At 53.7% G+C, this 69,197-nt stretch overlaps 2 protein-coding genes and 1 long non-coding RNA gene across 6 annotated transcripts in view; 2 read left to right on the top strand and 1 right to left on the bottom strand.

Annotated features, from left to right (window-relative positions):
• Window positions 1–13,195, top strand: part of DNAJA2 (DnaJ heat shock protein family (Hsp40) member A2) — a 16,779-nt gene extending 3,584 nt beyond the window's left edge. The window contains exons 4-9 of the mRNA XM_066349919.1: window positions 3,420–3,500; window positions 3,729–3,862; window positions 6,941–7,137; window positions 10,107–10,251; window positions 10,379–10,506; window positions 11,420–13,195. Of these exons, the coding sequence (XP_066206016.1) occupies window positions 3,420–3,500; window positions 3,729–3,862; window positions 6,941–7,137; window positions 10,107–10,251; window positions 10,379–10,506; window positions 11,420–11,611 (877 nt within the window). The 3' untranslated portion in view covers window positions 11,612–13,195. The remainder of the gene's footprint in view (window positions 1–3,419; window positions 3,501–3,728; window positions 3,863–6,940; window positions 7,138–10,106; window positions 10,252–10,378; window positions 10,507–11,419) is intronic.
• Window positions 13,196–19,053: 5,858 nt separating this feature from the next.
• On the bottom strand, window positions 19,054–44,326 carry GPT2 (glutamic--pyruvic transaminase 2). Of its 4 annotated transcripts, none has more exons than XM_066349915.1 (12): window positions 44,189–44,326; window positions 42,521–42,787; window positions 36,696–36,785; window positions 34,645–34,753; window positions 32,466–32,599; window positions 31,802–32,045; window positions 29,809–29,888; window positions 27,970–28,106; window positions 24,301–24,475; window positions 23,125–23,280; window positions 21,938–22,050; window positions 19,054–20,876 (listed from the first exon to the last, which is right to left on the bottom strand). In XM_066349915.1, exons 1-12 carry the CDS (start codon window positions 44,321–44,323, stop codon window positions 20,786–20,788), a joined length of 1,731 nt encoding a protein of 576 aa, XP_066206012.1. In that variant the 5' UTR covers window positions 44,324–44,326; the 3' UTR covers window positions 19,054–20,785. The 4 variants fall into 4 exon arrangements, with proteins under 4 accessions (XP_066206012.1, XP_066206015.1, XP_066206013.1 ...); XM_066349918.1 differs by lacking the exon at window positions 44,189–44,326 and adding an exon at window positions 43,177–43,301; XM_066349916.1 differs by lacking the exon at window positions 44,189–44,326 and adding an exon at window positions 43,037–43,168.
• A 22,464-nt stretch (window positions 44,327–66,790) lies between these two features.
• The window catches only part of LOC136381336 (uncharacterized), a 13,511-nt gene continuing 11,104 nt past the window's right edge, over window positions 66,791–69,197 (top strand). Inside the window, exon 1 of the long non-coding RNA XR_010747057.1 lies at window positions 66,791–67,033. This is a non-coding gene — a long non-coding RNA (uncharacterized lncRNA). The remainder of the gene's footprint in view (window positions 67,034–69,197) is intronic.

The following is a 69,197-nucleotide window of genomic DNA, read 5'->3' as shown; positions in this document are numbered from 1 at the left end:
GCTTATCTGTTTGAAGTATTTAAACCTTCCAGATCACTTTTTATTTATAAACTTAAAAACTGAGTGGCTACCTGGCTACTGTGTTTACATGTTATAGTCACTGATTACTTGATCCTCAGTGTGAACTAGCCTAAATTGGTTTCCATGGAGTTTTCTGGCTTCAAGCCTGACATTAACCTGCCAACGTATGAATGGTGTCTGACCTTGAGCTTAGGCTAGGAAGCCATGAGCCTGCTAGAATATGAAAGTAAAGTTTTTACTTAGTAAAATATATGAGGTGTTGTATCCTATTAAGATTTTCATAAACTAGTAGTGGTTTTACTAGCAAATGCCAGAGACTGAATTTCAGGTATTTAAAATATTTCATATTATCTATTCAGTGCAGTAGATTAGAGGAAGTAAAGCATAATGTTGTTATGTTGTCTGAGTCTCATTTTTAAATTTGTTTTTATTTTAAATAATTTATCCTTAATCCAAGAGTAGTACTCATGCAGTGGGGTTCGCGTTTTCCTGCTTGCCTTTGACATTGAAATGGTCTGAGGAGTAAATAGGTTCAGAGTGTTTGCTGTGCCTTATGCCTCTTCATATTCTCTCTACGATTTTTTATGCTCTACAGTCAGTGCAGTTTTATTTCCTGCTGCTTTCTTGGAACATGATATAAAGTTTCTCTAGCAACATTTCATTTGAGGTGACTTTGTAATGTTCCGTTCCATGGTTTGTTGACTCCTTGCCCTCCTCTGTAGGAAGTTTCTGGGGTCAGAAGTGCTGCGGTGGGCCTCTGCTTCTCTCTCCTGGGCAGGGGTCCCAGGTGGGCGTGTGGGGTGGGCGTCATGCTCCAATGCAGACAGACAGCCCAGCTTTCTCGTGGTGGGTGATGCTGGTTTAGTCCCCGGTGGAGCTCGGCTGCGGACCATTACCCACATACTTCCCCTTTTTGGCCACGTTTGTGGAAATGAAGATTTTTCTGGCCTCTTAGAAAGTGGTTTTGCATACTAATTATTATTTAATTTGTCAGGGGAAAAGACCTACCTATTTGTTTTCTGTAAGTGATTTGGGTAAAGGTTCTTATGAAGTGTAAAAGCTTCAGCCAGGTGCTTTTGTCCAAGGTTAAGCCTGAAACTGGTTTACTCTTATACAGCCCAGAATATGTAAAGCTCTAGCTTCATAGAACAATTTTGAGAAAGTTTGAATACTACAAAATACTAGTTTGAATGCTACAAAACCCTATATGTGCTTTGCAGAATACTTCAAACTATATTTTGTTCCTCTCTTTTAAAGCAAATCTGTACAACTGAAGGAGATTTAAAAACACAGAAGGATAAGATCAAACTAAATTCATGAGTAGTTTTGAGACTTGATAAATGGGGTTTTTGAAGTTAATTTGGAAATGAATGATGTGGTAATCCATACATGCTACATGAATATAGGCAAGTTGGGTTTTTTTTTTTGTTTTGTTTTGTGTTTTTTTTTTATATTTTTCTGAAGCTGGAAACGGGGAGAGACAGTCAGACAGACTCCCGCATGCACCCAACCGGGATCCACCCGGCACGCCCACCAGGGGGTGATGCTCTGCCCCTCCGGGGCATAGCTCTGCTACAACCAGAGCCACTCCAGCACCTGGGGCAGAGGCCAAGGAGCCATCCCCAGGGCCCGAGCCATCCCCAGGGCCCGGGCCATCTTTGCTCCAATGGAGCCCCAGCTGCGGGAGGGGAAGAGAGACAGAGAGGAAGGAGAGGGGGAGGGGTGGAGAAGCAGATGGGCACTTCTGTGTGCCCTGGCTGGGAATCGAACCCGGGACTTCTGCACGCCAGGCCGACGCTCTACCACTGAGCCAGCTGGCCAGGGCGCAAGTTGGGTTTTTATCAGTTGTATATGATTTTATTTATTGATTTTAGAGAGAGAGTGGGAAGTGTTGTGGGAAGCACCAACTTTTAGTAGTTGCTTCTTGTATGTGCCTTGGCCCAGGGTTTCAAACTGTCGACCTCAGCATTCCAGGTCAACACTTGATCGATTGCTCCACTGCAGGTCAGACAATTATATATATATATTTTTAAAATTTATTTATTTATTTTTTACAGAGACAGAGAGTGAGTCTGGGATAGACAGAGACAGACAGGAACGGAGAGAGATGAGAAGCATCAATCATCGGTTTTTCGTTGCGACACCTTAGTTGTTCATTGATTGCTTTCTCATATGTGCCTTGTCCGCGGGCCTTCAGCAGACCAAGTAACCCTTTGCTGGAGCCAGCGACCTTGGGTAAAAACAAGCTGGTGGGCTTTTGCTCAAACCAGATGAGCCTGCACTCAATCTGGCAACCTCAGGGTCTCGAACCTGGGTCCTCTGCATCCCAGTCCGACGCCCTATCCACTGCGCCACCGCCTGGTCAGGCAGTTGTGTATTTTTAATAGACTTTTTACCTTGATCTCTTTTGGGTCATAGACCTCTGAAAATTTGGTGACAATTGTTTAAATAGACAATTTTGCTTATACAGTCGTCCCTTGCCATATTGCGGTTCACTTTTCGCGGTCTCACTGTATCGCAGATTTTTAAATTCTAATTTTGCATCATGGATTTTTCACTATATTGCAGGGTTTTGTGGTATCTAGGTAATTTTATATATTATTTTAATTATTTTTGCAGTAAAATAAGTGTGGGAAAGGTTTATAAGAGCGTGGGGAGGGTTTATAAAGCCTTAATATATATATATAAATATAAAATAAATGTAAGGTCGCTACTTTGTGGATTTTCACCTATCACGGGGGTTTCTGGAACCTAACCCTGTGATAGATGAGGAGCCGCTGTAATTCACGGGGTTCTTCAGTGCTCTGGAGCTTGGGGGCTGCCTGTTGTTGTCCTCCTCTCTGCCACACTGTAGATATGGCCCCCCTTTTTGATACATGCAATCTAAGTGCCTCGCGTAAGTTGTAATGTAACTTGGTAGCCTTTCTGAACTGTCCTTGGAGAGAGCAGAGCCTTGTCACAGAGCGAGGACCCCAGAGCTAGACTGCCTGTGGGGTCTTGGGACAAGTTACTTAACCTCTCCCTGTCTGTTTTGCCTTATGAAACGGGGATCCCTCCTTCAGAGAGTCGGACTAGGTGAAGGGCTCCTGCCTCAGGCAGAAGACGGTTGTACTTGTGTTTGCAGTTGACAGCTTGTTCAGAAAAGGCAGCAGCACACTGTTGGCCTGACCCTGGAGTTCCTGGCTTTGATTTGAGCACCATCTGGACTATACATAGGCATAAAATCTTTCTGCCAGTTTGAGCCACAAAATAAAACCTCAGTCAGGTGACTTAATGTAAGGTGTTAGTGAATTCTTTGTTTGAAAAGGTTATAGTGGAACTTGCTGTTTCAGCTGTCATTTATATCTTGTACTTAAGAGAACTTGGCAAAATGCTTGAAACAATTCTTTTCTCCCCAGAGTGTCTTTAGAAGATCTATATAATGGCAAGACAACCAAACTACAACTTAGCAAGAACGTCCTGTGCAGTGCGTGCAGTGGGTGAGTGTGCAAAGTCTGTTTCTTCCGTGGCACGGTGCGTCCAGACCAGATAAAAGTTGTTCCTGGTTTAAAACTGCCCGACCCAGAGCATTTTCTGGTCCCTCTGAAAGTCAGAGCAGTGAGCTGTCACCGAGGGGTTGAGGGGAAAGGAGAAGCATAGGTCCTGCTTGTCGTGGCCTGTGGGGGTGGTCTGGGCACACATCTAATGGATACTTTCGCTTGCTTCAGCCAAGGTGGGAAGTCGGGGGCTGTTCAGAAGTGTAGCGCCTGCCGGGGGCGAGGCGTCCGCATCATGATCCGGCAGCTGGCCCCCGGGATGGTGCAGCAGATGCAGTCTGTGTGCTCCGACTGCAACGGAGAAGGTACGCGGAATGCTCCCACGTGGAGCGGCAGTGGGCGGGCGGGCGGGGGAGGGCCTTACCACTTTCCTCTTCCAAGGATTTGTACTGTCTCATTCAAGAAAAGCGACCGAGTTCGAAAAGGAAATGTGAAAACACTGATTATTTCATCGTGCATAGGCCCAGGGCACAGATGAGGAGTAACTTTGTGTTGTGCTCAGTGAAATGTCTCTCTCCTAATAACAGAGATGGACAGAGTGTTTTGTCCCTTAGATTATCATTGATGAGGAGGGAAACAGCCAATTTTTAGTTACTATTCTGATAAGAGGAGGGTGTTACTCAGCTGCAGTTAGCTTTTGAGGCTAGATACTGGGCTTGCGCCTCTTTTTGCAGAAGTAAACGTTTGAAGCTTTTCCAGTGGTTTGTGAAGCTGCTGCTCATCTCTGCCCCTTAGTGCTCCTCTAGTCAGAGACACTGGAAACCCCTGGGTGTGACGGTCCTCCAGGTGTGCACTGCTCACACGAAGGGGACACGCCCCGTGGGACCTGCAGGCCTTAGAGCACAGCTATCTGAGAGAATTTTGCTGCGATGAGGGAAATGTTCTGTATGTATGTGTGACATCCGAAACAGAAACCACTAGCCCCCTGTGGCTACTTGAATGTACTATGACTGAGGAACTACTTTTTTAATTTATTGATCTGAGAGAGAGAGAGAGAAAGAGAGAGAGAGAGAGAGAGAGAGAGAAACATCAGTTTGTTTATTATGTATGTGCCCTGACGGGATCGAACCAGCAGCCTGTGCCTATCGGGAGGGTGCTCCAGCCAGCTAAGCTCTCTGGCCATGGTGGAACTACATTTTTACATTTTACTTTTAAAAAGTATTTCCATTGATTTGAGGAAGGGTGAGAGAAACATCAACTCGTTTTTTTCCTTAGTTCCATCTAGTTGTGCACTCATTGGTCGTTTCTCATGTGTGCCCTGACCAGAGATTGAACCCACACCTTGGTGTGCTACCTGTTGGGGCTTTTACTTGAAACTTAAATAGCCGTGATGGCCAGTGGCTACTATATTGGATTGCACCGTTTAGACCAGTGGTAGTCAACCTGGTCCCTACCGCCCACTAGTGGTTGTTCGTGGTGGGCGGTAGCGGAGCAACCAAAGTATAAATAAAAAGATAGATTTAACTATAGTAAGTTGCTTTATAAAGATTTATTCTGCCAAACTTAGCGAAAATCCGACATAAAGTACTTGGTAAGTAATTATTATTATATGCTTTAACTTGCTGTAACTCTGCTTTATAAATTTTATAAAATTACTTCCCTACTTTATAAATCACCATGACTGTGGAACCGGTGGGCGGTTAGAAAATTTCACTACTAACAGAGATACAAAAGTGGGCAGTAGGTGTAAAAAGGTTGACTACCCCTGGTTTAGACCATCCTTTTCCAAATTGCTTCTGGAAGTAACAAGACAGTTTGGAGACGCTGCATGTCATCCCCCTGCTCTGGGGTCTTGGTGCATTTAACCTCTCATGGCTGCTAATGTTCCTGTCAAGAAATCAAAGTTGACAGATCTTCCCAGGTACCATTGCTGTTTTGAAGAACTGGTATTTTGCAGAACATACTTTGCAGAGTTACTGTTCTAGAAACAGATTCTGAAGTCATTGATTAAACATGCCCTCTAAATATTACAACGTGTCAGTATTGCAAGCAACACTGGCAGATGATCAAACTGACACAATTTGAGTTTGCTAGAGTAAGAAAGTCTAGCCTATTGCAATTTCAGCCCTCTCTTCTGTGTGAGTCAAGCCATTATAGACACTTAGACAATGAAAAAAATAAAATTAGCCATTAGAAATTGATGCTGCTTTTTTATAGTCTACTGTGTACAACTTTAGTTTTACTTTATTAGACACTAATCAAAAGTCTCAGGAGATGAAGGAGGGAAAATAAGCGTCTTTGTCCTAAACACGGTGTGTGTTCAGTGCCGGCTCAATTTAGTTGCCTCTACCTGGTTTCAAATTCTCAGCGATGGTGAACTAAGTGAAGGGAGGTTCATACAGGACACGAGCAGGTTTTGATCTATAAAATGAGTAGAACTCATGACTGACCAGACTGTGATAATGAGCCGTAAAGGATATTTAAATTTTTACCTGGGTTAACTATTGTTAAACCCATACAAAATTAAGACTGGAAACAAAAACGAAGAGCATTTATAGAAGTCCAGCATCTGCGCGCACTGTCCCCCACAACCCGTTTGTTTCCATGACCCTTAGGCTTGGTTTTAACTTTAGGAACTAGTCAGGAACCAAGAACGTATCTTAAGATCCCTTTTACTCTGAAGTAGAGGAGACTGGATTGGCTTGGTCCCTCAAGTAAGCAACAATAAGATTTGAGGGTTTCTTGTTTTGTTTTTGTTTGTTTTTAAAGGGAGAGGGACAGATAGGAAGGGAGAGAGATGAGAAGCATCAGTTTGTTGTTGCATCGCCTTTGGTTTTTCATTGGTTTCTGATATGTGCCTTGACTGAAGGGCTCCAGCAGAGCCAGTGACCCCTTGCTCAAGCCAGATGAGCCGACCTTGGGGTTTTGAGCCTGGATCCTCAGCGTCCCAGGTCGATGCTCTGTGCACTGGGCCACGGCCTGGTCAGACAGATGTTTGTTGTGTTAAGAATGATACTTTAGCCTGACCAGGCGGTGGCACTGTGGATAGAGCGTCAGACTGGGACGCAGAGGACCCAGGTTCAAAACCCTGGGGTCACCATCTCGAGCGTGGGGTCATAGACATAACCCAAAGGTCGCTGGCTTGAGCAAGGGGTCACTTGCTCTGCTGCAGCCCCCAGTCAAGGCACATATGAGAATGCATTCAATGAATAACTAAGGTGTCACAATGAAGAATTGATGCTTCTCATCTCTCTCCCTTCCTGTCTGCTCTGTCCCTCTGTCTCTCTGTCTGTCATATACCAAAAAAAATACTTTAAACAAAACCTCAGGTAATAGTTGAAGTTTAGAAAAATTTATCTAATAAATAAAGGCACTATCAAGATACCTCTTAATTTAAGAGTGCAGTATAGTAGTCTTGCTGGAAGTTTGACCTCTCTTTGCAGGAGAGGTAATTAATGAAAAGGACCGCTGTAAAAAATGTGAAGGCAAGAAGGTGATTAAAGAAGTCAAGATTCTCGAAGTCCATGTAGACAAAGGCATGAAACACGGACAGAGGATCACATTCACTGGGGAGGCAGACCAGGCCCCAGGAGTGGAGCCAGGAGACATTGTTCTTTTGCTACAAGAGAAAGAACATGAGGTAATTTCCTTTATGTTTGTTTTACTCCAATATTTATTGTATGCAAGATACAGCTTAGATCTGTTTGGGCTTCCTGCAGCAACACTGCACTTAGGATGAGGTGGCTAAGTGGTCCAGCTGAGTTCGTCAGAGCTGACCTGTTTGGTGGACCAGCAAGGCCGGTGCAGTCAGAGCCCTGTGGAGGTCAGAACTGGGCCCCGCGTTGGCCGTGGACTGGCATGGTGGCCTCAGTAGTCTGGTCGTCTCTGCCTTGGTTTCCTTGTTTGTGGAAATGGGGGCCTGGACCAGGTGGTGGGAGGGGAGGCAGCTCCTTTGCACCTGAAACTCCTTCACTGGGCGGTGGGAGGACGGGGCTGCAGCCCTCGGAGCCACTCTGTTGGTTTGTTTGCATTTTGGGTATCCAGGTGAGCTCTTCTTAAAGGAAAAGTTTCTGTGGTTCAGAACTTTTTTCACTTTAAATTTCTGGTTGAACATGCCCCTGTTGTACAAGGAAGAGTGCACTGGTCTGGTGTGTGGTCTGATGTGCGTTACTTGAATGAGACATCGCAGCTGTTTCAGGTGTTGTGTGCTGTGCTACAGACCTTCATTCGTGGACAGTAGGTCATGCTGTTCGTGAAGGAGCCCTTTAGTAATCACCCAGATTCATGACAGGGCTTTGGCTCTGTTCTTGGTCACATTGACTCAGATTCCTGTGGGACTGTGTCACAGGTCAACCAGCTGTTTAGGTTACATGAAAACCCTCCCATGCGATGGTGATTTCTATAAGTCAAGTTTTTCAGTCCCTTCTGGAACCCAGTGGAGGATGGAGCGCACCGAAGGCAGATTCTGGGTCTGGTTGGGCTCACTGCCCCTGACTGTGCCCGGTCCTTGCTCGGGACTGGTCAGACCTCGGCCTCAGCAGAGCTGCTAGCTACTGTATCTGTCTTGACCTTTCTGGTATTGTCAGGCCCACAAAGAGTGAGGCCTTTTACAGTGCCAGAAAAGGGTGATTTCTAGAATTCTGCCTTCGGGTCTCCTGGGTTGAGACATTTGTAACTCTTCTACAAGATTCTCGGTTAGCTCATGGTTCAGCCTTGCCGTCCATGCACAGACCACACAAGGCGTCAGAGGCAGCCAGATAAGTGTTTCTAGTCGGCTTGGGTAGGGAGTAAGCCGTGCAGTGAGGGGTGCAGCAGGACGTGGGCACTCGCAGGGTATGGCATGGGCATGGGCACTGGGAGGGCAGCTGTCTCGGCACATGGCGGGGGGGGGGCAGCGCAGTGGGGGAGTGAGGGAGTCGGGAGCAGAGTGCTTTTTGGTCTTTTTGCACGTCAGATGGTGAAACCTTTGTAGCCCTACGTTTAGTATTGAATGTTTCTATGTGATTAAATGGAGATTTTAAAAAAATAGAGATCACTGGATTTGGAGACAGAGAACTTAAGTTCTGTCTGCCATTTACTAGCTTCGGGCTCTCTGGGCTTGGCTTAACTGAAAACAAAGCCAGGCCCTGGCCGGTTGGCTCAGTGGTAGAGTGTCGGCCTGGCGTGTGGAAGTCCCAGGTTCGATTCCTGGCCGGGCCACACAGGAGAAGTGCCCATCTGCTTCTCCACTCCTCCCCCCTCTCCTTCCTCTCTGTCTCTCTCTTCCCCTCCCGCAGCCATTAGAGCAAAGATGGCCCAGGCGCTGGGGATGGTTCTGTGGCCTCTGCCTCAGGTACTAGAGTGGCTCTGGTCACAACAGAGCGAGACCCCAGAGGGGCAGAGCATCGCCCCCGGTGGGCATGCCGGGTGGATCCCGGCCGGGCGCATGTGGGAGTCTGTCTGACTGCCTCCTCGTTTCCAGCTTCAGGAAAAAAAAAAAAAAAAGAAAACAAAGCCGGTCCTCCCTCAGAGGGTTGAAGCAAATGAGGCAATGAATCAGCCGCTTTTCCTCGGGGGGCGGGGCGTTTTGAAGTAAGTCACTACAAGTTGGTGGTGGTGGTGGGACTGCTGGGGTTTCCAGCAGACGGCAGGTGCTGCTGGCTGCCTGAAGGAGGAAGTGGAGGTTGATCAGGGTCGGCATGGAAGTTCTTCCAGGTAAGACGTCAGGGTTGTGCCTTCTTGGTTTTATTATGACTAGTAAATTTAAGCCCCAGAAGAGATTTAGGCAATTATTTAATTTATACTACTGAAAATATTCTCTACCATCTGAAGAAAACTTGACTAAGTTGAACTAGTTCATGAAAAATTGTGTAATTATTTTATTTTTGGCTTTTTAAAAAAATTTTTTTTATCTTCACTCCCAACACCTGTGCTGAAGTAATTGTCAGGCCATGAGATCAGGGTGGGTGCTGTATCCCAAACAGATACATTTTTTGTGAGAACACATTCCGTTTTGGGAGTGCTGTATAGTGTTTGTGTGTGTGTGTGTTGGTGATCTGGCCAGCATTGTACATTTGTGCATCAAAGAACCATGATATCTGGTGATGCCAGTTCCTCCTCTGTACTTCTATTTTTCAGAAGTTTTAGCTTTTAAGTGTTTTACTGTCTAGTTCTTGGTAGTCCTTCCTCATTAATCTTGTTTTTCCAAAACATTCCTAATTGTTCTTGTTTGTTCTCTGAATTTTTGGATCAAGTTGACTAGCCTAACTACCCCCCCTCCCCCAAGAAAAAACAAAACAAAACACAAAAAACTGATTTTTTTTAATGGACATCGTGTTTGGGTGAGCTCTCTTCTCCACAAACATGGTACAGCTCCTGTTCCCCGTTTTCAGATGGCTTTAACCGAAGGGTATTTGGTTCAGAAGGGCTCCAGTTTCCTGGTGCTGCGAAGGCTTCTGGTCGCGGTAGAGGTTTGAGATGAACTTTCGGTCACGGGTAAAGTCAGGATACTTTAGGGAAAGAGGGTGTCTTTCAGGTGTCCTCTCTTCTCTAAATGCTTCAAGGAACAAAGCACAGCAGTGGGTGGCTTTGCAGTTTTTGTACGGAGCGTTTCGTGTGCTTTACCTGTAGGTGTTCCAGAGAGACGGGAACGACTTGCACATGACGTATAAGATAGGACTCGTTGAGGCTCTCTGTGGGTTCCAGTTCACATTTAAGCACCTTGATGGACGTCAGATTGTGGTAAAATACCCCCCTGGCAAAGTCATTGAACCAGGTACGTCTTGTGTCTGTCTGAGCCAGGATTCCGTTTGCTCTGTTACAATATCATTTTATAGTAGGTGACTTAATATTTGTGAATACCTTATTCTTAATCCTTTTCCCATGACTTACTCTAATAACAGGCTGTGTCCGTGTAGTTCGAGGTGAAGGAATGCCACAGTATCGTAATCCCTTCGAAAAAGGTGATCTTTACATTAAGTTTGATGTGCAGTTTCCTGAAAACAACTGGATCGACCCTGACAAGCTTTCTGTGAGTGTTCCCTAAATTTAAGCAGCAGATGACTGACTTAAAGTATAATAATGCTGTGTTTTGTCAGCTTCCACTTGTTTTATGTGTGAAGGTTAGCTCACGGCATGTAAAATTTTGCTCAAGTACTTGAGTGATTAATGGCGGTCCTGGTGGTTATTAAAATGGGGACTGGGTGTTAATGCTGCTGGGGCCAAGCAGGGGCTAGTAAAGGAGCAGAGCCAGCCGGCATGGGGCACTGGTGGGTGGCTGGGACCCCTGGGGAGCAGGTCCCTCCCTTTAAGAAGGCAAACCTCTCCCCAGCTGAGCCTCCGCTGGTTCTTCCATGTAGGGGGCATGCCTGCGGTAACATTTTCCGGTGTTGAGAGTGGGAAACGAACAACTGATGGTCTTTGTGCTTTCTAAGTAATAGATCGGTTGCACAAAAGACGTCTGCACATTTGGCCTGTGGGTCATCCAGTTTGTGATGTCTGGCTTAGAGTGCAAAGGCATCAATGGTAACTTCAAAGAAGCTTACACCTTGGGTTATATCAAAAGGGAAGTGAATGGCCTGACCAGGCGGTGGCGCAGTGGATAGAGTGAGTATCAGACTGGGACTCAGAGAACCCAGGTTCGAAACCCCAAGGTCGCCAGTTTGAGTGCGGGCTCCTCTGGTTTGAGCACAGCTCACCAGCTTGAGCCCAGGGTCTCTGGCTTAAGCAGGGGGTCACTGGCTCTGCTGTACCCCCTCCCCAGTCAAGGCACATATGAGAAAGCAATCAGTGAACAACTAAGGTGCCACAACGAAGAATTGATGCTTGTCATCTCTCTCCCTTCCTGTCTGTCTGTCCCTCTCTCTGTCTCTGTCACAAAAAAGGGGGGGGGGAGTTAATGAGGATATTTTACAGCTCACCCTGTTTTGTTTGTTTTAATGAAGGAACTAGAAGATCTTCTGCCATGTAGACCAGAAGTCCCAAACATAATTGGAGACACAGAGGAGGTAGAGCTTCAGGAATTTGACAGCACTCGGGGCTCGGGTGGTGGGCAGAGGCGTGAGGCCTATAACGACAGCTCTGACGAGGAGGGCAGCAGTCACCACGGCCCCGGAGTGCAGTGTGCCCACCAGTAACTGCACACACTGGCACAGGGGGATCTCTCCACGTTGGCCTGGTTTGTTCTCAGCGGTCCTGCTGGAGTGTCTGGTTGACCCAAATGAACTGATGGACATTTCTTGGTCTATGTGTAACTTTTAAACTTGGTTATAGTATCTACAAGAGTGTATAATTTAAACTAACCACAAAGCTCTACATCTTCATCCTGACTGTTCTGTAGGAGAGTAAAGCACTTGAAAAGAAACAGGACTTCTTACCTGGGCTCTGCGTTCGGTCCTGGCGTCTGTGCTCGGTTTCTGTCAGTTCCATGCAGGTTCTTTTGTTTCATACTTTCAGTTCAGATCCCACATTGTAAAGTTTATGTACAATTTGTCCTGAAGCTTTGTGTTTGGCTGCACCCGCATAATAAGCTGCTACATATAGAATAAAGACTTTCCTAGCCTGTATCTGTCGTTAGGTGCATGGAAGTGGGCGTGTCGCGCAGTGGGTTCGGAGCTGACTCGGAACAAGGGGAGATTCCACTAGCTGTGGTTGTAACGTTTTTGGTTTTTCCCTTTTTTTTTTTTTTTAATCTTGTGGAAGGTTTTCAAAACTCCATAATAAAAAGCAGTTGGTGTAAATTATTTTTGTGTCACATTTTTAGAAGGAAGAACATATATTGAACTATACAATGTATCCTTAAATTGGAGACTGTATTCTTAGTTCTGGCTCTTAAAACAGCCCTTTAAAAACTTGTTGGCCTAAAGCTTATGCCTTAGGCACTTGCCCATTTTAATAATTTCGAAAGGTGACTGAAAGTTTGGTATGTTGGTAGAAACAGGCTTTATTGGCTTCAACTGATGCTTTGTAGAGTCAAGGACATCTTAGTTACATAACTCATAGGTTGGGGCCAGGGTCGCGTAGCCTCTGTATTGCCCCACCACCCCTTTTTACAAGTAAAGTGACATCCAATCAACCTTAGCACCATATCTGCATAGAACCTGTTAAAATGCTGTTTCCATTAAATGTTCCATTAAAGATTCTCTGTCTCCATTAAGTTGAATATTTGAGATGGGGGTGGGGGAGCATGGGTTACTACTGATGGTGTATTAGGAAAGCCAGGCTCTCAGGAATGAGAAGAACCAGGCAGAAGAACTGTTCCCAGACGGATGTTGTGTGTGGCTCCTCTCTCCATCTTCTCACTAGGACCTTCTCATCCCCAGAGTGGAAACTTAGCACACGCTCGGATGTTTAGGGAGAGACCTCACTTGGACGTTTTACGTTTGTACAAGGACAAGAGGGGGACAGAAACGAAAGGGTTTCAATGGACTCTGCCATGTCCCTGACCTAGATACAATCCTGGTAGTTTATTTCTCGGTCTGCTAGAACCTGGGTGACAAGAAGAGGTGTCCCTGGCACCCACCGCGGCCCGCGAGGTTTAAATTTCTGTCCTGTCCACTCTACCTCCGTTGTACAGAAAAATCTTTACGGCCAGCCTGGGCAAGACTCCACAGCATAGCAGTTTTGTGCCTGAGGTTACTTCCCACAACCACTTTAAGTGTAAGAAATGCCGTGGCAATATAAAGTTTGTAGCCTTTCCAATAAAGGTTTATAAAACAGTTGTTCAGTTTAGTCTGTCTTTCCATTCACCTACACGGGTGTTTTGACCGAACCATATGGACCCGGGGGGGGGGAGGGGGGGGGACAGGACCTTGTTCAGATCAGATCCATTATTTTGCTCAACCTGCTTGTTCTGCTTTGTAGAGCACCTGTCTAAGGAAGCACTTATGGAACCCCCACCGCAGAGAACCTCTTACTGTAATAGAATCTATATATGTTCAAATACACCTTCTTAAAAAGGTGTATGGCCTGACCAGGCAGTGGCACAGTGGATAGAGCGTCGGACTGGGATGCCGAGGACCCAGGTTCGAGACCCCGAGGTTGCCAACTTGAGCGCGGGCTCATCTGGGTTGAGCAAAAGCCCACCAGCTTGAACCCAAGGTCGCTGGCTCAAGCAAGGGGTTACTCGGTCTGCTGTAGCCCCACGGTCAAGGCACACATGAGAAAGCAATCAATGAACAACTAAGGTGTTGCAACGCGCAATGAAAAACTAATGATTGATGCTTCTCATCTCTCTCCGTTCCTGTCTGTCTGTCCCTGTCTATCCCTCTCTCTGACTCTGTCTCTGTAAAAAATAAATAAAATTAAAAAAAAAAGTGTGATTCACGGGCCTGGACGGGGAGGGGAGGAGGTTAGTATAGTCAGAGTTCTGAAGAAGCACTGCTACCCAGAACACTTCCATGACCTCACAACAGAAACCCCAGATCCTTGAGCGTTCATCCCCCATCCCGTTCCCCCGGTGCAATCACGAATCTGGTTTCTGTTCCTAAAGATCTGCCTACTTTGGGTTTTTGGTAGAGAATGGAGTTCTGACAATATGTGGCCTTTTGTGTTCAAGGCTCGTCCGGTGATAGCGTGTATCAGAACTTCATTTCCGTTGCCGAGTGACACCTCACTGTCTAGGTAATGCCATGCACCGTTTATCCTGCTTGTCGTGGGTGAACATTGGGGTTTTCTCTATTTGGGATCATAGCTGCTGTGAACATTCATGTATAGATGTTCGTGGGGACGTATGTTCGCTTCTGTGTGGGCATCGAGAGTGAAGTCGCTGGGTCTGACAGTAGCTGTTGACTCTGGGGAACTGCCCACCTTCCCCAAAGAGGCTGTGCCATTTCACAGTGCCACCTGCAGTCTGTGAAGGTGCCCGTTTGCCACATCTGCCAACATGGGGCTCTTATTGTAGCCACCTCCGTGGGTATCAAGTGTGAGTGTTTTTTAAAGCTGATTGATTTAAGGGAGAGTGAAACATGGTTCTGTGCCTGCGTGTGCTCTGACCGGGGACTGAACCTGTGACCCTTGTACGTCGGGATGATGCGCTAACCAACCAGTCTGGCCCTCCAGAGCTAGCAAGTGTTCTGATTTGCATTTGCCTAGTGACGAATGATGTTAAGTATCTTTTCATGTGTTTACTGGCCATTTGTGTATCTTTGCAAAAAAATTTTTTTAAAAAGCCCATTCAAATCCTTTCTCCATACTCGATTTTCAGGTTTTCTTCCCACTTTTTCTGTTCCAGAATACCATATTCCATGGAGTCATATCTGCGTGGGCTCCTCTTGGCCAGCATAGTTCTCAGACTGGTTTGGAGGACCTAGCCCGTTTTGAGGCATATCCATCAGGTATTTTTGTAGAATTCCCCCTTACTAATATTACACCCCATAAAAGCTGTTTCTAACAGTCCTACCTGCATGAACCGGACAGTGTGTCTCAGCGAGACGCCGAGAAGCCTTGCCCCCCGCCGGCTGCCAGCACCCTTTGTTCAGTTGTCCGATTCTAAGAATAGAACTGTTGACCCTCGCCCGTGTGGTCAACAGCTTGATCGGCTGGAGTACGGGGCTGAGGATGGTTTCTTTTACCTCGAATTGCACAAGCTCCACTTCTGCAGTGACGGAGGTCGGCTCCTTGTCCCCCGCCCCCTGCAGTCAGATTGTTTCCTACGTTTGTAATAGAGTTACATCGGGGTGCTGCCTTCTGTGTCTGTCTTACAGACCCCCCCCGTGACTTTATTTTCTTTTTTTTAATTTTTTTTTATTCATTTTGAGAGGAGAGAGAGAGAATGAGAGAGAGAGAGAGAGAGAAAGGGGGGAGGAGCAGGAAGCATCAACTCCCATATGTGCCTTAGACCAGGCAAGTGCAGGGTATTGAACCAGCGACCTCAGCATTCCAGCTCGATGCTTTATCCACTGCGCCACCACAGGTCAGGCCTTTTTTCTAATAGTCTTCTCAAATCTCCGCACATTAAGGGTAATCCTATGTGTTGTCAAGTTTGTTGTGCTTTGACCAGTGCGTCGTGTCATGTACCTGTTATCATATGCTGCATCGTGCAGAAGTGTGACCACCCTAAAAAATCACCTCCCCGCTCTGTGTCCTGAACGCAGGCCAACCGCTGCTGACGGGTTTGCCTGCCCCGGAGCCCCGTGGAAGAACACAGCTCACGTAGCGGCATGCACTGAGGAGTGGTCTGTGTCTTAACATTCCACTGGACGGCTGCCTTCTTCCTCATGCATTTGATTTGCAAATTTTTTCCCCATTCTATGGGTTGTCTTTCTTGAGGGTGTCCTTTGGGAACACAGATGTTTTTGCACTCTTTGAAAAAAGTCTAATTTATCTTGTTTTTTTCTTTTGTTTCTTGGACTATTGGTGTCATATAAAGAATTTTAACCAAAATGTATCACACTGGAGAAGACGGGTGTTCACTGTGGTCTAGTTGCTGTTTATATTTACAGACAATAGTCATCTGTCTCCAGGGTTGGGAGGGAGTAGGCAGGACATCTTGGTAACTGATAATTTACTTGGGAAGGCTCCATGAAGTTCCTGTCCAGCAATGGTGTCAGTTAGGACTTGGCAGTTCTGTCCCAAGAACTGACGAAACGCACTCGGAGAGCAATGGCGCTGTGCCCTGGGCTCAGCATGGCAGGAGCTTGCTGCCGCTGCACGACCGCCATTCACGGGGAAGGGCCGATCAGGGCCGAGTGCTCAGCGTCTGACGTGGGTTATGACCTCTGAGGCCCACTGCAGCCCTGCGGTCGCCCCAGTCCACAGATTGAGGAAGCCGGTCTCAGCAACAAGAATGAACTCCAGGAGAGTCACGTGGCCCTCACGTGATGAAGGGAAGGATTCCCGTGCAAGTCCAAACTCCGAGGCCCATGCTCTTCCAGACGCTGCACAACCATGTCAGCAACCCCCCGTCACGGCGGCTCCCCTTCCTCCTCGCTTCCGGCAGAAGTCCAGGGTGGGCCTCGTGGAGCCCTCGTGTCGCTCACTGTCATCCTTGAACCAGTCACTGGTGTCAGGGTCACCTGTCCTGGGTCACATGCCCAACCACAAGCCTTGAGGTGCGGCCATTCTTTCCTAAATGACTTGACTGGGGCAGCGCCCCATTTCCATAGACAAGGGGCTTTGGGTTGGGAGGGGGCAGCATTTCCTGTGTTTGAGAAACATCCGTGTCGCCGTGGAGGGGGCCAGGGCATTGGTGTGGCCTCCAGTCCTGGCCCTACTGCTTCTCTTCTCCTCCATCGGCATCTTTGACCAGAGGGGATGTTGGGAGGACATGCCCGGAGCTCCCTTTCTGATGAGCAGTGTGGGGCGGCACCCGCCCTGAGGGCCCCTGAATGAGGACCGTTTCAACCTCTGGGGCAGGTCAGCTGTTGAGTGCCTCCGTTTCCTTTCCCGCAGCCTGCGGAAGGAGCCGGCAGAGCATGCCCAGGCGGGAAGAGGGCCCGAACCGCCGGCTGTGCGCAAAGTGAGGCCGTCCTAGGGAGGATCACCTGGCCGCGCGACCTGCCCAGTGAGGAATAAAGAGGCAGAGACGTTCCGCCCACGCGCTGGTACGCATGCGGGCTCCACCCGCCCCCCACCCCGCCCTCCGAGGCGCAGTTGCTGTGCTGGTCATCACATGATTGGCATGTGTGTAATGCCGGCTTCTTCCCCCGGCATTCCTCTTGGAGGTGCCAGGTGCCAGGCATTGTTTGGGTGTGGTGAGCCCAGGTGTTCACACTTCTGTCATTACAGAGCTGAAATGTGACATTCCAGATGGGCTTGGCTGCTAAATTAGAGGGCGTTTGTTTGCTTTTATTTATTTCCGGGACTTCGTTGGGGCGATGCGGGTTGACACCACATGGCAGGCTTCAGGTGCCCAGTTCTACAGCATGTCATCTGTCCACTGTATTACGTGTTCACCAGCCTAACTCAAGTCTGCATTTGTCACTGTGTATCCCTCCGCCTCCCTCCGCCTCCCTCCGCCCCGGCCGTCAGCACGTTGTTCCTGTCCATGAGTTTTGTCCTCTGCTCCATCCCTCCACGCCCCCACCCGGCCGCCCCTTCCCCCCAACTGCCGGCCTGTTTTCTGTCTCTATTCTGCCTGTCACTTCACTTTGTTCGTTAGATTCCACACGCGTGAGAGCAGGTGACACTTGTCCCTCTGACTGCCCCGTCTCAGCGTAGTGCTCTCCAGGTCCACCCGCACTGTCCCCACTTCCGTACAGGTGATGTTTGCTCTTAAAACACTGCCAGTGGGGATCCCCAAGGTGACCAACAGTATTTTCATCTGGAAACTCCCTTTGTCTTAGGGAGACCACGGCTGTGTGACAAGGTTTATATATGAGAATGTCACTGAATGATGGATGGCTTGTGAGAAACTGAAAATTACCCAACATCCCCCACTAAATTCCATCACAGCCATTCAACGCATAGCATAGAGTTGTTAAAAGACAGTATGACACAATGTTAACTACATAATAGCAAGTGGTTCCGATATGCTGTTCTTAAGATATGCTTGCCTAACCGTCCTGAAAGCGTGCTCACTAAGTTGAAAATAACGATTCCCTGTGCTTGAGGTTCGTGGGAGTTTAGAAATGTTTCCAATATGAAAATATACAGGCCACACAGGCCCTGGCCAGTTGGCTCAATGCATAGAGCGTTGGCCTGGAGTGTGGACATCATGGGTTTGGTCCCAGGGTGCACATGAGAAGCGACCATCTGCTTGTCTCCCCCTCCCTCCCCCTGCCCTCCCCCAGCCAGGGGCCCGGCTTTGGTGTGAGCTTTGGCCCCCGGAGCTGAGGAGAGTGTGGTTGACCTGGGGCTCCGCTGGTGTGAGCTTTGGCCTGGAGCTGAGGAGAGTGTGGTTGACCTGGGGCCCGGCTGGTGTGAGCTTTGGCCCCCGGAGCTGAGGAGAGTGTGGTTGACCTGGGGCTCCGCTGGTGTGAGCTTTGGCCCCGGAGCTGAGGAGAGTGTGGTTGACTCAAGTATCAGCCCAGATGGGGGTTGCCAGGTGGATCCTGGTCAGGGGCGCTGTCTCACAATCTCTCCTCCTCTTACTTAAGAGAAAAATATATACACAAAAGTATAACATAAACCTCTACATCCATTGCCCCAGGACTTGGGAGGAAGTGTTCATTGTGACCAATAGAGAAGTGACACAGAGTGAAGATGCCCAGTTAGTATGTGTGCTTTTAACTCTCAACGGCAAGGAACGTTAAGCAGTCGCCATCTCTGACATGTGTTTTATTTAGACATTTCCAGCCGAGCCAGAGTCATCATCACGAACGATCTTGCCCAGGGGACGCCTGTGAGAACGCGGACTGGGAGAGGGCTGGCAGCCAGCCCGCCCTGCAGACCCACACGTTGGCACAGCCGGGCCGTCCTCCGGGCGGGTGCGAGGCCGTGGAGCACCAGGGAAGCCCAGCACCACCACGTAGGGGCCTATTCGAGTGACCGAGCGCCTCACAGGTGTAAGTGGACTAGTGTCACCCCTAGTAACGGACGACTTCTGATGATGTCCGAGCAAGACACCAGAACAGAGTCTGGAAGACGGTATGTATCGTGATCAGCGCTTCTATCTGGAAGTTAACCTCCTAAAGCAGCGTTCCTTAATCACGTTTTTTTTATTCGTTTATTTTAAAAAGCAAACCAAGTGTATACGGCATCATTTTTTAAAAACCATGTAAACGTTGCAAAGTTTTTAGGGGGAGGTTCTTTATAACCTGGAGAGATTTATAAAAACAAAACAAAAACTACTGGACTTGTTAAGACGACAAACACTAGCCCACCGTCCCCCCTTGAAAAAAGCGATTGTTACAAAAATATAAAAAATAGACTAGCCTCGACTGTATTTAACCTTTCTGCCAGACAGCTCCCAGCTCTGGGGCGCAGCCTGGCTTACAGACCGCTCACGATGCCCAAGTGCAGTGCCTCAATTTTAAGACGTTCCCAAGTGTTCCCTTTCGGCTGTCTCCTCGGGGCCGTGACGCCAGGTGGGAGTTTTTCTATTGCATGGGATGGGAGCCCAGGCAGCGAGCTCGAAGTTCACACTTTGTATTTCCCTCCCACTCCTTCCATTTAATTTTGGGACTTGCTTGGTCCCCAGATTGATTCCTGGGCTGACTCTGGCTGCCCCGACTGCTCACTGGGGAGGTTGGTGGTAGCAACAACGGGGCACTACACCTGCTTCTGCCTGAAGCTCCCACTTCCTGGGAGGGTGGGTGGGCGGGGGCCCAGCCAGGTTTGCTAAGGTGGGGAAGCTGTACGCTGGGTCCTGGAGGAAAAACCCTTTGCAAGAAGTTGAAACACTTTCATGCACTTCAGAGCGATCATGTGTACTCGCCACAGCTGCTGAGCTACCAGGCACTTGGGCCAATCAATGGCTAGGAAATGGACCCGACGCACTGGGGGCCGGGGACTGTCAGGTCCTTGGGGAGGCCTGTTGGCCTCGTTAGGACATTTTCAGCGTTGTTCCTGCTGTCACCAGCAGAGGGAGGTGTGGGAAAAGGCTCAATCAAGCCCTTGGGGGAGATCCCCTTGTTGGGTACTAAAGAACAGGACGGATCCCCCCACCACCATGCAGAATCCTTCCCCGTGACTGGCACAACTGTAGGGCGGGACCCACTGTCCCAGCCTACGCACACCGAAGAGAACTCTTCTCCCCTCGAAACCCTCGTGTGTGCACGGAGCCCTCACTACCTGCTTCAGCTCGGAGCCCGGCTCACACCCACTCGTCCTCTGCAGGACACAGCAACATCGGCCCTGGCCCTCAGTGCCCACCACCCAGCCTGGCACCCGTGCGAGCCCTGTGCTCGCTGTCTCCCCGTCTAGACCAAGACACAGGCTGTCTGCCTCCGGGCCAGGAGAGGGCGCCCTCTCCGAGCCTGCCGTGACTCCAGGCTCCCCTGTGGGGAGGGCTAGGTGTTTGCACCACTAAAGGGTTTTATTTCACAGATCCTGGTGGTGATTTGGGGGTTTCCAGCCTTCTCCAGGGTTTCTCCAGACCTGCAGCATCTCACCTGACACAGCTGTGTTGCTCTAAACCCCAAATGAACCTTCTGAAAGCAACAGCCACTGATTCAGAGAGAACGCCACCACCCAGGCTGACCAAGTCCCCTCCACTTTGGTTGCATGGGGGGGGGGGGAGGCAGGGCTCTGAGACACCCCCAGTTCACACTGCTCGGAGAAGAGACACGCTCCCAACACCAAGGCACAAAGAAGTCTCCTGGGACAAAATGACCATGAAGCGACCAGGGGCCTTTGCAAGGCCTGAGGCGGAGTCGCTGGGGGCATCGAGGGGGCCGGGAGGGTGGTCTCCCTCTGGGGCCCGGGGGTCCTCACGCGTACTTCTCCAGGAACTGTATGTGGAAGTCCTTGACCTTCTGCAGGACTGTCTTCAGCTTCTCCACCGGAGGGAGGATGGTCATCCTGTCGGGAGAGAGCGGCGTCGGTCAGCCTGGACACCAGCCGCTCTGGAAAAGGGGAAGAGGCGTGAACCCCGGGGCTCAGTCGTCCCCTGCTGTTGGGGGGACAGTGTGGGACAGCTGCGGGGGGCGGGGGCGGGCAGGCCTGCTTTGTCCTCCACCATGGTCCAGCTCCGGACAATACCTGGCACTTGAACCACTGTTTTCTCCCCTCAGTATTCATACAGAAGCAATAAGCTAGGGGCAGCAGTTCAGTTGAGAACCGTCAGCCATTATTGCCGAGGCCTGCACCACACTGGCTGGTATGCAGAACTTCTCCAAAGCATGACGATCACAGGGACGTCACTCCCGCTAGACGGGCCTTGCAAGTCTTCCCTTGGTCTCTTACAGCGAGGACCTGCAGTCGCAGCTCTTCCTCCCTCCACCGCTGTCCACCTGACCCCCAGACTGGAAGACAGCTTTCTGAGTGACCCCGGAATGGCTGAGAGGACCCTAGAATGAGGGCGGAGTGGCCAACCCTCCATGTTGGTCCGTTGGGGCATGCTGCCTGTGACCTTGACCAAATCGAGACTTGGCCGCAGGTGCTAACCAAGCTCATGATGTGTCTTTTTTTTAGTGTCTCCATGGGGACATCTGAGGGCCCTGCAGAGAGAAGGTGCTGTCCTGCACACGCCCGGCCTCCGTGGGGCGCCCCGGGGTTCCCATCCTGCAGGGGCAAGCTGGCTCTTTCGGTTTTGCATGCAGGACCCCAGCAGGCTTGTGGTGCAGCGGACACGCCACTGAGCACCGGATGCTGGATGCTGCTACTGCGGGGGTGGAACGGGACAGGGAAGGACAGAAACCACCACCAGGAACCTCCAGCTGCGTGACGGACAGGGGCAGTGGAGCAGAGGGCCCCAGACGGCCTGGGGCCTCTGCAGGACAGGATGGGGGTGTGCGGGGAGGACGAGAACCAGCGGAGGCGGGCAGACACAGCTCGGCCACCGAAGCCGGACTGTGCTCCGTGCGGGGAGCCCGGGCTCCCAGGACTGGCCCGGGGCAGCGCCCGGTGTGGGGAGGCGGTACCTGAAGTGGAAGGTGCCCTCCCGCTGCCCGAAGCCGCTGCCAGGCACCACGCAGATGCCGGTCTCCTCCAGCAGCTTCATGCAGTAGAACATGTCAGGAGCCATGTCATGGGCCTGCGGGGACAGGGGGACAGGGGGGACAGGGTTCACGCCTGCTGTGCACGAGCACGCCACCGAGAACTGGGGTGGACACGGTGGGCACGGGGCAGGTTCTTCCCTGTGACGAGGCCGTCCACCCCCTTCCTATGAGGACCAGAGCCGGGGCAGGGACCAAGGACCCCCAAGGACAACAGGACGGGCGGCCATGGGCTGGGGCGTCTGCTCTTTGAGGAGGAGGGCCAGTCCCTCTCCTTGTGTCCACCCTCAGGCAGTAGATCAGGGAGCACTCAGGTGGCCTCCTACCCACCAAGCCATATAACCTGGGGGCCCTGAGGGCTGCGTCGGGGGCTGTAGGCGACAAGCTGCACAAGCTGCCGGAAGCTTTGTTCTCTTAAGTTTCCGTTGATTTGAGAGAGAGAAGCATCCCTTAGTTGTGCACTCACTGACTGCTTCTCTTACGTGCCCTGACCTGGGGTCGAACCTGCCACCTCTGGCACGCCAGGTCCAGGCTTTAGCCGCTGAGCCACCCGGCCGGGGTCTGCGGGGGGCACTGTTGACAGTGCTTCTCACTCCTTGCTTTTGCAAAACCTGGGCCCCGTTACATGGGTTCTCAGGCCCAACACAGAGCTCTCGTTCAGTAGCTCTGGTGAGGGGAGCGGACTCTGAATGTTTCACAGGGTTACTGAGGAGGTTTGGGGGGCAGGGAGGCAACACCCTAAAGCATGTGACCCTCAAAGGAGGGTCCGTGGCATCACCTGAGACACTGTCAGAAACTTGGAACCCTGGCCCTCCAGACTCCTCAGACCCGAACTGGAACTCTCAGAAGCTCGAGAAGTGAGGCTCTAGGGCACGGTGACCGGGGACAGGGGACCAGAGGCTCTCGTGGCTTCTGCAGCCCGTGTTCAGTTTCAAAGTCCTCGCATCCCACCTGGGCACCTGCCTCCCGGGCCCCGGCATCAGCAGGGCCCAGATGAGCTCCCCTCGCCTGGGGCCACTGGGTCACCCAGCAGCACAGCATGCAGGGGCTGGGCTGGGCCTGGGGCCCACATCCCACATCCCCGCGGGAGGGCCCCCGCCCGGCGCCCCGACCTGGGCGGCCTCCACGGCCTTGGCGGGGATGAAGATCCGCGGGAAGGCGTACATGGCGCCCTGCAAGGGGTTGCAGCGGATCCCCGGGACTTGGTTAAACAGGTCTTCCGTCAGCTTCGCTTTCTTGGCCAGGTTACTCAGGACAGACTCTTTCTCCTGATGGGACAGAGAAAGCGCTGGAGTCGGCATCTTGGGCCATCGTGGAACGGCTGCAGACCCTGGACACAGTCCCTTCAACTCCGGGGAACGGGGCAGATAGCGAAGGCTGGCCGGCTTGCACGTGTGTGAGCACAGCGCTCTGGGAGGGGGCGAGACACGTGGCCCCCGACTGGATCGTCTCCCACCGCGCTCGGCCCTCGGGCTGCCACGTGCTCCGGGGCGTGGGGCACAGGAACACAGAGCCTCAGGCCACTGGGAGGTCTCAGGTAGCCTGTGCCACGTGCTCCGGGCGTGGGGCACAGGAACACAGAGCCTCAGGCCACTGGGAGGTCTCAGGGAGCCTGTGCCACGTGCTCCGGGGCGTGGGGCACAGGAACACAGCCTCAGGCCACTGGGAGGTCTCGGGTAGCCTGTGCCACGTGCTCCGGGGCGTGGGGCACAGGAACACAGAGCCTCAGGCCACTGGGAGGTCTCGGGTAGCCTGTGCCATGGGTTCTCTTCTCCGACCGGGACGTTGTTCCTGAGAAGGAGAACGTCTGGTCCCGGCCCAGCTGTCTAAATGGACTCGCCCTGGATGGAAGCATGCTTCTCGGAGGTGGCCTCACCACCTTCCCTGTGCGCGCCATCCCTCTCGACTCTCAATCCGTGGGGGGTGCACAGGACATCGGCTTAGGCCAGAGGCAGGCCTGTGGCCTAGAATCAGCGCCGTGCTCATCCACTGCCCTGGTCGCTAGTGACAGAGCGACAGAGCCCCCCACCCAGTGCTCTCAGGACACACGGGCCTCCGCTCTGGGTGCCCGTCCATGGGGCCCCCGGGTGAGGACGAGGAAGGGGTCATTGCATCCACTGCACGCACATCCTCCCACTTTAACCTCGCCCAGTGGTGCCCTCAGATGTCTCCCCGGCTGCTTCAGGCGCCCAGAGGAGCCAGGAGTGCCCCCAGGAGGCCGTCTGGAGAGAGGCCGGCCACCGTGACCCTGGCTGGGGCAGTGAACAGACAGGCCGCAGAGGACTCACCCTGATGAACTGCTCGAAGGACTCCTCCCCGGGCACCGGGGGGTTCACGACAATGTCCATGGCGGCCTGCCCAGACACCGGCGGGCACAGACGCACCGACAGCAGCTTCACCAGCTGACCTTTGATCTCAGGGTGCAGGTTGATCACCTCCATGTAGCCTCCCCTGTAGCCACACCTGGAGGGTTGGAGAAGGGGCAGAAGACCTCAGCGACGTGCCACCTGGCCAGCCAGAAGCCTCGGTCACTGTCCCCCATGCCAGCACTGAGTGTGGCCCTGTTCTCGCCAATGGAAGGTGAACGGAAGTGACGTGTGCAGACTCCACGCAACCCCCTGACAAGGAGGAAGCCGCTCTCTCCTTTCTCTCTCCTTTCCTTTCTTCCCGAGCAATGGAGGTGCTGGGGCAGCAGCCTCGGTGCCAGAGGTGGACGCCTCCTACTGGGACCAGCCCCAGCTTTGAATGACCTACAGCACCGCCTGCCCTCGACGTCCCTCTGCCTCGGGCCTGTCATATACACTCATCACATTTGAGCCTGAACCCCACGGCACTAGGCCCCGCTCCAAAGGGGCACAGGCCTGGCACCTCCTTGCACCCGGGGGGAAGCCGGTCACTCACTGGAGCACCAGCCTGCGGACTGCTGCGGGAGCGTTTGCTGCCTGAAAACAAAGTCACCCCCAGGAGAGCAGAGCTGAGGAGGCAGAGTGAGAGCACGGACAGTCCCGTGGACACCCTGATGCCCTGACTCCCGGCCTCTGGCTGACCTGGAGGAGAGGAGGGAAGGAACCCTCTCTGGTGCAGGCCAGTTCCCGCCGAGTCTTGTTTCCTTATCGCTAAGGGATCCAGACTGGGAGAGAGTCAAATCCTATGCGACTAAGCGGAACTAGACCAGGAGTTAAGATGAATCACCACCATGCAGCACCAAATCAGCTCCATCAGGGTACTTCCTGGAGCGGAGCCTCCTTCTCGGGACGGTGACGGACATCACCGTTCAGACGAGTGGCTGCAGAAATGCAGGGACCTGGCCCTGCCTTCCTCTCTGCACCCCACAACCCTCGGCCTCCGAGCGCCAGGCATGATGACCCCCTCAATAAAACACTCAGAATCCCTGGCAAAGACAGGTCCCCATCTCGTCCCGCGATGGGATTTTCCAAGGCGAGGAGACAGGTCCCAGCATCTCGGAAAAGTCCCCCGTAACAAACGTTGGAAGAAGGGACTCCCTGCTGAGGAGCAGAGAGAAGCCGTCTACACCCGTCGTCAGGATGTGAGGACACCAGGTCCTCAACTCAGGACACCGACCTCCAGGGGACCGACTGGGAGAGGAGCCTTCCACCACACAGACGGCGGGGTGTGCAACAAACACACTGGAAGTGTGACAGGGAGTTCAGAGAACAGAACTGGGTAGGGAAGAGCCACCGGCACATGGCAGTCCAGAAGAGACGGCCCGTTACTAGGTGGACCAGAAAGATGCATCGATCAACCCATCCACAGTGGGTCCAGTTGGGGACAGCTGGACACCCATCCCCACAAGAGATACCTCGACCTGGCCAAAAACTTGGAGCTTCAAAGGTACCCTGGCCTCCAGCCACACAAGTGAGACCACTCCACTCTCTGGACGCTGGGCACTTAACAGAACCTCCGAAACTCGGGGGTGCAGGCCCTCAGCTGCAGTGCACTGGCCTTTCCTCCTCTTCTCCCCGAGCTCCGAGCGGTGAGGGCTTGGACCCCGTCCTTCAGTGAGGGCCTGGACCCCATCCCTGGGCCCTCACGGACGTCCCCGAACTGAAACATCAGCTGACAGCGGCCCTGAGTGGCAGCCTCATACCCACGTCTACCTGGACATCCAGGGGGCACTTGCAGATGCAAACACATCTAATACCAACTCCCGCTCTTGCCCCAAACTGCCTCACTCACAGCCTTCCTCATCTACCGAGGGCAGCTTCCTTCTTCCTGCTGTTGGAACAAAACACAGGGCTCAGCCGTGACTGTCTCACACCCACGTTTCCAAGCAACTCCCGCCATCTCCACCTTCCAGTCCGCCCAGGATCCGGCTACCTTCTCCCATCTCCACCCGGGTCCACAGTATCTCACCTGGACCGGACCCACCTTCTCCCATCTCCACCCGGGTCCACAGTATCTCACCTGGACCGGACCCACCTTCTCCCATCTCCACCCGGGTCCACAGTATCTCACCTGGACCAGACCCACCTTCTCCCATCTCCACCCGGGTCCACAGTATCTCACCTGGACCGGAACCACGTTCTCCCATCTCCACCCGGGTCCACAGTATCTCACCTGGACCGGAACCACCTTCTCCCATCTCCACCCGGGTCCACAGTATCTCACCTGGACCGGAACCACCTTCCAGTCCGTCCAGGATCCGACCGCCTTCTCTACTCTCCAGCATCTCTCACCTGATTGGAGTACCTGTCTGTCCCTGCCTCGTCACCCAGCACCTGGAGACCCTAGTAAAACCTGAGTTGGGGGAGGTCACACCTGCTCTGACCCTGCAATGGCATTCCTCTCACTGTGAGTGAGTAATAACCTAAGTAGCCCTGACCTGGGCTCCTGTGACCTCATCTCTCCCTCCGCACACCCTCACTCACTCCTTTCCGGTCCCCCTGCTCCTCACACATGCCAGGCATGCGTCTACCTCGGGGCCTTTACACATGCGGTTTCTCAGCCTGAAATGCCTTTCCCTCAGATAGCGGCCTCCCTACCATCCTTCAGGTCTTAACTCAAAAGCCAGCTCCTGGCCCTGGCCGGTTGGCTCAGTGGTAGAGCGTTGGCCTGGCGTGTGGGGGACCCGGGTTCGATTCCCGGCCAGGGCACACAGGAGAAGCGCCCATTTGCTTCTCCACCCCCACCCCCTCCTTCCTCTCTGTCTCTCTCTTCCCCTCCCGCAGCCAAGGCTCCATTGGAGCAAAGATGGCCCGGGCGCTGGGGATGGCTCCTTGGCCTCTGCCCCAGGTGCTAGAGTGGCTCTGGTCGTGGCAGAGTGACGCCCCAGAGGGGCAGAGCATCACCCCTGGTGGGCGTGCCGGGTGGATCCCGGTCGGGCGCATGCGGGAGTCTGTCTGACTGTCTCTCCCCGTTTTCAGCTTCAGAATAAGTACAAAAAAAAAAAAAAAAAAAAAAAGCCATCTCCTCCGGGACCCCCAGCCCTCCCTCCTGGCTGTCCACCTGACACGTGATTTTGCTCATCTGTCTCTCCCTCTGTCCTCACTGGGACACGAGCTCACTGCTGTGTCCCCGGGACTGAGATCAGATCAGGACCCAGCAGGTGCTCAGCTAACATTCGCGGACGCAGGCCCCAGGGCTACGGCGCGGTGCACATGGAGCTCGGCCCCTTGTCCTCTCAACCTGCCGTCCCCGGTCCCTCAGACTTCAGTCAGTGTCGGGGCCACAGTGACCGGTCCGGCAGAAAACACTGGTGCTGGACGCTGCTGTGAGGTGCTGTGTTCACCTCCCTCTATCCACCAGCACGGCTGATTTCAGGACGAGCCCCTGCCCCGCACACGGGGCTGCCCCTGAGGGAGGTGTGGCCCGTTCTGGGCTTCTCAGATCAGCAGAGGCCGAGGGTAAGGGCAGTGCTTGCTGTCCGGGAGCTGACCGCGGGGACAGGTGGCTGGAGGCAGCGGGGGTGGGGGGCCGCGGAGGAGGGGCCCACGTACTCGCCCATGTAGCCCTTGGAGGTGGAGTGGAAGGAGGCCAGCTCCACGTTGCTGGAGTACTCTGGCCCCATCTCGGAGAGCACCTTCTTAAAGGAGTGGAACCTGCAGTCCGGGGAGTACACGTTGTCCTGGTACACCTGCCGGGGGCGGGGGACAGGCGCTCAGGACGTGTGGCTGCACGCCCAGCCTCTGACGCGGTTTCCAGAACTGTGCCCATAGAGCCTTCTGGAAGGGGGCGAGGCCTCAGGCTGGACGCCGACTTGATTCCTCCCATGTGCACCCCCACCTGGTCTCCAGACCTCCTTCCTACCTCGGGTGACCGGTGACAACTCGGAGGATGCCACCTGCCGGGCGGGCCCTCCTCCTGAGGCCTGGAGCCTCCTCCCCTCACTGAGGGGAGTGACCAGAGCAGCTCCTGTGCCTGTCCTGACATCCCTCCCGTGCTGTCCCCTTGGTCCCTCAGCACCTGCCGGGCGGGCTCTCCTCCTGAGGCCTGGTGCCTCCTTCCCTCACTGAGGGGAGTGACCAGAGCAGCTCCTGTGCCTGTCCTAACCTCCCTCCCGCGCTGTCCCCTTGGTCCCTCAGCACCTGCCGGGCGGGCCCTCCTCCTGAGGCCTGGTGCCTCCGTCCCTCACTGAGGGGAGTGACCAGAGCAGCTCCTGTGCCCGTCCTGACCTCCCTGCTCGACCTCCCTCCTGTGCTGTCCCCTTGGTCCCTCAGCACCTGCCCCAGTTGGACCTGTTCTGTCTTTCGGCCCGCGTTCCCCGACGGTCCCCCACTAGACCGTGAACAGGAGTGCCTCCCCCGCCGGCTTTGTTCTCTCCTGTCCACGCGGCGCTCAGCGGGCAAGCACCCACCCCGTCGGAGGCCTGGGAGACCGAGCCTCCCTGGGGCACTGCCGGTGGGCGGGTGGCCCAGGCCAAGTCCTCTTCCCAGACCCGGGGGGTGGGGGGTGGGTGGGGAACTCAGGGCAGCTGCTCACAAGGAAACGCATGGCCCTCTCTGCTGCCCCTTCTCTCCTTCAGAAATGAAGACTAGCGGCCCATCTGCCATCCTCACGGCCATGAGTTGGGGAAGCAGGGTGTGTGTGAATGGAGGGGGGCCAGGGGACAAAGTCCAGCTATGGTGCTGGACACCTGACTAACTAGGGGTCACTCGGAAATGAAGAGGAAGTCGGGAAGACACAGAACTCACAGCGGGTGGCCCTGGCTTGAGCTGGGGTCCATTAAGGCTCCCTCCCTACAGTACACACGGGTACGGAAGCCCACGAGGGCACACATCACCACGGCATGTGCCCGCCCTGCGCCCACAGGGAACACCCTCTCCCACTCTTGCTCCGGAGGCCTGGGAGGACAGGGTAGGGTCCCCACGGCCTGCTGGGGGCCTGGTCACTTTGTAACTTGGCACCACTGGACCACAGCGAGCGGTTCAGCCGTGGTGGGTGTGTGACCCACGCCTCACCTGCAAGGCTCCATCCTGAGACCTGGGCTGGAACCCTGGTGGGAGATGCTCTTCCCGGGCTGGGCGATGTGGGGCCGAGACACCGGACGGAAGGAGGGACTCTGGGTCTGGCCCCACCCGGTAAGCCCAACACCCTTTTTTTTTTTCTTTATTCTTCTTCTTATTTTTAAGTTTAAGTGGTTTGGGTTAGATTTCCAGACTTTACCACCAAGAGTCCAAGCCAATGGAGGGATCAGGGTGGAAACACATCCTCATCCTTGGGTTAGCTCTCTCCTCAAACGCCTCGGAAGTGCAGTCAGGCCTGGGCTCGCCCCCCCCCCCCCAGAGTAAGAGAGAGCATGTCCCCAGCCGCTGAGGGGACAGGGGGGTGGCTCTTACCTCATCAGCCAGTAGAAAGAGCTTCTCTTCCCATGCAAAGTGAATCACGTCTTCTATGCACTTTCTGCTCTGCACCTGGCCTGGAAAAAGCCCAACAGAACCAGAACGTTGGTTATGATGCTAAGTTGTCCCCAGGTAAGAACCTCACCCAGAGTGACTCAGGGGCCCTGTGTTCCCCGGTGACGGTAAGGGACCTCCTTCCCTTGTGGCTGTACCTGATGGGATGCGGGGGGTAGGGAATACACACATACACACACACACAATATACGCACATACGTTATTTATATATGCGTATACATCTGATGCAAAGCAGTATGTCGAGTATGTTACCTTTTTGTCACAAATGAAAATACCTATACTCTTATCTATGCGAGATCAAGAATATGTCTGAAACTCTATAGCTGTATCTCATAAGCACATGGTGTGACTCAGCTTGTAGTCTGGCCTTGAACTATTATCTCAGCAATTCCTTTACTCAGGGACCAACTTGTGTCCTGCCAACAAGTGCTGAGCCGGCTTCTCGTGAAGCCCAGGTTTCTGGGGTTCTGGGATTCTGGGGGGGCGGCAGCCCTGGGTGCTGCAGGTGGGTTTCTATTTTCTCCGCCCCATCCTCTGATAGCTGGCTGGTTTCCAAGCATTCAGACCCCAGAGAACAAACAAGCCCTTGCCTTAGAGTTAATTCTTTATAAAACCTGCTTATGTGCTTATGTTCCTAACCACTCACAGGATTCTTTTACCTAAAACAGGAAAGTCTCCTTCCTGTTTTATTAAGAGATAATTCTTCTCAGATAGCCAGGGGAAGATTTATGTAAACACCTCCCCAAGCAGTTACCACCCCTCTGACATAAACTGGGTACGCAGAGAATTTCCTAAGACGTGGGACTTGCTGCTCCAGAGGGACCAGCGGACTCAGCTGGGAGCTTGTGAGAAATGCAAATTATCCGCCCTCCCCAGCCAGTCACATCAGAGGATCTGGGGGCGGGTCCTTTTCTTTCCCAGCTGAAGTCTGAGACAGCTGCTCAGAATCCCAATGCCTGGGGCCCCTCCCCAGAGAGACTGCCCGGGGTGCAGGCTGGCCTCCCTGCACAGTTAGAAAGCTCCCTTTGTGATTCTAATGTACAACCAGGACGAGGGAGGGGGAGGGTGGGGGGGGCGGCTGGCTCCCTGCCACTGTCCTCCAGCTCGCTGCCTGGTTGGAACCTTCCCCCCCCCCCCCCCCCCCCCCCGAAGCTGGGAGCTGGTGCAAATGCCCCCTTACAGACAGCTGCTCATTGTCTGCGCTCCAGGATCCGAGTGGCGCTGACAGGAGCACTTTCCACGTTCCCAAGGAGCAGAGCCCACAACCCACGCCAACGTGATTCTGGCCCTGACCCAGCTCATCCCCACAGAGCAGAGAGGGGCCCTTGTTCTCGGCTTCCAAACAGGCCCGGCGCTTGTGAAGCCGGCGGCCCAGAGAGACCCAAACAGGCAGGCTTGTGCCTTTTTCTCTCTTTAAGAAAAATATTCAAAATTAGGAGTGATTTTCAGTTTCTGGAAACAGGTTTTTTTTTTCTCTGTGTGTGTGTGTGTTTTGAATATGGCATTTCCTTTTCGGGCTTCCAGGCCCATGGCAGTGCTGTGTCTAAGACACACAAAAACGCCACACCAGCCCTCTGGAAACTGGTGCAGGACAACACACCGGAGGCCCGGGAGGAATGAATGGTGACAGCTTCCGTGCCTGTGAGTGACCTCCAGAAGGAGATTGCCAAAGCAAGAACGGGGAAAAAAACCAGGTCATCCTAGTAACACATCCCTGCCCAGGAAGATGCTGGCAGCGGCCACCTCCAAAGGTGGCCTGCGGCGAACTTCAGGGCTTTTCCATTAGCAAATCTGGCCCTGCACCGGGAGCTGGGAGCACAGAGGACCTGTGGACTCCCTAGCGCCCAGATGTCCGGCCTGCCGGCCGCCCTGCCTCCACCCCCCAGGGACAGCGGCGAGGAAGGGGAGCGCAGACCTGTGGGGTTCCCGGGGTTGATGATGCACAGCACCTTGGGGGCACAGTGCTCCTGGGCCTCCCGCAGGGCCCGCCGGAGCTCGTCCACATTCAGGGCCCAGCAGTTCTCCTCGTCCAGGTAGTAGTTCACCTGGACGGCGTCGAGCTCGGAGATGACGGCCGAGTAGAGCGGGTACTGCGGGATGGGGATCATCACCCCCGTCCGGGACTTGCCGCCCCCAGAGACCAGGATCTTCAGGATCGTCTGCAACCGAGAAGTCACGTCTGATGGGGCGGCCGCTCACCGGGCCCCAGCCTTTCCCCAGCTCGACCCCGCTGCGGCCCGCAGGTGACCCCACGTGCCTGGCTCCACCTCCCCCAGCCTCGTCGTCTGTAAAATGAGGTCTGCCAGGAGGAACAGGCAAACTGAAAGCCAGGTGGGCACCCCAGCTGTCCCGCGGCCTCTGAGGCTGGACCTGCTCTGCGCATGCCGTGGGCAGCGAGCGAGGCTGCGGCCGTGTCCAGGCCCGGGAAGGCTGGGAGAGGCCAGGACAGCCGGCTCCCAGGGTGGGGAAGGGTGCAGGGTCCAGAGGGGCCCCCGCCTCCCAGGCCTGTCTGCCCCGTCCGGCAAGGCTGTCCTCCCCGGGGGTGAGCACTGGGCAGCAGGGGCCAGCCGCACACGTACAGAGATGCCGTCGCTGGCTCCCGTGGTCAGGTAAATGTTGTCTGGGTCGGCGGGCACACCACCGTCTCTCCGGGTGATATAGGCAGCCACGTCCTCACGGATGCAGTTCACCCCCTGGCTGGCGCTGTAGGACCCTGTGGGATGGCAAGCGAGACAGTGACCGCAGGCCGGGTGTCCAGCTCCACAGTCAGTGACATCGTACAAGAACCTGACGGAGAAGGGGGCCCCTGGGTGGTCTCGGTGGGGCCCGACGCCCACTGCGTGAAGCTCTGAACTGTGGCAACCATCGACCTGTGCTTCATCCCCCCATCTTCTCATCCACACTCCCCCACTCATCCACCCATTCACCCATCTGCTCACCCAGCCACCCAGCCAGCCGCTCATCCACTCAATCCCCCGACGGTCCCTGACAACCACTGTGTCACACATTACTCTAGGCCTTGGCCTCTAACCAGTTGATGGCACCCACCCCTGTCACCTGCTGTCCTGGGATTGATATGCATTCTGACCCTATAAATCACGAGGGCCAGGATAGCTTCGCCATTGTGGACACCACACATTCTGGGTCGACCCAGAACGGCGCCACCTGGCCACCCCAAGGAGTCTGCAGCCCTGACCAAAACCAAGCCCAGGTCCCTGGGGCTGCTGGGCACGACTCCCTCCCCTGGCCCCACATCAGCACTGTCCTCAGGCTGCCATTTAGGATTCAAACCCGGACCACCAGGTACACAAAGTGCGAAAGCAGGCAAAGCCAGTTTCCGATGCTGGACGCTGGACGCTGGACCAGCAGGGGCCGCTTGGGACGGGGCACCGACTGTGAGGTGGTGTGAAGGAGCCGTCTCCCTGCCTGGGCTCGCCTGCGTCCCCTGGGTTCCCGGGACCTCATCCACTGGCCAGCTCCCTGCCCCTGCAGGCCACACCTCCCAGCCTTTACACCTTGTTATGCTCCAAACTACTCAACGCTGGATCCAGTCTCTCTGGGTGTGTGTGGGGGGGAGGTGGGGGGGGTCTGTCCTAAAGACACAGCTGGTTACCAGCCTCTGTCCCCAGCCTCTCCCGGGCCTCTCCCCCTTCAGGTACTGCATTCTGCACAGATGAAGCCCTGCTCCTCCCCACACTGACTGTCAGTGCCTTGAGGGCGGGGACCATTGCCGGTCTCCTCTGTGCATCTCTGTGAGAGCAGAGAGTCCTCCTGCTGTCCCCCCCACCCCCCAAAGGGACACCACTCTGGACGCAGGGCTGGTGGGGCGACCACGGCCGGAAGGTAAGCACAGGGCTCTTGACAAAGGACAGAGTAAGAAGGGGGGGGGAGAGGCAGGGAGATGACAGAGAGGCCAAGGGTGGCTGCTCCCCTGCTGAGCAAGCCACAGGAATCGCTGTCCTACTTTCCGGAACATTCAGGCACGTGTCCTAAGAAAGCTCTACCAACAACTGTTTTCCTCTGGGCAGGGAAGCTGGATCCCCGTGTGGGCGCCGGGCAGAGTAATGGGGCAAGGACTGTCAGAAAAACAAACAAACAGGAGAGAACAGAGGAAGAGGCCCAGTGGCTGGAAACCATCTCAGCAGGGAGGGGAGAAACCATGTCATTTTCACGTCGATGGGGGGCCGCATCCCCGGGGGGCAGCCTCTGGGCTGGGCTGGACTCCCAGCAGAGAGGACCACAGGCTGGGTGATGGGGACCCCATGAGGGGGGAGGGAGGGCGGCACGGTCAGAACCACAGGGCACCCAGAGGGGGCCAGAGGCACGTCTCAGTGCTGTCCTCCCCAACGACTGACCGCCCGCCCGCATCAGGCCACGCAGGGACAAGCTGGGGGCCACAGAGAGAAGAGGACGCTGGACAGAGCTGGGCACTGAGCTCCCATTCTGCCTCCTGTCACAGAGGCCAGCCATGGTGAAACCCTGGGCTGTGTCCAGGCCGGCTCCCGGGGGCAAAACCCACACCTCGCCGAGGCAGAGGCTGTGCCTGCAGGCTCCCAGTCCACGGACAAGGGCACTCACCCTGCCGCTCAGCCAACGGGGGGCCGGCCGTGGGAGGAGCAGAGGAACGCTGTTTCGCTGTGACTTTGCACACCAGCCGCCCCCACCCTCACACAAGGCCCCTCGGTCGGCCGGTGGCGCCCAGGCCCCGAGCACACATCCACCGCCCGCCCTCTGGGACCTGGCAGGTCGAGGCCTCACCCAGGCTGTTCCCGCCGCAGGCCTGCAGGATACGCCTGGCGCGCTTCTTAGCATCCTCCGGGAAGCCGGGGCTGTGCAGCAGGTTGGGGTAGGTGCACAGCGCCATCACCTGGGGGACAGAGGCGTGGCTGGGCTCTGGCAACCCCACCCCGGACGCCAGGAGGGGGCACAGGAGCCCTGAGCAGGACACAGGGAGCAGGTGACAGCTCTCAGGCCCACAGGCTCTGGGGGTGGGGGTGGGGGGAGACGGCACTGGGCTTTCTGCAGCAGAAGGGGAGAGGGGAGAGGCAGGGTGCTTGCTGGCCTAGGCTTGGGGCGCAAGGGGGTAGGCAGACGGGGAACAGAAGGACGCTGCTGCTCAGGCCCCCGTCCCGACTCTTCCAGAAAGGCCAGCAGCCCACACACCCGAGGCCATGAGAACCAGGGCTGTCTGGACAGAGGGCCAGGGCTGAGCAGGCAGGTGACCCCTCCGCCTCACAGCCTGAGCTGTCACCCCACCCTCACCATCACCCCTCTCCTGGCCAGACCGAAGACCAGGCTGGCTTCCTGACCTCCGTAACAGAAGATCTCCCTGAGCTCACAAACGGAAAGGGGGTTAAGCCAGGAGACGCTGGTAGACGTGCCGGCCAACCCGGCTCACTGGGCAAGTCTGAGCCGGCAGCCGAGGGGCCGCGTCAGGAGCGCCAAGGGGGGTGGGGCGCAGGCTCGGACACCAGCCAGGCGGCGTGGGCAGGGGCAGCCTCCTGCAGCCCGGCTCTTCTCCCTCTGCGCAGTGGGCAGCGGCCCGGCCCGCTCCCCTTCCAGGGGTGCTTGTGAACACCAGCAGAGAGGCGTGGAGGCAGGGGGGGTGGCACCCAGTGGGAGACACTGGGTTGCTGCTGGCAACGCTGGCCCGGATTGGGAAACGTCACCAGCCAGACAAGGCTGAGGCAACAGGACCCTATTCATGCCCAGAGCCCCAGATGTCTGCTCTGCTGACAGACAGTGGGCCCTGTCCCTCCAAAGCCGAGAGCTTCCAGGACACCCTCTGACCTCCTCCAGCCTCCATGCCCTGGGCAGACCCACCCTGGCTGCTCTGATCCATTTCTCCCCCCACACCCCGGCCCGGCCCGGCCCGGCTGACTTGCACGGGCAGCTGGCACGCTCCTGAGTCAGTGCCAGCCTCGGTTTTCCTCCCTCGTGCCCTGTGTGAATACCCCGAGGGGCTGCGGGCTGCGTGCCCAGCCCCCACACCCTCCCCCCGAGAGCAGGGCAGGGTGCAGGGAGCTGGGTGCTCAGCTTCCCTGCCTGCCCCAACCTGTGAGCCTGAACCACATGAGGAACGTGTTTTGCTCCCAGACGGGCCCCGTTCCTCTGTGGGGGGAAAGCAGTCCCCACAAGCTGCCCTCCAGCCTCTGTTCGGGAGGCCCTGTGGCTTCTCCCTCCGCCCACCGATCCCACAGCTCTGGCCCACACTGCAGCGCTGTGGTTGGCACTCACACTGGAACACTGAGACCTGCCTCCCGGAGGCAACGGGAACAAGCTAGGCCACATCGCCAAGGCGGCCAGGAGAGCAGCGGCTGACAGCGGTCAGCAACCCAAGCTGTTCTCTGGGCCAGGGCCTGGCCTTCACACCCCTCATGCCACCAAGGCCAGCAGTCCTCCCGGGCAGTGCTCCGGGCAGCTTGCTCAAAGCCACCCAGACCCCTTACTCGCTTGGGAAGCCTCTGCCACCCACCTCCCTCCCCAATACCCTCACCAGCCGAGCTGCAAACAGCATCCGGCACCAAACACCGTGGCAGGGCCTCCCCGGGAGCCGTGTACACCAGAGCTACCCCGAAGGCGCTTTAGAAATTTCAGACAACTCTGGAAAGGGCGGCGGCTGAGGCAGAACCAGGGACCCCGAGCACGGGAAGGCTGCTGCTGCAGGGACACCTCCCTGGGGGATCTGGTGCCTGCTGTGTCCCGAGGGGCCGGACAGGAGAGGAGGCGGAGGCGACAGGAGCCACCGGGCCTGCCTGGCCTCCCGCTCCCCCACCTCCCGGTGGCCTTGGCCCCAAGGGCCAGCTCACCTGGCGGAGGAAGGTGATCGGCTGCTGGCCCATGGCCTGGGCATCCCCAATGTTGGCACGGATGACCTCAGTGAATGGTTTTTTGATACCCTGCACAGAGAGAAGGCAACAGCTGGTTACTTCAGAGACTCTCAGACCCTGGATTCCGGAGGCCGAGCAAGGATCCCACAGGATATTAATATGCCGCCCTATTCCGAGCCTCACCAGGTGTCGGGCACAGTGCCAGACCATTGACATGCCTGGCCCCATGTACCCTTTACAACCACGCCACGAGGAAGAACGAGGATGAATCCCACCTCACAGATGAGGAAACTGAGGCTTCAAAAGGAATAGAAACTGGCCCACGGTCACATAACCCATCCATACAAGCACTGGGGTTCAAGCCAGAGCCCCAGTGTCTTCTTCTTAAGCACTGCGCTCCACTGTCCCCCCAAACCTGTGCAAAGGCTGCCCCAGCCCTGGGCAAGTGCAGCCCCCAAGTGGAGCGCCACCTGGACAGCCTGAGTGAACGGCCAGGGCACGGCCGACCGCAGGGCCCTTGGGCTCGCTCCCTCCCTCCACCTCGGCTCTGAGGAAGGAAGAGGGCTGTGGGCTTTCACGTTACAAACAAACAAACAAATGCCTCCAGGGAGAGAAGACTGGCTGAAGAGCAAACTGGCATCCTGGGCACGGAAAAGAGCCCGGTGACGACACCCCTGGGGAGGGGACAGGGACACCGGGTTCTGTATGGAATGGGGGACACCCACCCAGCTCCCTGACAGCTCCAGACTTAGCCACGGGGAGAGTCAGAATCAACAGCAGGGTCAAGGACCCCCCGGGACAGCTGCAAAGATGATCTGAGACAAAGAGGATGAACATGGCTGGGCAGAGCGCAATCCTGTTACAAAGCTGGACCGGGGGTGTGGTGTGGGGGTTGCGAGGGTCACGGAGGAGGAGGAAGGCAGCGGGGCGAGGCAGTGGCTGTGGCAGTGGCAGTGGCAAGGGGTGGCCTGGGAGTGAGACCCGGCCACCTTCCCTTCCCCAGCCGCCCTTTCCCCAAAGGCACCGTAAATACACATTTTAAAGACCTCCTTCCCGCCTCTAGGCCCCTCCCACGTAGAAAGTGTGCAGCTGCCTTTGGAGGAGGCATGGGGGCTGAGGAGGCCCCGGACCTTCATAAACAGAGCCCGGTAGGTAACTCTCCCAAAGCTATGTTTTCGGGGAGTAGGTGGGGCAGGGGAGATGGCTGTTAATTGCCCTGTGCCCTTCTGCCGAGTTCTTCAGGGCTGGCCAACATGGCAAGATGTCCCGGGGGTGGGGGGTGGGAGGGCATGGAGAAGCAGCCAAAGTGTCCCAAAGGCCAGGGCAGAGGGCTGGGGCCGCCCACCGCTCTGGGACTAGGCCACGGGTGAGAGGAGGCGGCCCAGAGGCAGGGGAGGGGCCCAGGCCACTGGGCACAGGCGCTGGCCTGACACAGCCCCTGGCTCTGGCCCGGGCTCCCGGCACAGACCCTCCGTCAGCCTGGCTGAGTCGCCGCAGCCCCCGGGCCTGGCCCGATGCAGGTGATGCCTGTGGGGTGGGTACCGCCGATTCTGTGGTAGGGGGTACTTCTGTCACAGGCGAAGGCCAGAACCAGCGCACAGCTGCGGCCCCCCGGCCAACCCGGCGCAGGCAGAGAATAACGCCTGGCACGGGGCCTGCGTGTGCCAGCGCTGTGCCCTCCCCTGCACTGCTCAACCAATTCGGGGCCTGTCGACAGGGAGCCTGGGAACACGGAGCACCCCCTTTCTCGGGTCCAGGTGCTATGATGACTGAGCTGGGGGGGAGGACTGGCTCTCGGGAATGATAGGGGACCAGCCTGCCTAGCCAACAGCACCATGCAGGGGAGACCTTTCTGGGAAGACTCCTGACCACACCAACTCATTCAGGCCGGGCAGGCACACCCAAGGGTGACCTGGCTTCAGCCCAGCCCTCAGGGACCTGCCAGGTCAGCATGTGGCACCCTTGCTCCCCTCCCAGCATCCTAGAGCCCACCTTCTAGCCCACCGGCACACGTCCTGCCCAGAGCTGCTTCCCCATGGGGCCCTGTGATGACTTCCTACCCAGCGGGATCCTCCCCACCATTCTGATCAAGCAGGAATCGGGGGCGGGGAGCTGGCTGCAGGCTCTGGGGACAGTGTCCGTGGGGAGAAGGACAGAAGAGGTATCACGGTCCTTCTCACAGGCCCAGCATCGCCACGAGGGTCAAAGGGACAATGGATGGATCAGACACTACATCTAAACTCTAAAGCTTAGGGGTTTTTTTGTTTTTTGTTTTTTTTTTATTTATTCATTTTAGAGAGGAGAGGGAGAGACAGAGAGAGAGAAGGGGGAGGAGCTGGAAGCATCAACTCCCATATGTGCCTTGACCAGGCAAGCCCAGGGTTTTGAACCGGCGACCTCAGCATTTCCAGGTCGACGCTTTATCCACTGCGCCACCACAGGTCAGGCTACATCTAAACTCTAAAGGAAATGACCAGTAAGATGTCACCACCGGTGCCTGGTCCACCCTGGGCTTCCAACCTTGGTTCTTAGCGTGCTGTAGCACATGCTCCGTGGTAACCTGTGTCACACACACCCGACGGGGACAGCAGTGATCTCTCCAGCTAGGAACATTTTGCCCCCGGGGTGTATCCTTCCCAAACAGAAGCAAAGCCAGCCCTTTGGTGCCAACTCCCTCCCCTCCCCCAGGAAAGCCAGGGAAAGGGAAGTAGGTTGAGGAGGAACTGACAGATCTTTTCAAACTCCTAACTGCAGCTTATTTTTAAAGTGCTGCTCCTAGCAAACAGTGGGCATCTGAAAAGCCGATTGCTTCTTCCCCACGGAGCTGCTGTCAGGGTGAACGGGCCAGGGCCTGGAGGAGAATGGTCCCTTTCACACCCACTTAGCTGCCCTCCCCGCCTCCAGCTCTCCTGAGCAAGCCACCCCAAAGTCAAACATGCAGCCACGTGTCTGGACCAACAGCTCCTACTGTTTGCAGAGCACCTGGTGACTCGGGCGGTATCAAGGCCTTGGTACCACCACGGGCCATCTCAGGCTCCCCAGGCCACTCCTCTCTCTTTTTATATTTTATTTATTGATTTTTAGAGAGAGAGAGGAAGAAGGAGAGAGAGAAAGAGAGAGAGAGAGAAGAAGCAGGAAGCATCAACTCATAGTAGTTGCTTCCTGTATGTGCCTTGACCAGGCAAGCCCAGGGTTTCGAACTGGTGACCTCAGGGATTCCAGGTCGATGCTCTATCCACTGCGCCACCACAGGCCAGGTCCCCTCTCTCCTTTTGTAGACAAGGATATGCGATTCCCCCCCAAGTCACCCTACTCTTTCCAAATCCTTGCCCATCCCATCTAGAACCAAATCGAACCCCTTACAACAGCAGTCTAGTTTTGATCGCTACACTTCAAAACAGGTAGAAAGCCTGACCTGTGGTGGCGCAGTAGATTAAAGCATCAACCCGGAATGCTGAGGTTGCTGGTTTGAAACCCTGGGCTTGCCCAGTCAAGGCACATACGGGAGTTGATGCCTCCTGCTCCTCCCTCCTTCTCTCTCTCTCTTCTCTCTAAAATGAATAAATAAAATCTAAAAAAAACCCCAAAAACAAACAAATAAAAAAAACCAGGTGGAAAAACCAAACTGGGACAAGCCAAGCTAAAAACATACAGCACGACAAACCTGGGAAAATACAAGGGCCCTCTCGGAAGGGCACTGTGTAGGCTAGCATGGTGGAGGGCCGTCTCTGGAACGGACGGTTTTGGGAGGCCCTGCGGCCGTGGCCGGGGCTGGGACTGCCTCCACACTGGGACCGGATGAAGGGAAAAAGCGAACGAGAAGCGGTGAACTTGAGCGAAAGCACCAGAAAAAGTAGGTGGACAGAGAGAACATCTCGACTTACTCTGGGGTAGGATGTGGGGTGTGTGTGTGTGGGGGGGGCGTCTGTCCCAGAAAAATCATGGCATGTTTCTGGCTCAAGTGACTGAGAGATTTTTGTTCACCTGCCATCAGGGAGCCATACCCTGCTAGAAATCCTTCCCCGTTCCTCACTGTCGCATCTAAACTTTGCACCTTAAAACCCTGAGCCCTGCACCCGGATGTCTAGTCCATCTTTTCCCTGTCTCCCCCTGGCCAGCCGTGCTCTCCAAACAGCGCCAACCCCTTCCCCAAACGCCCAGAGTGTCCTGACCTCCTTTCTCTGCTCACAGCCCTGCTCTCACATTTTCTCTGCCTGCTACAAAAACAAAAACAAAAACCCAGCGATTCTTACGGGACTCGGGGAGCACCGGCTCAGGCCCAGAGAACAAGAGCCGTCAGCTGCCTGAAGGCAGAGGCCCTGTCCCTTTCCGTCCCCATCATCCCATGCTTCAGTGAGCCCACACCCAATCTGCTACTTTACAAAAGGCAGAGATAACCCCTGAACCCCAGCTGGCTCTACAGCCAGGCAAATTAGCTGAAAGGTGATCCACCAGGACCGGTTTAACCTCAGCTTTATTCTAACAGGGAGACCGTTGTCTCAAGGAGTGCCAGCTCCAGGCCTGCTCTCTCAAGGAGCAGAGCAGGAAGACCCGTGTTCCCCCTCCGCTGGCCACCTGCGAGGCCAGGAGAGACAGAACCCGAGCCAGCCTTCCACGCCAGGCTTGAAACTTAGCCCTGCAAGGAGTCAGACGGAGACACTGGACTCCGACTTGTCCAGCTCATGGTTTTGAGTCAGCAGAACAGGGTGTCCCAAGGAGATGTCAGGCCATAAGCTCATCAAACCCCCAAAGTCCCCGTAGGGGATGGGGACCAAGTGTCATGGTCCCACCATGGCTTCCCGCCATGCACTCTGGGACACGAAGTGACCAGCGCACCGAGAGAGCCTCCCGTTCTGGTGCCTCCGAGAGCAAGATCAAGGAACCGCCCCACCCCCATTCCGGGTCACAACTCTCTTAGGCAAGAGTGTGCAGCTATCTTAAGCTCTTTCATCAGGCCTCACACGTCTTAGGACTGTTTACTTTGGGACATTCCCCTTCTCTTGACTCCCATCTCCACCCTGGTTGTTTGGAGGCAGAAATCACCCTGGGCTTTTGGTCGCTATACATGTAGTGATGAACTTAAGCCAAAATCCCAGCCAGCAGGCCACCAAGACGAAGAAAGTCCCCACCAAGGCCCCAAAGGCCCAAATCTCCGACTACTCACTGAGGGGTGGCTGTGTCCTCACTCAGAGAACAAAATGTGGCTGTCCACCAGCTTGCAGAGGGGGCCTACAGAAAGGGACTAAGCAGGGCCCCCCTCTGGCCCCTACTCTTGCCAAGGACTCATTACTGGCAGAATGACCCAACAGGGCTCAGATGTAGAGAGAAAAAGCTTGAGGCACAAACCTTCCTCTCCTCCCAGTCATCACCTTCCCACCACTACCACCCCAAACCCCGTCCCACCGCCCCTCCATTTTACTTTCTTCAAAGGACTTATTCACGCGCTGAAATTCTCCTATTCTCTTCCCTTCTCCTTGTTGTACTCCTGCCCCAACCCCCACAAGGATCTGGGGGCTCCAGGCGGGGAACACAGCTACACAACAAACAGAGCCAGGCATTGCCCGGCCACTCAACAAGTGAACCGCAGCCGAGGGCCTGACTTTGTGCGGAGTGCAGAGCACTGGTGGGCGAGGGGAATACAGTCTCTCCATCAAGTCAAGTCTGGCCGAATGTCGGAGCCGCCCCGGGGTGGGGAAGGAGCCCGGCGCGCAGACCCCCGACGGAGGACTTTTGCTGTGCCCCCGCCATCTCCCCACGGGCGTCCCCCCATCCCCCGGCCCCGCAGACCCGGCGTCCGCGCTCACCCGCTGCAGCTCCAGCTCGATCTCGCCGGCCTTGAGCACGATCGGTCCCCGCACCGCGTACTCCACCGCCTTCACCTGCGGGTTCATGGACTCGAGCGTCAGGATGCGCTCGCGCCGGCTCCGCTCGGGCCTCACTCTGAGCACGGCCGGGGCCTCGGCGGCCGCGCTGCTGTGACAACGACGGCCCCAGGGGCCCGGGGTCCGGGGGCAGCAGCCCCGCCGGACCAGCGCCGCCGCTCGCTGCATCGCGCACCCGCCCAGAGAAACCTTGACACAGGGAAAAAAAAAAAAGAGAGAAAATAAAATAAAAGAGAAAAACACGTCGCGCCAAGCCCAAGGCGAGCTCCCGTCCGCCGGCCCCCGAGCTCAGCCAAGGACTCCTGAGTGATCGGTGCCAGCCTCGCTCCAAGGCTGGCTGCCCATCCCCCGGCCATCGGACCCTCCACCCCGGCACCGCAGAGCCGGAGCGCTGCACAATCGGGTGCTGCAAAGCCTGTGCCCAGAGCGTGCATGCACCGTGCCTGTCGCCGCCTGGCCACCCGCCGCCGGGCCCAGCTAGCGCGCACGCCGGGAACTCCTCTCCGGCTCGGGCGTCCGCACCCGCATCCCAGCGCGCGGCGCCTGCACCGCCGGCTCCCCTGCGCTCGCACACCCACCGCTGGCGTGTCGGCCGGGCGCTGCCGGCGGGCCGTTGGGTCTTGTAGTTCCCCCGTCTACTTCTGGAGCAGGTACGGAGGTTAGGCTGAACTACAAGTCCCAGAATGCACCGCGCTGGTCGGCTCGGGGGGCCGGGCCAGAGGCGTGAGCGGGAGTCTCTCTCTGCGCTGGGCTGAGCGGGCTTTGTCCCAACAGAGGCTGGGGTAGTGGGGGTCTGGCTTGGCCCCGCGGGGTGCCTGGTAGTGCTGGTCCCCTCAATCTAATGCCAATTTAGAGCTCTTTGAGGCATCTTCTTAAAGGCGCGACTCGCGCCCCCAACACCTGCAAGAACGCCAGCTGAGAGATGGTGCAGTCCTCGACCGGAGTTTCATCATCCAGGTGGCTCCGGCCGTTCAGCAGGGACTGGTAGGAAAAGTGGGGATCAGGAGTTTGGGACTTGACTGCCACTCTTCCCCTTTCCGAATGTGGGGTTCCTTGTTGGCAAAACGGAGATCTGCCTACAGCCTCTAAGGGTTGTTGTGAGGATAGGAGGAGGACCAGCACCTCGCATACAGAGCACGTGGTCAGGCTTTACCTGACCACTCCATCCGAAGCCTTCCCCCACCTCCACGCGTCTGAGATGATCTTGTTCAGATAGATGCTTTTTACTGGTTTATGGTCAGCCTCTCGCATAACCATGGATGCCCCAGAGTGGCAGGGACAGCGCGTTTCTTGTTCCTGGTGTTCGCGGGCTCCTCTAAGGGTTTCCAGCGCATGGCAGCCACTCAGTAAAGGTTTGCTGAAGAATGGATGCTTATCACAGGGTAGCTCTTGTTTTTGGCAAAGGTCTCTACAGGTAAAGGCTACCTGGCTCGCCAAGAGCGAGTGCACAGCCGGACAAGCAGAAGAAGACACCAGGTCTGAGAAATCAGAATCCACAGAGAGGGTGTGGGAGAACTCGCTCACCCCTCTGAGCCGCAGAGTCTCTATCTGCAAGGTAGATTGCGTTAAATGACCTTAGGGGTCCCTTACCGTCTTAGAAATTCTGAGTCTACACCAGCTTCTTAACAGCCTCTGTCTCAGTGGCCAGGTATTCAGCCTGGGGGTGAATGATTCTTCCCCAGGGAGCTCAGCTTTTCTAAGGACTCCCACTGCCTTCAAGGTCATGTTCTCACCCACTCTGCCCTGCTAGGGAGACGCACAGCCTGACACTCCCCTCCACCTCCACCTCCAAAACACACTTAACCTTGACCTACCTATGACGGAAGCACAAACCCTCACTGTTCACCCAAGGGTCAGTGTACTTCCTGCTGCTCTATCTCCCCCCCCCCCCAGATCAGAAGGGACAAGGGAGCTGGGAGGCAGGGTGGGCTTAGAAGATGAGTACACATTCATTTGCACAACTAGGAAAAACAGTGCCCAGCCGCAGTCGATCTCCATGGCCCCATGTCATCGCTCTAAAAAACAAGTTAGTGTCCCAATAATGTCCTTTGCCAGCCTGTCATGATTGCACAAGAAGACAGCTCCCTCGCTTTCTCGTGAACTGCACCTTACAATTTGCACGGCACTTTCTTGCCTCTCACTGCATTTGAACCCGACAGACATCAGTGGAGGAAGAAAAGGCAGGCAGTATCCCCGTTTTACAGATGAGGCTCAAAGGGGTTAAGTGACTTCTTAGGGCGGCACAGTTAAGTGTCGAGCAAGGACTGTGACCTCCCTGGATTTGGAAATGTGAGTTACCCGTTGTAATGCACTGAGCGTTTAGAAAGGTTTCGGTGGTAGCTGTGGTGATGGATGGTGGTGGCAGAGTGACCTTTGTCCCTTTATTGCCCTCCAGGACAGGCAAGGGTGGGGCAGGAGTAAGCCCCTAAATATTAAATATTAACACTGTAGGAATGCCCTTCCTATGCACTGAATGAGTGCTCCAAATACCTAGCAAGCTCCTGATGGCTGCATACAGTTCAGAGGGTCATATGTTCGCAAGATAGGGTACCAGTCCATGCTCCTTAACACATGTGTACCGGGCACCTGCCATGTATGAGGTACTGGGCTAAGCTCTGGGACTGTGGTGGGTCACACATACAGTCCCTGCCTGCAGAGAACCTAGCTTCTGAGAGCTGACAAATACCAGTTAGATAATTGTGCACATGTAATCATGAACTGTGGTCACCGAAAAGATGAAGTTTTATGGCCAATTAGAGCCCAGAGAGGTCTGAGCCAAGGTTTCCCGTAGGAAGCGATGCACCAGCTGTCCTGAGGCCTGGCCGGATGACATGAGATAGCAGGACAGTCAAGGGATACGTGCCCTCACCTGTCAAGGGAGAGCTTGCCTTCAGCCGAGGTGGTGCAGTCCGCAGCTGGCCTCTCTGCCTGTCGGTGCCACGGTGCCATTAGAGGCCGCCACACCCGCACAGAGCCACCTTGCCAGAGGTCGTCGTCAGGCCCAGACTGGAGAAGTCTATGCCCAGGACTGAGCAGGACTCAGGATGTAGAGCAGCGTCTGACCCAGGGTTTCCCAGAAGGCTAGCCGGGCTCTGGCGAGCCTCACCCCGGTGTTTCTATCCCTGCCCAGTCCTGCTTCCTCCCGGTGCCCCGTACAGGACTGGTTCCCTGGCAGCCATCTGGCGCCTCGCCTCACGCTCCGTCTCGGTGTCTGTGGTCAGCGGCAGCATCCCAGGCCAGGGGCCACTGCAGGCCTGGAGGTCTGAGGAGCTCCAAGAAGACTGTAGGGTGACTCTGGGGCAGGCAGAGGGAGAGGGGCGGCACTGGGAGGCAGGGGTCAGAGGTGAGAGTGTTGTAGGGGAGTGACGTGATTACATTTATAGTTTAAATTCTGCTGCATGGAGGGTGGGTTGGAGGGGGCGATGGGGGGTGCAGAGTGATGGACTGTGGCACCAACAAGGTCCAGTGTAGGCCTGGACTGGGATGTGGGCTCTTGTTACATAAACTCAGATCGGCTTAGAAGGGGCTGGTTAGAAATTACGAAAGACACTGCTATCACTCAGGAAATTCCAAGGGTTATAGGAGCTCTGTGCCAGGAACTGGGGACAAAGACCAAATAGGTTTTCTCGTACACCACAACACAGCAGCATATAGTTGAATCTGAGTCTCGTTTTTTAAAAGCCATTCTGCCATCTGTGTCTTCTGATTGGGGAATTTAATCCATTTATATTTAAAGTAATCACTGATAGGAGAGGATTTACTACTGCCATTTTGTTACTTGTTTTCTGTGTAAGAACAAGCCGGGGTTTGTGTTGCCCACCACCTTTTTTTTTTTGCCAATTCACGAGAGACAGGGGCCGAGTAGGTAAAAGAGCGGCTTTAATCAATATTGTCAGCAACTTCTGAAGGCACAGGACTCGGGTCTGAAAAACTGACTTAACAGTCTCAGCTGACTGGCCAGTTTATATACTTTTGGGGAGCTTAGTGACTAGTTCTTGAGCATGCAGCTAATCACGTTGTAGAACACAGGTGGTCAGAACGCTTGCTTGACATGAACTGTGGTCTTACAGGTGTTCTTTAACTTTGTCTCCAGGGTGCTCTTGTCTTGCATCCTTGGGAACCCGCCTGCAGAAACAACTCCCTTTGTTCCTTGGAAGAATATAATGCAAAAGGTTACATTGTTTATAAAACAAGCTTTTTATTTTTGCTAAGGATTATTATTACAGAACTATTTATTTCCTTACACTTGGAAGGACACAAAACACAGATTACACTGGGAACAAGATTTTTGTTGCATCCACAAAAACACTTGTTCTTACCTAACTCGAGTGTGCTGATCTCAAATCTGACATTAGTTTTTCTCTGTAAGCTACAGTTTTTTTGCAATTCAAGATTTTAGGTTTTCATCTTTTTTTTTTTCCTTTTTTGCATTTTTCCAAAGCTGGAAACGGGGAGGCAGTCAGACAGACTCCCGCATGCGCCCGACCGGGATCCACCCGGCATGCTTACCAGGGGGTGATGCTCTGCCCATCTGGGGCGTTGCTCTGTTGCATCCAGAGTCATTCTAGCACCTGGGGCAGAGGCCACAGAGCCATCCTCAGCGCCCGGGCCATCCCCGCTCCAATGGAGCCTTGGCTGCGGGAGGGGAAGAGAGAGACAGAGAGGAAGGAGAGGGGGAGGGGTGGAGAAGCAGATGGGCGCCTCTCCTGTGTGCCCTGGCCGGGAATCGAACCCGGGACTCCTGCACGCCAGGCCGACGCTCTACCACTGAGCCAACCGGCCAGGGGGTTTTCATCTTATTGTAAAATTTTCAACATTTAGTTTAACATAATGAAGTAGAATGTCTTCTTGGGCATCACCTTTGTGAAAATATAATCATTTATATAATGCAGTAAATACACTAATACAGTAAAAGATATGATTGCATCAGAATTTGTCTATAATTTCAAAATAGAACATATTAAAACACTTCTTTTAATCATAAAATTTGCGTAAAACTTATTTAAATTCTATTCAGGCAAAAATTTGTGTTTGTAGCCCTTGTGTTTGTGTACTTGTTGAGGACAATCTTGTCTGATGCTCCAGCAGTAGTCTGCTCATCACTAACAGCTCCAAGATTTTCGGGAAACTTATCAAGGTGACACTGTTCAGGAAGTGAATCTTGACGCTCATGTTACATCCAATGTTGCGGGAAGCCAACAGCATCATTTGAACCAGAAGTTCAGTTTTCTGCTTTTTTGTTGCCAAGGAAGTGCTTTATAACTGCCACAAAAGACTGCCATGCTGCTCTCTCCTCCTTATTCATCTTCCTGGCAAATTCAATTTACATATTAGGGTTCGAATTTGAGGTCCATCCAATACACCTGCTTTTATCTTCTCGAAAGACAAGACAGGAAAAGCAGAAATAATATGTTGAAAGCATTCACTTTCTCTATTCAAAGCCTGAATAAACTGCTTCATTAAGCCAAGTTTGATGTGAAGTGGGGGAAAAAATGATCCTGTCTCGATTAACTACAGGTTCATTCACAATATTTTGCATCCCTACTTCCAGAGCTTCAAGTTTCAGCCACTCCTTCTGTGTCCAGTGTTTCTCCTGAGCTCGGCTGTCCCACAAACACAGAAAGCAAGGATACTTCGTGAAACCTCTCTGTTGTCCTAGCAGGAAATTTACCATTTTAAGATCCACACAAATGATCCAGTTATGCTCCTCATACTTCAGAAAGTCGAGGACAATTTTTATGTCATTATAATCTCGCAGATGAGTTGAATACCCAATTGGAACCGCTGCATAAACATTACCATTGTGTAGGAGAACACATTTTAGACTCTGTTTAGAGCTGTCAAGAAATAACCGCCATTCTGTTGGACTGTGAGTGGTAATACCTAGCTGGCTGAGAAGACTACTGTTATCATGACAGTAACAAAGTGTCTTCAGAAGAAAAGTCCACAAAAATTTGTTCACGCTTCCTGAAATGGGATACTTCAGCTGACCGGTGAAGTACATTCTTTTCTTGAAGCCTGGAGGCTAATAACTCAGCTGTTTTCTTTGATAGCCCCAAATCTCTTACTAAGTCATTCAATTCAGGTCGGCTAAACTGCTGAGGGGTTAGTGACTACTTGGCATCAGAAGAAGAGGGTGTCTTTATCAGATGATAATTTTTTACATTTAAAAACAACTACAGCCTGACCTGTGGTGGTGCAGTGGATAGAGTGTTGACCTAGAACACTGAGGTCACTGGTTTGAAACCCTGGGCTTGCCTGGTCAAGGCACATATGGGAGTTGATACTTCTTGCCCCTCTCCCTTCTCTCTCTCTCACCTTCCTCTCTCTAAAATCAATAAATCCTTAAAAATAAAAATAAATAAATAAATAAAAAACAACTACAGCCTGACCTGTGGTGGCGCAGTGGATCAAGTGTCGACCTGGAATGCTGAGGTTGCCGTTTGGAAACCCTGCACTTGTCTGGTCAAGGCACATATGGGAGTTGATGCTTCCTGCTCCTTTCTCTCACTCCCTCTCTCACTCCCTCTCCTCTCTAAAATAAATAAATTTACAAATATATATATATATATAAGCTAATATATATATTAAAAAACAACTACAATTATGTAAAAGTGATGTTTGTAGAACATTAATTGCCTTGTGGTTATGTTCAATCCAAGAGTCGTTGCCCTTTAACTCTAATTTAAAAACCAATGCATGCCATTAACTGTAACAAAAAGAAATTAAAATTGCATAAAAACTAGAGCATGCACCAAAAAACAGATTTCAGATTTGGAATCAGTGACGCAGAAATATATAGAAACAGTTCTAAAACCTCATGCAACAGAAAATGGGGAAAAAAAATTGTTCCCCAGTGATATTTATGACTTCTTTTCTAAGATATGAGTATATAGTAGTTAACCTCTAGTATCCTATTAACTCCTCACAGTCCCACTTATTTATTAATTCACTGGTTGGTTCTTGGATGTGCCCTGACCTGGGATCGAACCCACAACCTTGGCGTATGGGGACGATGTTCTAATCCACTGAGTTACTGGGCCAAAGGCCTCGAGGTTTATCATTTAATCACTCTGTTTTTCTAGGTCTAATTTATGTTACTCTTGAGTGTCTTTTGAAATGTTTTTGAGCTAATTTTGAAATACTGGTTTGTACTGTTCATCAGTGTTGTGGAGCAGTACTCTGTCAATTAGCCTGAAGAGTCGTGTTGCAAAAAATACTAAGAGCCCATGGTGCCTTCAGATCTCAGCGGAGACAGAGACGGCCGTGCTCGTCCCTCCGACTGGAGCAGGAGCAGGCCTGGCACCTCTCTGCTGTGCTCAGATCAGCCCGGGGTTCTTCCCGCTTTGCAGGCCCACTGGGCGCCCTGACTCTGCCGTCTGCTTTCTCCTGCGTAAGTGCGGACGCCTTGCAGACCTCAGCGTTGTTCCTGGTGACTTCCCCCACTCTCTCGTGGTTCAGAGCCAGGGGGAGGGGGAGGACACCGTGTCACCTGCCCTTGTTAAAGAGGTTGTCCCTGGTTTTTGCTTTTTTTTTTTTTTTGTATTTTTCTGAAGCTGGAAACGGGGAGAGACAGTCAGACAGACTCCCGCATGCGCCCGACCGGGATCCACCCGGCACGCCCACCAGGGGCCACGCTCTGCCCACCAGAGGGCGATGCTCTGCCCCTCCGGGGCGTCGCTCTGCCGCGACCAGAGCCACTCTAGCGCCTGGGGCAGAGGCCAAGGAGCCATCCCCAGCGCCCGGGCCATCTTTGCTCCAATGGAGCCTTGGCTGCAGGAGGGGAAGAGAGAGACAGAGAGGAAGGGGTGGGGGTGGAGAAGTGAATGGGCACTTCTATGTGCCGTGGCCGGGAATCGAACCCAGGTCCCCCGCACGCCAGGCCGACGCTCTACTGCTGTGGTTTTCGCTTTTACCCTCTCGTTGCTCTGCCAGGGTTGGTTTGTTTTTGTTTTGTTTGGTTGTTATGGGGAGAGGATTCTGGGGGGATTAAAAAGCTCTGTTGCAGCCGCTGTGTCTTTTCCACAGTTGTCAGAGAAGGAAAAAGAGGTGGGAGAGCTCAGGATGTGACATACTGTGCTTGTTCCCGTGGCCAGCCCGGCCCCGTGCCATGCGCCTGAACCACTGAGAGGCAGGGACAGCAGGGGTGGTTCCGGGGAGCCCGCAAGCCCACGTTTGGATTCCATTCCAAAGAAGCAGAAACAGAACAGGTGTCCACTTCACTGTTTCATATAATATTTCCTTTGAGGGGATCTACTACTTTTATTTACTTAGATTTTTAGAGAGAGAGAGAAAGCAGGGAGGAGTGGGGAGCATCCACTTGTCGAAGTTGCTTTTTGTATGTTCCTTGACCCGGGCAAGCCCAGGGTTTTGAACTGGAGACCTCAGCATCCCAGGTCATTGCTCTGCCCACTGCGCCCCCACAGGTCAGGCCTATGTGCGCTGCTTTTTTTTTTTAACAGCACCTGACCAGGCGGTGCCGCAGTGGATAGAGCATCGGACTGGGATGCAGAGGACCAAGGTTTGAGACCCCGAGGTCACCAGCTTGAGCGCGGGCTCATCTGGTTTGAGCAGAGCTCACCAGCTTGGACCCAAGGTCGCTGGCTCGAGCAAGGGGCTACTCGGTCTGCTGAAGGCCCATGGTCAAGGCACATATGGGAGGGCAATAAATGAACAACTAATCGGCCTAGCGTGCGGAGGACCCGGGTTCGATTCCCGGCCAGGGCACACAGGAGAAGCGCCCATTTGCTTCTCCACCCCTCCGCCGCGCTTTCCTCTCTGTCTCTCTCTTCCCCTCCCGCAGCCAAGGCTCCATTGGAGCAAAGATGGCCCGGACGCTGGGGATGGCTCTGTGGCCTCTGCCCCAGGCGCTAGAGTGGCTCTGGTCGCAACATGGCAACGCCCAGGATGGGCAGAGCATCGCCCCCTGGTGGGCAGAGCGTCGCCCCTGGTGGGCGTGCCGGGTGGATCCCGGTCGGGCGCATGCGGGAGTCTGTCTGACTGTCTCTCCCTGTTTCCAGCTTCAGGAAAAAAAAAAAAAAAAAAGGAAAATGAACAACTAAGGTGTCTCAACGAAAAACTGATGATTGATGCTTCTCATCTCTCTTCGTTCCTGTCTGTCTGTCCCTATCTATCCTCTCTCTGACTCTCTCTGTCTCTGTAAAAAACAAACAAAAAAAAAACACACAAAAAACAGAATGCCGACGCTCGTCTACGAGAATAGAATGACCTGACTTGTCCTTTTAACCCTACCTGTTTCAGAGTTGACATTTAATTCTATGAATAATTTACAGATGTGTTCCTAAGAGAGTAAGACGTGGTCCACGAGATTAAAGTCCCCTTGGGCCACCAGGTCTCCTGGTGACTTTCTGATGCCTGGCTGACTTGGCCACGCCTTCAGCAAACTTCTGGCTTGTGACCTTCCTCCCTGCTGAGAGAGCGTTTCAAGTCATTCTAGCATTAACCGGAGTTCAGTGTCGTTATGGGAGTGAATCCCTGATTAGAGAGTTTTGGGGGGAGGGGCGGAGCTGTGACCATGCCACCCTTCATCCGCGTGAACGGGTAAAGCTTGGGACCTGGGGAGCAGGTTGGGAACATGGCCCAGTCTCGGGTCTTCGGCGTGGCAAGGCCTTGTGTCACGGCTCCATCTCTGATCAGTGAGCCTGAGGTCTGTCACAGCGTTGATCACTCATGGGCTTTTGGGCTCAGCTTTCGCAACGTTTCGTTTATTGAGATCGTGATGGTCGGGATGCATTATGGTTCAAGTTGCTGAAACCCCGACTCCTGTTGGCTTGTGAACAGGACATACTGGCTCATGGCACCAAACAGCATGGAGGTCTCTGGTGCCTCAGGATTCGCTGGATTCAGGGCTCAAATCACGTCAGGAGCCTGACCAGGTGGTGGCGCAGTGGATGGAGCGTTGGACTGGGACGCGGAGGACGCAGGTTCGAGACCCCGAGGTCTCCAGCTTGAGCGTGGGCTCATCTGGCTTGAGCGGAGCTCACCAGCTTGGACCCAAGGTCACTGGCTCAAGCAAGGGGTTACTCGTTCTGCTGTAGCCCCATGGTCAAGGCACATATGAGAAAGCAATCAATGAACAACTAAGGTGTCACAATGAAAAACTGATGATTGATGCTTCTCATCTCTCTCCGTTCCTGTCTGTCTGTCCCTGTCTATCCCACTTTCCGACTCCCTCTCTGTCTCAAAAAAAAAAAAAAAAATCACGTCAGGGTAATACGCCTTGCCCTGCTCCCTGGGGCCCCGGGTATATTGTACGGCACCATCCAGCACCGTGCACTCTTGGCAGTGCCCCCATGTCCTGTGTGGTGGGTCCCACCTTTGTTCTGCTGTCTGTTTGTCTCCTTTCACCTCTTATCACCAAAACCTGGAGAGAACAGAGGACCTCTTTGTCCCAGAAACCCCAGGAAAAGTCTTACCTTTTTTCTTTTTTTTTTTCCTCAAGTGAGAAGCAGGGAGGCAAAGAGACAGACTCCCGCATGTGCCCGACTGGGATCCACCTGGCATGCCCACCAGGGGGTGATGCTCTGTCCATCTGGGGCGTTGCTCTGTTGCAACCAGAGACACTCTAGTGCCTGAGGCAGAGGCCACAGAGCCATCCTCAGCGCCGGGACCAACTTTGCTCCAATGGAGCCTTGGCTGTGGGAGGAGAAGAGAGAGACAGAGAGGAAGGAGAGTGGGAAGGGCAGAGAAGCAGATGGGCACTTCTCCTGTGTGCCCTGGCCGAAAATTGAACCTGGGACTTCCACACGCTGGGCCGACACTCTACCACTGAGCCAACCAGCTAGGGCCTGAGAAGTCTTATATTGACTTACTGGTTCTGACTGGGTTACAGGCCCAGCTCTGAGCCTGAGGTCAGGTGATTTTAAAGATTTTTTTAAAAAAATACTGACTTTAGAGAGAAGAGCGAGAGAAAGGCAGTGGGTAGAAGCAAGAAGTATCTATTCATAGTTGCTTCCCATATGTGCTTTGTCCGGGGTCTTGAACTGGTGACCTCAGCATCCTAGATCTATGCTGTATCCACTGCGCCACCACAGGCCAAGCATGCCTTTTGTTTTAATATTGGCTTTACTACTTCATGTTACCAGACAGGGAACCTGGCCCTTCAGGTCTGCCTAGGGCCAACTGGTAATATATATATGGTTTCTTGACTTCATGCAGGAAGAATTTCACAGCACAAGTCCAGGTGATTTTGAGGGTAAAGTTTATTAAAGCTGGGGACAGTGGAACAAGGAAGGGCCTAGGACAGAAGGAACAATAGGAGAGAGCCTTGGTGGGGCTGCAGTAGCTAACTAGAAACTTCATGAGAAAGAAGGGGGCCCTGGCCAGTTGGCTCAGTGGTAAAGCATTGGCCCGGTGTGTGGAAGTCCCAGGTTCGATTCCTGGTTAGGGCACACAGGAGAAGTGCCCATCTGCTTTTCTACCACTTCTCCTCTTGCTTCTCTCTCTCTCTCTCTCTCTCTCTCCTCCTGCAGCCATGGCTCGATTGGAGCGAGTTGGCCCTGGGCACTGAAGATGGCTCCATAACCTCTACCTCAGGCACTAAGAAGAGCTCAGTTGCTGAGCAACGGAGCAACCTCCCAAATGGGCAGAGAATCACCCCCTAGTGGGCTTGCTGGGTGGATCCCAGTCAGGGTGCAAGGGGGAGTTTGTCTCTCTGCCTCCCCTCCTCTCACAGAATTTTAAAAAAAGAAGAGAGGGCTTTGGAAACAGGATCAGGGGGTTAGCCCTGAATGAGCTGCTGCCGCTCACTGCTCCCCTGGTTGCAAGCCTCTGAGGACCCTTACAGTTTAGGAGACGTATGACTGTGCGGGAAGAAGAGGAGAAGGGGGAAGGGAAAGGTGTTGGCATGCTTCTCCAGGAAAGAGAGCACACTGGGTCCTTTGTTTTGAGGGTTATTTTTTTTCCTGAAGTGAGAAGCAGAGAGGCAAAGAGACAGACTCCTGCATGTACCCCACGGGCATCCACCCGGCATGCCCACCAGGGGGCGATGCTCTGCCCATCTAGGGCATTGCTCCATTGCAACCGGAGCCATTCTAGTGCCTGAGGCGGCTGAGGCCATGGAGCCATCCTCAGCGCCTGGGCCAACTTTGCTCCAATGGAGCCTTGGCTGTGAGAGAGGAAGAGAGAGACAGAGAGGAAGGAGAGGGGGAGGGGTGGAGAAGCAGATGGGCGCTTCTCCTGTGTGCCTTGGTCAGGAATCGAACCCGGGACTTCCACACGCCAGCAGACACTCTACCCCTGAGCCAAGCAGCCAGGGCCAGGGCCTTGAGGGTTTTTAAAGACTGGGAACGTAGCTGGGAGGGTTTCTGTAGAATATTCATCAGCCTCCCCAGGTGTGCACTTTCCGGGTTGTGGTCCCCACTGATGGCCTGGAGCTAATGTATAACTGAGACCTAGATGTTCTTGCCAGGGAGGTGACCTTCAGTGTCTGGCTGTAAGCTGCTCGGCCAGTTTGTTCAGCTATTTGTGTCGGTTTCCCCATCCTAGGTGCTAAGAAATTGTCTTTTTTTTTTTTTTTTTTTTTTTTTGGTATTTTTCTGAAGCTGGAAACGGGGAGGCAGTCAGACAGACTCCTGCATGCGCCCGACCGGGATCCACCTGGCACGCCCACCAGGGGCTACGCTCTGCCCATCTGGTGAGTCGCTCTGTTGCAACCAGGGCCATTCTAGCACCTGAGGCAGAGGCCACAGAGCCATCCTCAGCGCCCAGGCCAACTTTGCTCCAATGGAACCTTGGCTGCGGAGGGGAAGAGAGAGACAGAGAGGAAGGAGAGGGGTAAGTGTGGAGAAGCAGATGGGCGCTTCTCCTGTGTGCCCTGGCCGGGAATTGAACCCAGGACTCCTGCACGCCAGGCCGACGCTCTACCACGGAGCCAACCGGCTAGGGCCGGAATTGTCTTGGCTTCTTACTTAAGGGCTGTAAGGCCTTGGGCACATTACCAAACCTCATTGGGCCTCAGCTTCCTCATCTGAAAAGTGAGGGGTGAGAGCACCCCCCAATGAGATTCTTGTGACATAAAACTGATTAAATATGCACTGAACACAGTGACAGATGTGGGACGAGATCTAGGTAAGTGTTTGTCATTATTGGAAGGTATAGATCCTGGCCCTGGCTGGGATAGCTCGGTTGGTTAGAGCATCGTCTGAAAGTGTAGAGGTTGCTGGTTCGATCCCAGGTCAGGGCACATGCAGGAACAGATCAATGTTCCTGTCTCTCTCTCTCTCTCTCTCTCTCTCTCAAATCAATTAATATAAAAAAAAATTTGAACCACAACAACAAAAAGAAAGACGTAGATCCTGAGGAGAGGGGGAATGCAAGAGTCTGAATGAAGGGCTCCTTTGCCTAAGTCTCCTCTCTGCCCTGGGGGATGAGAGGAGCTTCCAGGCTCCAAGCCTTTGCCCACAGAGGAGTGTGGCTCGCGTGGAGGGTCTCTGGGGGTGGGGTGGGGGTCATCACTGCTGAGTGGCATGCGGGACCACCCCTTCACTGGGAGGTTTGATTCACAGACGCTGGGTTAGAACTTCAGACTCCGATTCAGGCTTGCACTGCTCGCCTGTGACGCAGCACGCAGATTTATTCACGGACCTCGGATAGCTCTCCTCGCCGCGGCACACGCCACCCAGGGGCAGCGCCGGGGGTGGGGGGGTGAGAGGGGGAGCGGGGACCCTGACTGAACTTTCTGTGCAGTGAAGCATGGACTGTCCTTTTGGGTAGTGCTGTCTTCATACATCCTGGGTCTCAAACATGGTCCCGAAGACGAGCCTGAGAAACAGAAGAGGGATCGAACCAGCAACCTCTGCGCTTCCGGATGATGATCTAACCAACCGAGCGTTCCAGCCAGGACCCGTTCTCCTTTTTTTTTTATTCATTTATTCTAGAGAGGAGAGGGAGAGACAGAGAGAGAGAAGGGGAGGAGGAGCTGGGAGCATCAACTCCCATATGTGCCTTGACCAGGCAAGCCCAGGGCTTCGAACCGGTGACCTCAGCATTTCCAGGTCGACGCCCTATCCACTGCGCCACCACAGGTCAGGCGAAAGATTTTATTTATTTATTTTTAGAGAGGATTGAGAGATAAAGAGAGAGAGAAGGGAGGGAGGAGCAGGAAGCATCAACTCCCATATGTGCCTTGGCCAGGCAAGCCTAGGGTTTCAAACCGGCGACCTCAGTGTTCCAAGTCAATGGTTCTCCTTTTGATACTGCCCCATTTTCTTTTCTTTCTCTTGTCAACTTAAGAAACATCCAAACCTGTAAGAATTTTTTGAGTTTCCTTGAGCCAAACTGTCGACAATGGCCTGGAAGCAAACCTCCATGGATTGAGAAAGTGCCCCGGAAAAATGGTGGTTTCACCACTTTTTTTTTTTCTTTTTTTTTGTATTTTTCCAAAGCTGGAAACGGGGAGGCAGTCAGACAGACTCCCGCATGCGCCCGACAGGGATCCACCCGGCATGCCCACCAGGGGGCGTTGCTCTGCCGCAACCAGAGCCATTCTAGTACCTGAGGCAGAGGCCATGGAGCCATCCTCAGCACCCGGGCCAACCTTGCTCCAATGGAACCTTGGCTGCGGAGGGGAAGAGAGAGACAGAGAGGAAGGAGAGGGGGAGGGGTGGAGAAGCAGATGGGCGCTTCTCCTGTGTGCCCTGGCCAGGAATCGAACCCGGGACTCCTGCACGCCAGGCTAACGCTCTACCACTGAGCCAACCGGCCAGGGCCTCACCACTTATTTTATACGTCAGAATCCAAGGGGAAGATGTGAGGGGTTCCATGAAACCCACGGGTGATCGATCAGGAAGACGGGAGAAAGCAAAGAGGGGAAATCTTTGGGATTGGATAAAAAGTCAAAGGAATAGATAAACGCTTACATAGGTGGGCGTAGGATAGTTAACAGTTAACAACGAACATAAAAATAACAGTGAGCCTGACCAGTGGTGGTGCAGTGGATTAAACACCCCCCAGGATGCTAAGGGCCCTGTTTGAAGCCCCCAAGGTCATTGGCTTATGGGCTTGAGCAGGGGCTTGCCACCCTGAGCACAGGATCATGGACATGATCCCAAGGTCATTGGTTAAAGACCAAAGATTGCAGGCTTCAGCAAGGGGTCACTGGCTCACTTTGAGCCTCCCCCCCCCCCCCGCCCCAGTGTCTGTCAAGACATATGAGAAAGCAATCAATAAACAACTAAAGTGGCCTGACCAGGCAGTGGCACAGTGGATAGAGTGTCGGACTGGGATGCAGAGGACCCAGATTCGAGACCCTGAGGTCACCAGCTTGAGTGCGAGCTCATCTCGTTCGAGCAAGGCTCACCAGCTTGAGCCCAAGGTCGCTGGTTCAAGCAAGGGGTTACTCGGTCTGCTGTAGCCCCCCAGCCAAGGCACATATGAGAAAGCAATCAATGAACAACTAAGGAGCTGCATCGAAGAATTGATACTTCTCATCTCTCTCCCTGTCTGTCTGTCCCTATCTGACTCTCTCTGTCTCTGTTGCAAAAAATAAATAAACAACTAAAGTGAAGCAACCATGAGTTGATGCTTCTTCCCCGCTCTCCCCCCCCCCCCCCCCAAATAATAACTGTGAGAGGATTTGTGGTCTCTGCTCTGGTGGGGTGGTTGTGCCCCGAGGGAGCTGGAAAAGAAGATGTAATTACTGTTACATTTTAAAGGCTTGTTATCAGGTACTTACTGTAGAGGCAGAAAGACAATAGACAGACAGTCTCCATTTAGGTAAGCACTGACCTCTGTTAGAGGAACATACAGTCCTAGGACATGACTCCCTGCCATGAACTGATTTTAGTTAGAAAGTTTTAATTTCTGCCCTGGCTGGATAGCTCTGTTGCTTAGAGCATCATTCCTAAGCACAGAGGTTGCTGGTTAGATTCCCGGTTAGGGCACATACAGGAAGAAGTCAGTGTTCTTCTCTCTCTCCCTTCCTTTCTATCTAAAAATCAATAAAATAAACACTAAAAAAAAGTTTTAATTTCAGACCATCCTGTGTGGTTACTTTAGGTCTCTGAGTTTGGAAGGACACTGAGCAGGCCTCCCCTGAGCAGGTCAGGTCCAGCCTGTGGCCCCTTTTTCATCGACACTTGTAAAGAAAGACACTGGCCTAGCGGGAAGACCTGGTTCTAGTCTGGACACCACCCCCGCCCCTTTCTGGAGGGTTAGTGCCGTGAGACTGAGGTCATCGGCTCCCACCTAGTTCTAGTCTGGACACCACCCCCGCCCCTTTCTGGAGGGTTAGTGCCGTGAGACTGAGGTCATCGGCTCCCCAGCACACAGCAGGCTGTGTGTGTTACATTTCTTGCTTTCCAGCATATTTCTGAGGGCATTGTCCTCCACCTCTCTTTCACCTTGCTTCTGCCTTCTCGTTTTTGTTTTTGTTTTTTTTTAAGTTTGGCCAAAGTCATGACTTCAGGGAAACTTTCCTGGGTCCTTCTGACTCAGCTGTTTGGCCCTCGGGCTTCCTGGAGCCGATGTTTTTTTTTTGTTTTTTTTTTAATTGTATTTATTTATTTATTTTTTACAGAGACAGAGAGTGAGTCAGAGAGAGGGATAGACAGGGACAGACAGGAACGAAGAGATGAGAAGCATCAATCTTCAGTTTTTCGTTGCGACACCTCAGTTGTTCATTGATTGCTTTCTCATATGTGCCTTGACCGCGGGCCTTCAGCAGACCAAGTGACCCCTTGCTTGAGCCAGCAACCTTGGGTCCAAGCTGGTGAGCTTTGCTCAAACCAGATGAGCCTGCGCTCAAACTGGTGACCTCAGGGTCTCGAACCTGGGTCCTCTGCATCCCAGTCCGATGCTCTATTCACTGTGCCACCGCCTGGTCAGGCGAGCCCGATGTTCTTGGTGAAGGCATTGCCGCTGGACCGTGACTGTCCATGTCCTGGCCTGTCTCTCTCACTAGGGCAGCAGCCAAGCAGGGACCATGTCTGACAGGACTTTGTATCCCCGGTCTTGAGCAGATAAGTGGCCAAGGAATGAGTGAACATGTTTACTGAGCACCTACTATGTACCAGGCACCGTCATAGGCTCGAGGGACATCAAAATTGATGTCTTTGAAATTTGTCTTCTAGCAGATAGATACACACTAGGTTAATAATCACACATGTTACTATGTAGACTGGTCGCTCGTCTATTGTGGAGGTTGGGTTCCAGAACCCCCACAATAGGCAAAAATCCATGAAGTAGCGACCTTATATTTATTTTATGATTTATATATATATTAAGGCTTTATAAACCCTCCCTGCACTCTAATAAACCTTTCCCACACCTATTTTGCTTATTTTACCACAAAAATAATTAAAACAGGCCTGACCTGTGGTGGCGCAGTGGATAAAGCGTCGACCTGGAAATGCTGAGGTCGCCGGTTCAAAACCCTGGGCTTGCCTGGTCAAGGCACATATGGGAGTTGATGCTTCCAGCTCCTCCCCTCGTCTCTCTCTCCTCTCTCTCTGTCTCTCTCTCTCTCCTCTCTAAAATGAATAAATAAAAATTTTAAAAAAATTAAAAAAAATAATTAAAACAATAAATACATAAAAATACCTATATAGCCTGACCAGGCGGTGGCGCAGTGGATAGATAGAGTGTCGGACTGGGATGCAGAGGACCCAGGTTTGATACCCCAAGGTTGCCAGCTTGAGCGTGGGCTCATCTGGTTTGAGCAAAAGCTCACCAGCTTGGACCCAAGGTCAGTGGCTCGAGCAAGGGGTTACTCGGTCTGCTGAAGGCCCGCGGTCAAGGCACATATGAGAAAGCAATCAATGAACAACTAAGGTGTCGCAACGCGCAATGAAAAACTAATAATTGATGCTTCTCATCTCTCCGTTCCTATCTGTCTGTCCCTATCTATCCCTCTCTCTGACTCTCTCTGTCTCTGAAAAAAAAGGAAAAAAATACCTATATACTGCAAAATCACCTGACCAGGCGGTGGCACAGTAGATAGAGTGTCAGACTGGGATGTGGAAGACCCAGGTTCGAGACCCCGAGGTCGCCAGCTTGAGCGCGGGCTCATCTGGTTTGAACAAAGCTCACCAGCTTGGACCCAAGGTCACTGGCTTGAGCAAGGGGTTACTCAGTCTGCTGAAGGCCCACGGTCAAGGCACATATGAGAAAGCAATCAATGAACAACTAAGGTGTCGCAATGTGCAACTAATGATTGATGCTTCTCATCTCTCTGTTCCTGTCTGTCTGTCCCTGTCTATCCCTCACTCTGACTCTCTGTCTCTGTAAAAAAAATTAAATTAAATTAAATGAAAATTTATATACCGCAAAATCCGCGATATAGCGAAAAATCGGCGGTACAAATTAAATATATCCAATTAAAAAATCTGTGATATAGTGAGTCCGCAAAAAGTGAACCCCCATATGGCGAGGGACGACTGTAAACTTGAACTGATCTGGCCGGGCTTTGAAGAATAAAGGACAGGATGTCATGAGGAGACTATGGTGGGGGGACTGGGGGAGTGTTAGTATACACAGACCCAGGGATAAGCCCCCCCAAAACTGAAATCTGCCTTTGGCCTCCGTAAGCAGAGGGCAGGGAAAGACTGCAGAAACCTGCTGGCCACTCCTGCCTGGTAGGTAATAGAATTTATTAAGGGAAAGTTACATAGGAGGCATGTCTGGGGCAAGTGCAAGATGAGATGGAGCCCCTGCCACTTGGCAGGTACCAAAGAATTAGATGGGGTAAAGGGGTGGGGGGGCCTAGTCCCAGGGCCTCTAGTACGTGAGTACCACCAAGTACAGGAAATTACTTCACATGCTTGACCAGGTCAGGACAACAACCTGTTCCAGGAACTAGCACATAGCAGGAGGCAGGGGAGGGTGCTGACTCGTGTCAGTATGAATGTCCGTTACTATCAGATAGTCCCCAAGGGGACTTTTCAGAAAGCAACCTCCGTTCCAGCTCAGGGGACAGACAGACAGCAGCCGTGTCATAGAACAATCTCCCCTCCACAGGTAGGAGTGGAAAGTCAGAGCGGGAAGTGCTTTCCAGGCACGGGTGCTGAGCCGTGCTGAATGATTCAGCAGACGAGAGGGTGAAGGCATTGCCGCTGGACCGTGACTGTCCATGTCCTGGCCTGCCTCCCTCACTAGGGCAGAAGCCAGGAAGGGAAAGGGAGCATCTGCTGACATGGCTTGTCCTGTGACCCTTCTTCAGGGGACAACCCCCTGGTTACTTTTTCTTGGGGAGCCCTAACCTGCGCCTCTTTCTAGCAAGGGGCCCTTAACCTAGCCAGACCGGATATGTCGTCTCCCAGGCCTCCTCCCTCGTGTTAGCCTAGGGATGAACTGGGACCCAAGTCAGGTCTGGGAGTTTTAAAGAAAGACTATGGAGAACTATGAAGAAAGACGTGTATTTCTGGAACCAGAACTATCAGAGTTCGGGCTGTCACCAATTCAGCCAACAGAGTAGAGTCAGGGATGGAATCTTTATGGGGGCTTGATTCAGATGGCTTGGCAATCTTGGGAGAAGGGGTTAAGTTTCCAAATTGCCTCAACCCCCAAACCCCAGCCCACTTTTTAAAAATATATATATATAAGGGGAAGAAAAGGGTGGGTAAGGGTTTTGGAATTTCGAGGGAGAGTTGATCAGATCATTGTCAGCGTTAGTTGGATCACAGCAGGCATTCCATCCTTGGGGAACAAAGGTTTTGCTCGCGGTCCCCTGGGGCAGAAAGCTGGGTCTGCTTTCAGATCTTGATCTGTTCCTGTGTGTGCTCTGATAGGGACCAAGCCTGTGACCTCTGTGCTTCGGGACAGTGCTCTAACCAACTGGGCTATCCAGCCTGGGCAGATCTCACGAAGTCGTTGAGGCTTGGTCAGGCACCCCAGTTCCTGGAATAAAGCTTTTACTTGCATCAGACATTATGCCCACTGAGTATAACCACCAAAGAATTGATTAAACAATTCTCCCAATCTTTTTATTTGGCTTAAGCTCATTTTCACAGAGCTTTGGTTACTTGCCACTAAGACGGCCTTTATTCATACAATGAATGATTTTTAACTCATGCCACCCATTGGCTAAATCCTAAGGCGTTTCGGACACCAGTTAAAGCAATTGTGGCGGTTGGTCCTTTGGGTGGGGGGTGGGGGTGGGGGGGCTTGGGGGGGAGGCAGCTCAGACACACTAGTATTTCCTGCACCAGAAGGGACCCTTCCTAAGCCTCTATACCTGACAGCCTCTTCCCCAAAGAGCCAGAACCTTGGGTCTGCGTGGGTATCTAGGAACAGATGCCCTGAGTGCCAGGAGGACAGGCAAGTAGAGGGAGGCACAAAGTGGAGCCTTCCTTGACCCTGGCCCTGCAGAGAGGCCCAGGTAGCCCAGGTGCTGCCCAGCCACCAGCCGCTTGTGATGGAGGGTGTGGGGCAGCGCAGATTTGAGTGGGGGGGACCTGCAGGAGAGCGGGCTTTGCTGGACCGGGAATCCTGAACCCCAGGGCCGGGCGGGCTCAGGAGCAGCGGTGTGTCACAGCTGCCATCTAGTGCCAGGTGTCACCTTTTGCAGGTTGTTTACCGGCCGTTTCCAGCTGGAGGGCCCTTTGTGGGCCCGACGGAAGAAGGAGGTCATTGCCTCTGCTTTCATTCACAGCAGGAAGCACCTCAGAGTCAGACTTTTGATATTGAAAAGACCGAAAGCTAACAAGCCATCTCTCACCTAATCTCCTGACATAGTTTTAAGCTTGTTTTGTTTGAAGCTTGTTTTATAGACACAAGGGAGTGTGAGCCAAGTCACCACCGGCTTGCAAGACAACTGTCATTTCTCAGGATAATTTTAATGACCTGCTGCAGCCGGACAGCCAGGGAAACAAACTGTCCTCCTCTGCCCAGCTGTCTCATGACATTAACCACATTGCCCATGAAAACCAATAAAAGCCAACTCCCCACCTCCCTTGGGGCTGGTGGTGCTATCATCCTGGTGCCTGGACCTTTCCACTCCTGCAAAGTAATAAACTTTTCTATTTCAACCTCCCCACTCTTTGTAAATTCTTTTACAGCCCACCTCTCTGGCCAGCCTGACAGATATCATCTCTACTATGGCTTATTATACATACAGTCCCAGAGCCAAATTGACTGGCTGGGGCAAAGGGTGATCATTTCATAAGAGTAAATTTGTGTCTCATTCCAAACCACTAGGGTTCTATGAATTAGATAAAAGACAGAAATTTGGAGAAATCCTGTAATGGTGATATTTATGATTCAGGGTTCCAGCAGGTAGCTCACTCCAAAGGGGTGACTGGGGATTATTTTAATGAAAGGGCTACTTGCAAAGGAGTGGGAAGGGACCCAGGGAAGCCTGCTGGAGTTAGTGACAGTAGGAAGTGGTGCCATCCACAGGCCTGATGGAGCAAAAAGAGGGAGAGGACCCAGTAGGAGCTGTTCTGCAGGGAATGGCCACCTGATAGGCACTGTGGCCCCAGTGCTGGCTCTTGGTTGGCTCTCTGAGAAGCACAGCCCAAGAGGAGGACTCATTGTAAGAGGTATATGAAGGGAGCACTCCCAGGACAGACTGGAAGTGGAGTGGGAGAAGCAGGGCACAGAAAGGGAGGAAGCTGGGACAGGTATGACTCAAGCAGGTCCTGTAGAACAGTGGTCCCCAACCTTTTTCTGGGCCACAGACCGGTTTAATGTCAGAAAATATTTTCACGGACCGGCCTTTAGGGTGGGACGGATAAATGCACAAAATAAAATTATGCGACCGGCGTAAAAACTGTGGTATTTTTAAAATATAATTGTCGAACTTATGAGACAAGCGTCAAGAATGAGTCTTAGATGGATGTAACAGAGGGAATCTGGTCATTTTTAAAAAATAAAACATCATTCAGACTTAAATGTAAATAAAACGGAAATAATGTAAGTTATTTATTCTTTCTCTGTGGACCGGTACCAAACGGCGTACGGACTGGTACCGGTTCGCGGCCTGGGGGTTGGGGACCACTGCTGTAGAAGGCAGTTTCAGCCTGATCCCTGTGGGCTGAAGTGCGTGTTGGAGTGCATGTTGAACCTCAGAAGGCCTGTCTGGCCCTGGCCGGTTTGCTCAGTGGGTAGAGCACCAGTTCAGCATATAGATATCCTGGGTTTGATCCCCAATTGGCACACAGGAGAAGCGACCATCTGCTCTCTTCCCCTCTTGCAGCCAATGGCTTGATTGGTTTGAGTGTCAGCCCCAGGAGCTGAGGATAGCTCACTTGCTTTAGGGGTGGCTGGGATGGGTAGCTCCCGGTTGGGTGCATGTAGGAATCTGTCTCTACCTCCTCTCCTCTCACTTAAAAAAAGAAGAAAAAGTCTGCCTGGAGGCAAAGAGTTTGACATTGAGACTCTCAGCCTGCCAGTCACTGCTCAGGTGGGAGGGGGTAAGAGGAACCCAAGCTCTGGCCCTTGAGAATGTTCAGCTGGGGCCCTGTGCTAACTCCTTGGCTGCGAGAGCAGTCCTTAAGCACAGCCGAAGGTGCTGGGTGTGAAAAGAGCACCCCGAACATCAGTACAAATACAGCCAAAGGAATCTGGGTGCGGAAGGACACCTGCTTCAAGTGGAGAAGGAGCCAGTGTGACTGGGCGTCAGCTGACTCCTGAAGAAGGAAGGTGCTGAGATGGAGTTTGGAATACAGAGGTTTATTTATTTATTTATTTTGAGGTTTATATTGAGGCCAGGGTAATGCCTGTGAAAGATAAGCGGAGCCCTGGAATGCAATCAGGTCTGAAGTCTCATATTGACTCACATAACCAAAAAAACCAAGTGTGGGCTGGGCTTCAGGCACAGCTGGAGCAATGTATTCATGGGGGCCACCATCTTTCTCTCTGCTCCTTATTTCTGTGCTCTGCAGGCAGGCTCTTCTTGATGATTCTGAAGTTTTTTGGGGGAAAAAAGCTAAGAAACAACAAAGACCTCTATAACTCAGGGAGGTATTTTTGGTTTTCTGAAATTGGAAATTTGTTAAAGAACTGCTGCCCTGCCCAGGTAGCTTGATTGGTTAGAGGATCATCTGGATGCGCAGAGGTTGTGGGTTCAATCCCCGGTCAGGGCACATACAGGAATAGATCGATGTTCCTGTCTCTCTCTCTCTCTCTCTCTGTCTTCCCCCCCTCCTTCCTCTCTCTAAAAAATCAGTAAAAAAAAAACCCCAAAACAACTACTTCCCACTACTCTTCTTTTCTGCCAGCAAAAATGTACAAGTTTTAAAGGGCTCTTGGTGGAGACTTGGGGTTCTGAATGTTAAAATGGTAGGAGGAGAGGTGGGGTGGCGGCTGCATCTCAGGTGTCAGTCTGCCTGAAGAAGCTCACGTCCTCATTACAGGGAGATGCAAAATGGCTTTGAATAGCTATTTTGGTTCATCAAGTACATCATACCTGTACTAAAGAAGCGCCCCAGCCTGGCCTGACCTGTGGTGGCGCAGTGGATAGAGCGCTGACCTGGAATGCTGAGGTCGTGGTCCTGAACCCTGGCATTGCCAGGTCAAGGCACAAAGGAGAAGCAGTCAATGAACAACTAAAGTGAAGCAAGTATGATGTACTTGCTCTCCTCTTTCCTCTCTGTAAAACTGGAGTGACCAGTGAATGCGTAAATAAGTAAAACAGGTCTATGTCTCTCACTCTCTCCTTCCCTCCACTCTCTAAAAATTAATTTATAAAAACCCATAGGTCCTTTATGGCGGACACTAAGTAATATGGGTCTAAATGGCTACACTGCGCTCCCTGGGAGGCAGACACTGCTGCATCTTACTCAAATTTGCCTGACGGGGGCCTTAAGGCAATTATTTATTAAATAATTGAATAAATTTCAATCCCAGAAGCTGGGTCCATGCGTTAATGAGGTGTCTGCTACAAATGCTAAATTATTCGAGTTGCTGACAGAGAAGTTAACTGAGCACCAGGACCTGTTCTGGGTGTTTACCTTCCACCCTCTCACACTTCGCTCTTTTTCCTCCCGGGGGCGGGGCGTGCTCAAGCGCCTATCAGCATTCTGTGCGCTCATTGGTCAGTCCCGAAGCCCGTCACTGCCAAATTCCGCCCTAGCCACGCCCCGCGCTGTCCGCCGAACTGAGAGAAGGCGTGGCCATCGTCTCCCCGCAGACTCTGCCAGTCTTCTCTCGTGAGAATCCGGACGCGCTCGGGACCGGCGCGGAGTCTGAGGGAGCGCGGTCCCAGGTCCCAGGGAGCCGGCGCGCGCCGCGCCCCGCCCCTTAGCACGCCGCGCCCCGCCCCCTCGCGCGCAGGCGCCTCGGGACCGGGCGCACGCGCGCGCGCACCCGGCAGCGCCTCAGTCTGGGCAGCGGGACCCGGCGGGCGGAGGCCGGGCAGCTGAGGTGCGAGGGGAGGAGCCCGCGCCGCCGCTGCCGCCGCCGGAGGGGAGCATGTCCGCGAGCCGAGCCAAGAAAATGAAGATGGCCACCAAATCGTGCCCGGACTGCGACCAACAGGTGGGCAGCGGGCGGGCGGGCGGCCGTTGGCGGCGGCGGTTGGCCGTAGCGAGGCCGCGTCGCCGAGTCCCGGGGCCGAGCGGTGGGCCGGACCGCGGGCAGAGCCGGGCGGGCGGGAGGCGCGGCGCGGGCGGCGGGGAGACGGCGGGGGCCCGGTCTCCCGGCCGGCGGCGCGGAAGGGGGCGTGGGCCGGAGCCCCGCGTGCCCGCCCGGAGCCGCGTCCTGCCCCGTGGCGGGTGGCTTTGTTCCCGTGCACCGTGTGCGGGGGCCCGGCCGTGGCCCGTGAGCGCGGCCCCACGATGTTTCCTTCTTAAATGTCAATAAATCGGCGATCGTAGGATGCTTTTGAACAATTTCCATATCCGAGCCGTTCTTAAAGAACCGTGTCCCCCTGCGCGTCTTCTGCGCGGTGTGTATGACGGCGCCTTTTTTTTTTTTTTTTTTTTAACAGCGGGAGAGTCAGAGAGAGAGATAGACAGGGACAGACAGACAGGAACGGAGAGATAAGAAGCATCAATCATCAGTTTTTCGTTGCGACACCTTAGTTGTTCACTGATTGCTTTCTCACATGTGCCTTGACCGTGGGCCTTCAGCAGACCAAGTAACCCCTTGCTCGAGCCAGTGACCTTGGGTCCAAGCTGGTGAGCTTTGTTCAAACCAGATGAGCCAGCGCTCAAGCTGGCGACTCCAGGTCTTGAACCTGGGTCCTCCGTATCCCAGTCCGAGGCTCTATCCACTGCGCCACCGCTTGGTCAGGCTGGCGGCGCCTTTTTTTTTTTTTTGTATTTTCTGAAGCTGGAAACGGGGAGAGACAGTCAGACAGACTCCCGCATGCGCCCGACCGGGATCCACCCGGCACACCCACCAGGGGCGACGCTCTGCCCACCAGGGGCGACGCTCTGCCCCTCCAGGAGTCGCTTTGCCGCGACCAGAGCCACTCTAGTGCCTGGGGCAGAGGCCAAGGAGCCATCCCCAGCGCCTGGGCCATCTTTGCTCCAATGGAGCCTCGGCTGCGGGAGGGGAAGAGAGAGACAGAGAGGAAGGAGAGGGGGTGGAGAAGCAAATGGGCGCTTCTCCTATGTGCCCTGGCCGGGAATCGAACCCGGGTCCCCCGCACGCCAGGCCAACGCTCTACCGCTGAGCCAACCGGCCAGGTCCTGGCGGCGCCTTTTTTAAAGACGGGGTTGCCGTGCCTGCCTGCAGCGGGCTTCTGCCATCGCTTCTTGCTTCCTGAACCGCAACATTCCCGCCGTCGGTGGCGTGAGCGCTGAGCAGCCTTGGGACCGCAGTCACTGGCAAGCTCCCAGCATTCCAGGACTTTCTCGGCCCCTGGCCGGCACACCACGGCCGCAAATGTGTTTCTAGCTCACCAGCAAGGCCTTGGCTTCCCAGGTTTGCAGGGAATGGCGTGATGATAACGGTGCTTAGGGAAGACCAGAGCTGGGGCTTGTCACCGGGTCAGCTGCCAGCAGGGGTCATGTTTACTGTAAGCAGTGTCCCCTGGTAACACAGCTGATGGGCCACCTGTGTCTGGCTGGCTGGCAGGGCCAGGGTGCTGGGAGAAGGTTAACCAAAGGTCCTTCCTATGGAGGTGTCCTGCTTGTCTTGTTGCTAACCCTAAATAGGGTGCTCTGATGTGTTTCCAAGGGGCACCTTTCCTTAATTTTGTTCAACAATTGTTTATTTTTATTGACTTTACAGAGAGACATTGATCTATTGCTCTACCTATTCATGCATTCATTGCTTGATTTTTTTTTTTTAGTGGGGGGTGGAGAAGCAGAGAGGAAGGGAGAGAGATGAGAAGCTGTTCATTGATTGCTTTCTCATACGTGCTTTGACCCTTGACCTTTGGGGCTCCAGCCAAGCCAGTGACCTCTTGCTCAAGCCAATGATGTTAGGCTCAAGCCAGTAACCATGGGTCATGTTTATGATCCCACGCTCAAGCTGGAGGCTACAGCAGACCGAGTGACCCCTTGCTCAAGCCAGCGACCTTGGATTCAAGCTGGTGAGCTTTGCTCAAAGCAGATGAGCCCATGCTCGAGCCTGCGACCTCGGGGTCTTGAACCTGGGTCCTCCATATCCCAGTCCGACGCTCTATCCACTGAGCCACCACCTGGTCAGGCTCTTAGATTGATTCTTGCATGAGCCCTGACCTGGGATCAAA

The sequence above is a fragment of the Saccopteryx leptura genome, chromosome 9, assembly GCF_036850995.1.
Source record: "Saccopteryx leptura isolate mSacLep1 chromosome 9, mSacLep1_pri_phased_curated, whole genome shotgun sequence".
Taxonomy (NCBI): Eukaryota; Metazoa; Chordata; class Mammalia; order Chiroptera; family Emballonuridae; genus Saccopteryx; species Saccopteryx leptura.
Note: the sequence above shows the minus strand (reverse complement) of the source record. Positions and strands in the feature narration are given on the sequence as shown.

What these genes read in the sequence shown, in the direction of transcription:
- GPT2 (XM_066349915.1), bottom strand. Translation starts at nt 44,323, where the DNA reads ATGACCTTGAAGGCAGTGGGAGTCCTTAGAAAAGCTGAGCTCCCTGGG. An exon ending in TCCAAGGGCTACATGGGCGA is followed by an intron (nt 24,476 to 27,969) that starts GTACGTGGGCCC and finishes CCAACCCTCCAG; the next exon opens with GTGTGGCTACAGGGGAGGCT. An exon ending in GAGGGCACCTTCCACTTCAG is followed by an intron (nt 20,877 to 21,937) that starts GTACCGCCTCCC and finishes CTCTCCCGACAG; the next exon opens with GATGACCATCCTCCCTCCGG.